At 33.5% G+C, this 52,029-nt stretch overlaps 6 protein-coding genes, 1 non-coding gene and 1 pseudogene across 7 annotated transcripts; 6 read left to right on the plus strand and 2 right to left on the minus strand.

The window, feature by feature from the left end:
• Window positions 1-3,439: 3,439 nt before the first annotated feature.
• Window positions 3,440-6,694, plus strand: LOC144559443 (protein HEADING DATE 3A-like). The gene is made up of 4 exons (XM_078308466.1): window positions 3,440-3,715; window positions 4,638-4,699; window positions 5,146-5,186; window positions 5,867-6,694. Exons 1-4 carry the CDS (start codon window positions 3,524-3,526, stop codon window positions 6,091-6,093), a joined length of 522 nt encoding a protein of 173 aa, XP_078164592.1. The 5' UTR covers window positions 3,440-3,523; the 3' UTR covers window positions 6,094-6,694.
• Window positions 6,695-12,252: 5,558 nt separating this feature from the next.
• TRNAA-AGC (transfer RNA alanine (anticodon AGC)) lies at window positions 12,253-12,325 on the plus strand. The gene has a single exon. It is a non-coding gene; the product is annotated as a tRNA-Ala (tRNA).
• Window positions 12,326-13,215: 890 nt separating this feature from the next.
• Window positions 13,216-14,537, plus strand: LOC144559486 (uncharacterized). Its single transcript, XM_078308509.1, has 2 exons — window positions 13,216-13,789; window positions 14,130-14,537. The coding sequence occupies exons 1-2, from the start codon at window positions 13,270-13,272 to the stop codon at window positions 14,483-14,485; spliced, it is 876 nt and encodes a 291-aa protein (XP_078164635.1). The 5' UTR covers window positions 13,216-13,269; the 3' UTR covers window positions 14,486-14,537.
• A 7,152-nt stretch (window positions 14,538-21,689) lies between these two features.
• LOC144559589 (stilbene synthase 1-like) lies at window positions 21,690-28,423 on the minus strand (annotated as a pseudogene).
• Window positions 28,424-29,756: 1,333 nt separating this feature from the next.
• On the plus strand, window positions 29,757-32,463 carry LOC144559851 (craniofacial development protein). Its single transcript, XM_078309002.1, has 3 exons — window positions 29,757-30,192; window positions 30,486-30,603; window positions 32,150-32,463. The coding sequence occupies exons 1-3, from the start codon at window positions 29,777-29,779 to the stop codon at window positions 32,351-32,353; spliced, it is 738 nt and encodes a 245-aa protein (XP_078165128.1). The 5' UTR covers window positions 29,757-29,776; the 3' UTR covers window positions 32,354-32,463.
• A 1,782-nt stretch (window positions 32,464-34,245) lies between these two features.
• LOC144559578 (stilbene synthase 3-like) lies at window positions 34,246-35,881 on the plus strand. Its single transcript, XM_078308640.1, has 2 exons — window positions 34,246-34,608; window positions 34,881-35,881. Exons 1-2 carry the CDS (start codon window positions 34,440-34,442, stop codon window positions 35,879-35,881), a joined length of 1,170 nt encoding a protein of 389 aa, XP_078164766.1. The 5' UTR covers window positions 34,246-34,439.
• Window positions 35,882-39,831: 3,950 nt separating this feature from the next.
• Window positions 39,832-41,309, plus strand: LOC144559560 (stilbene synthase 4-like). The gene is made up of 2 exons (XM_078308621.1): window positions 39,832-40,000; window positions 40,087-41,309. The coding sequence occupies exons 1-2, from the start codon at window positions 39,832-39,834 to the stop codon at window positions 41,085-41,087; spliced, it is 1,170 nt and encodes a 389-aa protein (XP_078164747.1). The 3' UTR covers window positions 41,088-41,309.
• A 398-nt stretch (window positions 41,310-41,707) lies between these two features.
• Window positions 41,708-44,784, minus strand: LOC144559533 (HECT-like ubiquitin-conjugating enzyme (E2)-binding protein). Its single transcript, XM_078308586.1, has 5 exons — window positions 44,377-44,784; window positions 43,900-43,978; window positions 43,204-43,824; window positions 42,496-42,753; window positions 41,708-42,335 (listed from the first exon to the last, which is right to left on the minus strand). The coding sequence occupies exons 1-5, from the start codon at window positions 44,780-44,782 to the stop codon at window positions 42,167-42,169; spliced, it is 1,533 nt and encodes a 510-aa protein (XP_078164712.1). The 5' UTR covers window positions 44,783-44,784; the 3' UTR covers window positions 41,708-42,166.
• Window positions 44,785-52,029: the final 7,245 nt, after the last annotated feature.

Genomic DNA, 52,029 nt, shown 5'->3' on the forward strand with positions numbered 1-52,029 from the left:
AAAATTTAATAAACTTGAGAACAACCTAGTTCTACTCTTAATATTTTGGATCAGCATATTATTGATGGACTTGAGAAACCAAGAGACAAGGTATAAAAACAAAATGCATCAATTTTTCTAGGCCACAAAGGAAAAAAGTTGCCTTTACAAAAGTGGCCGAGCATGTTTCATCCCAAGTTGTTTCGAGTATATTATTGGATAAGGCCCATAATTTCAATGCACAACACGGGTGTCAACTGGTATGGTAACAGTTGGGGGAAAGCATTTTCATATTCGTAATCATTATAAATTGTTTTTATTCGTACTTTATTTATATCCGCTGTAAATTATCTTATTTGTATCTTATCTTTATTCGTTATAGTTGTCGGATTACTGGACATGGAAGATGAAACAGAGTGATTGACTCCATAGCCTTATGGCTTCCAGTGGATATGGATGTCCTTTCTTTTGCTAGTTGGTATCCAGATGATGCAGTTGAAGATAGGAGTGTAAACGGTCGGATACAGATTGAATAGTGATTAAATTGTATCTTTATCCGTTATAATTTTTCAGATACGGATACAAATACGGATAGTCCTGAATACATATATTAAACGGATACGAATACGGATATCATATAATTCGGATAACTAAAAGACAAAATTATTTTGTTTTATGTAGGAGAAATATGCCACTGATATTAGAGGAATGTACTAATCAATATCATTTTTTTATGTCTGAATGTAAAAAAAATATAAATCAGCTAGTTGCCAAATTCAACTCAATTCCTAAACTTAGATAAATTTAGTTTTCAATAAATTAATTACTTCTCCATCAACGTGCAAGAGACAAATAATAACATGTTTTGTTTACATTAACAAAACAGAGACAATAGTATAGAATTAGATGAAGATAAATACTATTGAAGGTGCAGATTGTGACGATTTAGCTGACATCACTCCTCAAGTAGTCAGTGAAAGAAAAGTACCGCAATCACACAACTACACAAGAAAATTACAAAAAAGTTACAAATATAAGAGGGTCAAGACAAAAACAAAGGGGTTATTCCACGCATCACATGTGTAGTAAACTAACGTAGTTTTAATGTCGTTTACTTTAATTTTTATATTTTGACTGGGCCTAGGGGTGGCAAAAAAGCTCATGGCTTGTGGTTCGATCGTAACTTACACCTGACTTGCTCGCTCATTATTGAACCGAGTTGTTAACGAGCCAGCTCGCTATTAGCTAAGCTTAGAATTAACAAGTTTAAGCTGGGGCCTGACTTACTCTCTAGCTCGCAAGCTAACTCGGCTAGCACTACAAAAGATAGGCACTTTTTGCGAGGATAAAAATTGACTTTTCGCAACGGAGTACCGTCATAAACCTGTTTTTTCTATTCGCGACGGTACTTTTTTGCGATGGAGTCCCGTCATAAATGCGTTTTTTCTCTCTCGAAAAGTGCCTATAGGCATCAATTTGTGAATTTGTATGAATTTGTGTGCATTTTATACTGTCTAACTCGGTCTAGCTCGGTTCATCTCGATCCAAAAAGTTTATATAATTTATTTTCTTCTTAAAACAAGATCCAGCCAAACCCAGCGAGCCAGCTCGCGAGCTAGCTCGGGCTAGTTTGTCATGAGTTCAAGTTTAGGTTTTAGCTCAGATGTCCTAGATCCAGCTTGCTCGGCTGTAGCTCGGTCCAGAATTAACAAGCTGAGCTAGAACCTAGCTCGGACCGAACCAACTCGTTGCCACCCTTAATTGGGCCCATTTTCATTCAAGAGTTCGAAAAGTCATGCAACATGCATACTAATAAAACTGCATACTAATAAACTCTGCCCATACTAATAAAACTGCCAACTCGTTGCCACCCTTTATTAGTATGCATGTTTCACGTTGGGCCTTTTTAATCAAAAAGTAATAGTTGTTAGATATATAATGAAGCGGTAGTGAATAAATAACGATACTAATATAATAATTATTTCTATTATATATTAAATAAAACATTAAAATATATACATTCATTTCACACATGTATAGTACTTTATTGAAAAAAAAAAATCTGATCATACTAAACATAAGTAAACTAATTAAATTACTCTTCTCAGTGCTTATTAATATATAATAACTCGATCAAGTAATGGGTACGAAATTGATTTTACCCGTATTCTTATCCGTTTAGATAACGAAAAATATATCCGTACCCAACAAATTTATATAAAAAAAAAAATCTTACCCGGCCCGTATCCGTCTTATTATCAAATTAAGGACGGATCGGATAAACCAATCAAACGGTGCCATTGACACCTCTAGTTCCCATCGGTTGATTATAATTATTTTATCACTTTATATTTAGAAACTTAAATTTGTGCAGTGGTCACTAGTAACATTGTGATTTGAGCCATTTGACGCATAGTGATAAATGAATTATTTGGTTCGGGTCGGCAAGGTTAAAAATTTATGATTCAGAAATAATTTGGGTATAATTGAAAAATGATTTGGAATTATCCGGATTAGAAATCTCAGTCATGCAAGAGAGCAAAAAAAAATGTTCTAGGAAAAAAATGTAAATAATTTGGAAAATTTGGAAAAAAATCGTAAAATTTGCGAATTATTCGGGTTTAATTCGGTCAAAGTTCGGTCAACCGAATAGTTTGATGTTCAGTTCGGCATCACCCAAAAAACAAATTATTTGAATATAATTTGCGAATCTTGTGACTATGATTTGACGTGTTAAGACGGTGTATTGCATATGGATATAGCAAGAGGACACTTAGGACATATTCATAATTTTTGTCTAGTTAGAACAATAAAATATATAGCTAATCGATCGGGTTCAAGTTTATTTAATTTTGTATATTTTCAATTCTCAGATCAGAAAAATTAGGGTCAATTCAATCAATATTTTTGCATACTTATAATTGCAACCCAATCATATATTATTAACATTTAATATAGCAATTTTCTGATTAAAAAATTATGATTAGTTCTGAACACTAGCAGCAACTGATTTACATAGTCGGAGGAGAGCTGAATGAAAGAGAGGAGAGCGCGTCACCGTTTGCATCTTTTTTCAAAAGCTCAAAAACACATACTCTCTATTTTTTTTTTTTTTTCAAAACATGCCGTTGTGCGTCGTAACCAATTTAAATTTTCACATTTTGTGTTGTGTCGTGATCAAAATTATGAGAATGATCACGATATACGTTTGGTCATTTTGATCACTTAAATATAGTCACTTTTGAAGTATTTTTTTTTTAATTATGTTATGTAAGGAAGAAAAAAAAAATATAAAAATGAATAAGTTATAAACAGTATCATGAGTCAATTGAGTTAAACCACAGTCACCTATAAAATGACATGGTACAAGTAATTAATGGTAAACCACAGTCACCTATAAAATATAACTTAAGAGGCTTCATCTCTATATATATACACACTTCCCTTTCCAAATATTGCTTCATCCATCACCACCAGACACCAGTTACCAGTAGCAAGCTGAGTAAAACAACAAAGCGCATATATATATATATAGACAGAATTAATGTCAAGGGATACCTTGGTGTTCGGACAGATAATAGGAGATGTGCTACCCTCGTTTAACCCATCAGTATCCCTCAGGGTAATGTACAACAACCGGCAAGTGTTCACCGGCATCGATCTTAAGCCATCTGCTGCTGTCAACAAACCAGCAGTTGAGATTGGTGGCAATGATCTTCGTGTCTTCTATACACTTGTAATTTGACCTCCAACATTTATTTATTTATTTATTTATATATTTATCATGCATGAATTATTTCAACTAGCAGTTATAGCATACTACAGTACTGTTGCCATGCATAGAGTTTCCAAATGATATACACTAATGATATTAATTATCAGTTTTTTAAACCATATGATATTCTTTCTTATTTGTAAGATAATTATTATATATACTTGGCATGTTTATGTGATTCTAATTTATGAAGAAATATATTCGGTTATCATCTTTTCTACTTCATATCATATAACCAGACTTTGCTATATATGAAATGATAACATCCAGAGATATATATATATATATATATATATATAGAGTAATGCTACGCTACTTCGTGAATTAAAAGGGTTGTTTTAATTCGCGCTCATATCTCTAGTTTTGAAGGCCAAATATTCGATCCAAACCGTTAGATGTTTAATCTATATTAAAATGTGCTTGGAGACCAAATTTTATATTTTTTGGAATATTTTTACTATTTATTAAGATGGTTTGAAAATCGCTGTTTTTTAATGGTGCAGAATTTCAATAAAAACAGCAATTTTCAAACCATCTTAATAAATAGTAAAAAAATTCCAAAAAATGTGAAATTTGGTCTCCAATCACATTTTAATATAGATTAAACATCTAACGTTTGGATCGAATATTTGGCCTTCAAAACTAGAGATATGAGCGCGAATTAAAACAACCCTTTTAATTCGCGAAGTAGCGTAGCATTACTCATATATATATATATATATATATATATATATATATATATATATATATATATATATATATATATAGTGTTGTTCTTTGCTATTTAAATCTTAATTTATTTATTACTGATATCAAGCAACCTCACTTATTTTCTAATATATTAATATCTATTTTTTTTTGCTTCTCTAATTTTATAACCTAGGTCATGGTCGATCCAGATGCTCCAAACCCTAGCAACCCCACTTTAAAGGAATACTTGCACTGGTAAAATACTACTTCCTTGATAATTTGTTCTTTTCATCTGGTTTATGGAGTTATCAAATAGTGCTCAAGAATTTCTCTGTTTTAAAAATGAAGAGTAGCTTCGTAAGTTATCTATATATGAATGAATGAATGGTGCGTATTCCTGGCTAGCTTTATGTCAACCAGACTTTCAGATTATAAAAATCAACATACAAAATTTTCATAGTCAGAATGTGAGCCAATTTTACAGTATCAATGATATTTTATTCTAAATTATATAAAAAAAACCATACATACATACATATAAAAAAAATTTAAGAAAAAAATGTAGGTCAATTGACCCCATTCAATCAATACGCGCGTATCCGCCTCTGACGTGTACTGTTAAGAATAAATATGTCACACCTGTATTTAATTTGAATTATATGAATATTGAGGAATATTAACAAAGTTTTTCTTTTATGTAGGTTGGTGACAGATATTCCGGCCACAACTGATGTAAGCTTTGGTGAGTATATATACAACTTATTGTTAGGCAAAATAAACAATAATATAAAATAAAATGATCATGAGCGAAGTGCAAATTGCCAAGTTATATATGATGGGTTATATTAAAAAATAAAATTAAAAATATTACAAACTTTCTCCAGATATGTTGCGCTTTCTGGTCTCCTTTTTGTGAGAATAAAAACATGATAAAGATATACTGATGATAATGCTATTTTAACTTTATACAAATGCATAGACAATATTAAAGTAAAAAAAAAAATTACTTGTACGTAATTACATGAAACTAGCTAGCTAATTAAAACAATTCTTTTAATATCATTAACAAAATAACAGATCAATTAATGTCAGAACTTCCATACAGAAGTCGATCGGCATTTTAATCAAGTTTGAAATGTTGGGTTATTAATTAAATATAGACCAATTTCATAATTATGAACTCTGTTAGGATACAAAATCAAGTTCTTCATAAAGATATAAAATATTGTACCTGTTTCATTAAAAAGAAAACACTATATGTTAATTTCTCTTAGACATAAACTCTAACAAATAATTGTTACTCCTGAGTAATAATTATGTATTGAAATCTGAATGAATTAAGATCCCTCATAGATATTAACTAGTTAGATGACTTGACCTTTAACTGTTACTTAAAATAATTATGTATTGCATATCTAACAGGACGAGAGCTTGTGTTCTACGAGAGCCCTCAGCCACAGTTTGGCATCCATCGGATGGTTTTTGCGTTGTTCCAACAAATTGGAAGGCAGACGGTGAGTGCGCCGCCGGTGCGTTCCAGATTCAACACTAAGGATTTCGCATTGCACCACAACTTGGGTGCCCCAGTGGCAGCTGCTTTCTTTAATTGTCAGAGGGAAGGAGGCACTGGTGGAAGAAGGCTGAGTTAAATTAATATATAGCTAGCAATCAAGCTTAATTAAGTGTGATCACATGGCTATATGCTATTATATTATGTTTATGCTTTAAGCTAACTAGTTTAAGGAGAGCATTCCACTATAATATATATATATAGAGAGAGTTGGGCTATGGTAAGTTGTGAAGTAAGAGACTTGTTTTACTTCACACTCATATTTACTATATTGGAACTTCAAAGAGATGATCTGAACTGCTCAACATAATCTCCATATTGAAATGTGCTAGGAGACTGAATTTTACATTTTTTTGAAAATTATTTACTAATTTTTTATAATATTTCAAAATCACTGTTTTTTATGGTCCATAATCCATTCAAAAACAACGGTTTTCTACCTATTTAAAAAAATTAGTAATTTTTTTTCAAAAAAAAATATAAAATTTGATCTCCAAGCACATTTCAATATGAATATCATGTTTAGCAGTTTGAATCGACTATTTGGTCTTTGCAATTGGAGATATGAGTGTGAAGTAAAATAAGATAATTACTTCACAACTCATCATAGACCATATGTGTGTGTGTGTATAATGAATAATCAATGCCATTAATATGTGACTTATTTTGGATGTATTTTTTTTTATTGATTTTTATCTTCCCTATTTTATTTTATTTTATTTTATTTTTCACTGTCTTTAGAAGAATATTTTTATTTGTTCACGAAAAAATCATGCCTCCACGTCATACCTGTCCACCCGCTATATATTTACCTAAGAATTTGTCTGGTTAATATAATATTTCATTAATTATTAACAATTAACTAATTAAATATTAAGTAATTAAAGTTAGTTATTTAACTAATTGCTGAATATCGTCGTCAAACGAATTCGTCAATAATATAGCAATTCATAACTTTAAAATCGTTCTAAGTAAGAAAATTGTGTTGTTAAAATGTTTACATTTGAAAATATCTATGGTGGAGAGGTTAGGTGTATACTACAAGAATTTGTGAGTATCTGTGAGGATAAAAGTGCTAGTGAATATTTTTATCGGTAATAGTGATACATTCAAAATAATAATTTTTGTCGCTTATCTCAACAATAGTTATTTTTTTGTCCTCGAGAATATCTTCATATTCTTGTGTGACTGCCCACACACGATAAATATGCATGCATCAATGCTTAAATTGATGCTGTATATAACAAAATTAGGTAAAACTAACAACTTCTATAAAAAAAAAAGGTTATGGCTCTCCTAGTTTTTTTTTTTAAAAAAAAAAAAGCATCATCAAATTCTAAATTTTGTGTATATATCATATACAATAAGGTAAACCGGCCATATATATACCTACTTTTCATAATTTTGTGATGTTTTTTTGAAAAAAAAATCGATCGCCTAGCTTACGGTGGACCATTAAACGTGGAAAACAACATATATTGAAGAAATTTTTAATGAATATATCTACCAATGGTTGTTCGGCTCCAGATATATATGGAGCATCTTATTGCATGGAAGTGACGGAACCAAATTATTGGAATCAATAGTATACTAGTTATGTTTTGTATACAGCAGTACAGAAAACTTGCGGTTAGCTAGGTTGATTAATCAGTTGATTAGTTGTTGGCGGTGATCAAAACTATTATAAATTTTCTCGACTAATTGAACGATTATTTTCGAATTATGACTGATTATTCTCGATTATTTTTAATTAATCGTTTGACAGTATCTTGTCAGTTCGATGACCGCATACCTTTACTTACAACACTGGTAATTCACTGCTGACATCTGTCATGAAAACAGAGGAATTTAAAATGAAATAATAAAAAAGTTATTTCTTGCCATGTGAAACACATGAGAAAAATCACTTGGTGGTGAAATGTTAGCTAGTCCTCCTATCATTGGATAAAGTTTGTGTATGTCACCAATATTCTTCTTTCGGAAACCAACAAGTCATATATCATTGGATAAAGTTTGTGTATATGTCACCAATATTCTTCTTTCGAAAACCAACAAGTCATATGAAATTTAGATTGGATTTCATATATTCTCCATTGGTTTACAACAAGTCACAAAGTTACTTTTTTTTTTTTTTTATAAAAGTGACAATCCATCTGTTTCATTAGAAATAAAATAATTCATATAAAATTGATAAAACTAAAAGTGATAAAAAAATTTCAAGATGTGAAGCACCAAAAGAATATCTAAAATTAATATAATAAAACATACAAGGCAAAACATATATATTGCCAAGATAACTAAGTAATAAGAATACTAAGACAAAATAACCACAATACAAAGTACAAACAAATCACAGAGCAATACATACTAATCATCCCTAACAATAAAACGAGAAGTAGAGACACTAACAAAATAAGAACTCAAATCAATAATAGATGGATCAGCCATAAAAGTAGCATCAATAGCATCATACTTGTCTCCTTCATATCTATTTCTCATTATATATTCATATATATTTTCCATTCATTAGGAGGTAGCATGATAAAGACAGTGTTGTAAATAGTGGTATGCGGTCGTCGGACGAACGGGGTACTGCCAAGCGATTAATTGGTATGTGGCTGATTAATCGGAATTATACGGATGATTTAACATTTTTATTAAATTTATGTATATATATCAAGGTTCTAAATAGCATCTATCGCGTCATAGCGGGAAGCATACAAAAAAAGCTATAGCGAATAGCGAAAGCTATGCTACATAGCATTTTTTTATTTTTATAAAAATTATATCATATATTTGTACTAAATATCAACATTATCTAAGTCTCATAGAACAATAAATAATATCAAATTGATTAAAAAATTATAATATTCATATTGAACCAATACAAAGTCCAAATTGCGACTCAAAATATCCATAGTAATACTAATATCATAAACTATCGATCTTTTTCTATTCAAAATATATTCAGCATCATGACATAATCTATCTTTTTCTATTTAAATTTCAAAATAACTTAGACATCACGGCATAATTAATTATCTTAATCTATTCAAAATATTCAAACTACTATATAGTAAGTATCATTTTGTTACTTCAAGAAATATCTTAATATATTCAATCTAAGCCTTTATTTAAAGTCCATATAAATTGAAAAGAAAAAAAAAACAGCTCATGTTGCATAGCTCGCCGTAACTTCCTTATTTTGATTTCGTTTGTTGCATCTCTCATTAAATATTTAATATTTTAATATAAAACTTAGTACGTCAATTGCAAAAAAAAAAATCACGGTTAAAATCCAATCTCAGCCTTTATTTAAAGCTCATATAAATTGAAAAAACAAAACAGCTCATGTTGCACAGCGGGCGCTATTTGCGCTACACGCTATGCGCTATAGTGGACCACTATAGCGCCCGTAGCTCAAATAGCGCGTTATTATGCCATAGCTTAGCGTTTATGGTCCAAAAACGCTATAGAGCGCTATTTAGAACACTGATATATATCATAATTTATTAAAAATAATTTATTTAACTCATTAAATTATCAAATAAACTTAATTTAACTTAGTTCCATTATTATAACATGACATTATGTTTATATTTTCTTAATTAACGCATAAAAATTTTCATGTGTAGGTAACACATTTATTTAATGAAAAATAAATTCAAGAATTAAGCATTTCAAATACTAATAACATATTATTTGAAAGAAATAAAACATTTCAACATAAAATCACTAAATTTAGTTTATGATAGCAACTTAGTTTCATAAATGAACATATTGTTCTAATTGAAAAAATTACATCTGTAAGTAAGGAAAATATATGGTATATAAATAACAGAAGAATTAATCAATTTCAAAGTAAGCAAGAAGGAAAAACATATAAAAAAAATATTGGATGTATGTCCAAGCACAAATAAAACTACAAAACATAATTTATAAAACTTATTATCACACACTATCATAGAGAAAAAAAAAAGTCAATGTGAAAAATAAATATTTACTAGAATAAATAGAAATAAACGGGAATAAACAGATGATTAAATGGATGATTAAACGGTAAAATGGCCGATTAATCGTTTTCATTCTCAAACATGCATCCGTTAAGTGTATTTATAACGGTTTGACCGCCGTTAACGATTAAACGGCCGTTAAGACCGTTTTTTACAACATTGGATAAAGCTACTTGTCTCCTTCATATCTATTTCTCATCATTAGATAGACAAATAGTTCACACCTCAAATTCAGAAGGAAAAAATATAGAAAAAAATTATACTTAACAAAACGAAATGAAAAACATAAAACTATTAATTTAATTCAATTATAGATAATAAAATATAAGTAATGTTAATTCCTCATATTTTAATAATGAGATTTCTGAAACAAAGCTTAATTTTCGCCCTTCTTTGTATCAATAAATAGAAAGAATTGACATTAGTTCATGAGTCATGATAAGAATTGTATTTTGTATAAATATGGAATAAAAAAATAAAGAAAGATTCTTCATTACTGATGCCAACCATATTACATGCTTTTAATCAACCAAAGAAGAGATTTCTCATACTGTAGTAATCAAAGCAGGCATAATGCTGACCGCATACATCACCCCCGAATGGGCACCGGACACGTCGGTCACGCAAAAGTTGAGATATCTCAGAGGTTAGAACTCCAGAAGGATTCAGAGTCGTCTCACCTTTCAATTGGATTGCACAAAAACATGTGGGACCCACCAAGGCAGTCACGTGTTCGCCTGTGATATTTTTTTGGGTAAACTACGGGAATTTTTTTAATTTGATCTTGTCTATGTTCCTTACTCGTTACACATGGGTTTGCACGGTTGCTGCCACATAAAATTCTATTTTAAATTTGTCACTTTAAATATTTAATGACTAAAATGCCCTCTGCTCTCTCTCTCGCCATCTAGCATCCTCTTTCTCTCCTCTCTCTGTATTCAAACTCTGCTATTTAATCTTTTGAGCAAATACTATCAAGCTGGTAAAGCAATACCAGCAACAAATAGCTTAGAATTGGAGACAGGCTGGGAACAGAGAAAGCGCAACTACTGGAGAAGCGGTGCATGAGACTCTATGAATCCAAGCGTATTCACATACGGAAGCATCTTTCTACTTCTATCTTTTAGCCTTTATATAACTATCTGTTTTACACAAAAATGTAAAATAGGCATGAAATATATAGGGATTCAAAAGAAGGAAAGCAAGGAAACTAACCAATATCTTCAGCTAGGCATTTCTACAAACACATGAAGTGCATGAATGTTCTGCCGTAATCAGCATGTACATAAGCGCAGTTCTGAGTTCTATACTCGAACCTGATTTTAAACAAATCGGTGGTTACTGTGCGAGAGAAGGTGGTGGCGTTATGTACTGGCCGGTGGGACCAACTGGTATCTCTCTCTAGTCGCTGACAAAACGAAACCTATGGAGGGAGAAAAGGAACAACAATTCTGAGTAGAGAGCGAGAGAGCAGAGGGTATTTTAGTAATTAAATATTTGGAGTAGTAAAATTAAAAATTAACTAAGTTTAGAGTGGCATTAGAATGATTTCTAATTCTGAGGTGACAAAAAACTAATTTTTTCTTTAAAATAATGGAGAAAATTCAGAGAGGAGAGAGGAATTCTAATTGTCTATCGGCTTGAAATATGAATTCTAATTGTTAGTGTACATTTAATTGATGAGCATTTGTGTTCTAAATTTTTAATTTTCAAATTTATTTAAGATCACGGGCTTTTTTTTTGTGAAAGGATGGGTCAAGCTCTTCCATTTCTCATAAATCCAAACAAGTACTTAGATTTTGAAATTTATGATTTCTCATATGAAAAACATTGCGTTAATTAATTAAGCTAGATATAGTTCAAGTAAAATTAATTGTTGAAAAATAATTTTTTGATGCATTTATCTTTTAACAGAAACTCCTTGATCGCATGGCAAACAAACATCAGAACAAAAAAAGGTTCCAAACCTCATAGCATCTCAACTAGATCAAAATCTACAGTTTGAACTGTTTTTGAAATTAAACTGAAAAATCATTTTTGACAAACTTGACTTGTACTAGTTTTACTAACATATTATTTTCACAAAGACAAAAATATTATAATCAATCAGATGACTTGAGAAAACATGCAATCTGAGCAGTAGCTCCGTAGCACAGACAGAGTTAGACACTACTCTATGTTATTGGATTATTCTCTATATTAAGATAAAATAATTGAAACCAAAAGGGGATGTAGCTCAGATGGTAGAGCGCTCGCTTAGCATGCGAGAGGTACGGGGATCGATACCCCGCATCTCCATTTCTTGTTTTTTTATATAGTCTGCAACTTATCAGATTCCCTATTGAGAAAAAATAAAAAGACACGGGGTATTTATATTTGTTCTACTACTGCTTTACGGAACTTGGAACCATGTGGCGAGCCCCGGTGCAAACTTTTTTCTCGTCTAAATTAATTTTGATTCGTGTTCAAATGATTTAGATTCGGATCTGAATAGTGCAAATACCATTGAGTTCTCCATTTCATTATCCATAACATAAAATAAAATAATAAAATTAAGAGGGGGTCCTTCTCTCCAGAAAAGTACAGTGACAAATGAATTATTTATGTTCGGTTTGACGAGTTCAAAAATTCGTGATTCAGAAATAATTCAGGTATAATTTGGAGATGATTCAGAATTATCCAGATCAGATATCTCAGTCCTGCAAGATAACAAAAACAAACAAAAAATATTGTTATGAAAAAAATTCGCAAATAATTCGTAAAATTTGGGAAAAGTTTGTAAAATTCGTGAATTATTCGGGTTGAATTCGGTTAACCAAATAATTCAGCGTTCGGTTCGGCATCACAAAAAAAAAACGAATTATTTAGTTTAATTCGCGAATCTTGTGACTATGAAGAAAAGGAGCTTAAGTGAATAGTTCGATACAGTGTATCCATACACACTATCTATACAAATTGACCACAGATAATCTTCTTTTGTTTTTCCGACCGTTGTAAGTGGAATAATTTCGAATTCCAATTTCCTAATTTTCATGACCGTTTGGAAACTATTTACCATTTAATATATCCAACCTGGCACCTTCCAAACACGGGTCCCACAGTCCCAAACATTTTCATAACTCTCGGCGCACCATGAGCCGGAGGCTTAGATCCTCCCATCAATAACCAACACAGCACATCTCAAACAGTCAAAACTTCTCTTCTTCCCTCTTTCACCGTTTCAATTTCTCTCTTTCTTCAAAATGGTTTCTAAAACCCCAACTAAATGCGCAACCAAACCCTCACCATCCCCCAAATCAAAGCCAAAATCCGTCAGGCCGCACCACCTCCACCGGAAGAAAACCTCCTCGCCTCTTAACTCCTTAGCCACTGCCGGCTGCTCGTCCATCAATGCCTCAATCAGATCGTGCCGTCGCCGCCTCGTCAAGCTCTTCTCACACCTTATTGTTAAAAAACAGCGTGGAGGGTTTCACCGCCTCAAAAACCCTTCAAGTTCCCCTTCTCCACCAGTTCCTGTAGCAAAATGGATCGCGCCTCCTAACCTGAGCTTGCCACCGACTTGTAAGAAGACTTTGTTTTTGGATTTGGATGAGACATTAGTGCACTCGAAAACGGATCCGCCTCCTGAGAAGTATGATTTCATGGTGTACCCAATAATTGGGGGAAGGGTTATACCGTTTTACGTGCTCAAGCGACCGGGAATCGATGAATTGCTTCGTGCTGCAGCTGGTGCCTCTTTTGAAGTTGTTGTATTTACTGCTGGTAATTGCTTTTGTTTATTTGATGAATTAATTTATTACTATATTTGCTTATCTGAGCAATGGTAGTTAACGTGTTTCGGTTTCGGCCTGGTTTAAAATTTAAATTACCAGTATTGTTTGAAGTTCTCTACCTTCAATTGTTTGATTTAGTTTCTAACTACCTTTATAAAATAGCATGTTTTTTGTTTTGTGTATGGCCTGGAATTCAAATTCAGACCACAATAGCTGACAGCATTTTGACATTTGAGTAAAAATATGGGGTACCTTTGGTCCTAAATTATGACAAGTTTTGTGTTTTCAAGTTCAAGATAAAACTGTAATATCTAATTAAATCAATTCAGGTTTGGAGTCCTATGCATCACAAGTGCTAGACAACCTAGACCCAACCGGAGAAATAATCAAGCATCGTTTGTATAGGGACTCATGTCGAGAGACAGAACCAGGTCGGTTTGTGAAGGATTTGGCTTTGACAGGAAGGGGTCTGGATCAGGTGGTTATCCTAGATGACAATCCGAATGCATATGCATTGCAACCAGACAATGCTATACCAGTAAAACCATTTGTGGACAATTTGGGGGATGCGGAGCTAAGGAAGGTGTCGAGATTTTTCGAGTTGGCTGGATTGTTTGAGGACCTGAGAGATGCAGTCAGATGCTATATCTCTGATTTTGGTGATGATCTTGGTACCTCAGTTTGATGTTTGGTTATATTTTGGTCATGATGAACTGGCAAAGTTTCATTCAAACTTGGTCATGATGAACTGGCAAAATTGACAGACTAAGATGGAATTACTTTTTCCATTGGAGTTATTTGAAATTTGTTTATTTGTTTAAATGATAGTTCAATATGTGAGAAATAGTACCTGGTTTTGCTATTTTAGGAACAATATTTGGTGCAATTTGAAAATAATTTTTCCATTTTTTTTTTCCTATTATTGCTTTGTTCTATGCTTGTTCAAGAAATATATGGAGAGGAGCATTTTTCATTAATATGCCAGTGCCAGGTGAGATATTCTTGAAAATGAACATGAATTTTTAATGCATTTGTTGGAACATATTGCTTACGCAATGCAATTAATGAATTGTACATCTCAATATGTTTCAACATGTTCATGCAAAAATCTGGCACAACACAACACGTGCCAAGTGCATATGCCAAACACATGATATGTGCATATGCCAAACACATGATATGTGCCTAGTATATATTTTTTATTGCTCTATTTACCTTTTTAGTTTGCTTAAAATTTGTATAAACTATAAAATGTGAAAACGTTGAAAAGGAGAAAATTAAAAATTGTAATTAATTAATTGCACCACACCAATCATATGACTTTTTAAATTTTGTAATCATAATATAGTTTCTATATTTTCTAAACTTTTCCTATTTTTCCACTTTTTTTTTCAAGAGAATATCCATTTTGGACCGTCAAATTCAATATCCAAGGCCCAATCTAGCACATCAAACAAAATCGTAAAAAATATTTCCAGTCAAAATCGTAAAAAATATTCACATAAAAGGAAAAGCACTCAGAAAATAATCATAAAAAATATTTACAGTGAATATTTCACAGTTAATTAAATTTACTGCAAGTTCTTATTATTACCATAGTCTAAGAAATATATAATAGAAAATAAAAATACGACGAGTGCTAATAGTTCTCATCGACTATTCTGAAAATGCTAATAATGTAACATTTGGTTTCCAAACACATTTTAATATGAAGATTACGTTGAACAGTTCAAATTAACTACTTTTATTTAAAAGTGATTCAAAAATAATTAGCAAAAAAATCAAACCAGAAACATTCTTAAAGCAAATATATTTTAAAAAAATTACAGAAGAACTCTTCAATCAAACATTATTTATTTCTAATCAAATTACTCAAATTAAATAAAGATATTTTTTTAAAGAGGAATTTGAGCATCAATACAAATCAGATAATGTGAGACAATCATATTAAAACCCATTTGATGATCGATGCAATCCAACTCCAAATTGTATGAACCACATGACATGTCCCTATGATTAACAAATTCCATTTGGAGTCAAAACTTCATTTTTTTTTTTTTTACTATATTATCCTTTTCGTCAAAACTTACCACAATAAAATCCTAATTTTAATTTTTTTTAAAATCTTTATCCATATCCGTACCCAGTAAATTTACGAAAAATAAATCTTACATGTATCCGTCTTATCGGATATAGTACGGATCGAGTAAACGGATAAAATGGTGCCATTGACACCCCTAATTGAATACCATTTTGAGATGATATTAAAGTTTACCAAACATGTACAACAATACTATTTACAAATCTGAACCACACAGGGAAATATTCATAAGATTCAAATTAATCAATAACTAAACCTCCCTGCTATCTACTTCTACAAACTATAGATCATGAAAAAAAAGAGCATATTTTTTAACAGTACCCCTATGCCATCCTGAATTATTGTCTGTTTATGATGTTTTTCAGTGATTCTGAGATAGTAGAATTGAGAGAAAATTATGTATATTATTTGCTGAGTTGTTACACTGGGTATTTATATGGTCAAAAGTGAAAAAGAGTTGTTGGAAGGAAAAGTAACGGTAACTTTTCTAAAAAAGGAAAAAGGTTGAATAACTTTATAATTAGTTGCTCCCTTTATTGCCTTTATTTAGCCTATGATGAATTATACCCTAAAAAGGGTCCTCTGAGGCTAATTGAGTTCCTAATCCTATTTATTATTTTCAACACTAATTTTATTTATTTTCAACACCCCCCCTCAAGTTAGGCGTGTAAATATCAATTAACCCTAACTTGTCTATATTTTGTTAAAATGGTCTAGGATCTAAACCCTTCGTAAATACATCCGCTAATTGGTCTCCACTTCTTACAAATGGAGTTTCAATTTCTTTTGATTGAATCTTCTCTCTAATGAAATGGCAATCAACTTCAATGTGTTTAGTTCTCTCATGAAACACCGGGTTGGATGCTATATGCCGAGCTGATTGATTGTCGCAAAACATTTGCATTGGCAATTGAACTTGAATTCCAACATCCGAAAGTAGTTGTTTGATCCATGTTAATTCACTTGCGGTAGATGCCATGGCACGATATTCCGCTTCGGCACTTGATCTCACCACCACATTTTGTTTCTTGCTTTTCCATGTGACTAAATTTCCGAATACAAAGGTGCAAAAGCCGGTTGTCGATTTTCTATCGAAGCTTCCGGCCCAATCTGCATCGGAATAGCCACACACTTCATTAGAATTATTGCATTTCATAAAAATTCCCTTGCCGGGAGTTCCTTTTAAATATTTTAATATTCTATCAATGGCCTCTAAGTGTGGTGTCCTTGGATTATGCATGAATTTGCTAATTTGACTTACGTAATATAAAATATCCGGACGAATTACCGTAAGATAAATTAATTTTCCTACAAGTCGTTGGAATTGGTTTATGTCTTCTAATGATTCACCATCCTCGGTATTTAGTTTGTATTTTCCATCTATTGGTATGGAGGCCGGTTTACTACCCAATTTACCGGTTTCTTCTAACAAATCTAAGGTGTATTTCCTTTGCGAGATAAATAGACCTTGAATTGAATATGCTATTTCTATTCCCAAAAAATATTTTAAATAACCTAAATCTTTGATATCAAACTTTTCTTTTAATTGCAATTTTATTCTTTTAATTTCTTCTTGATTATTTCCGGTGATTATAAGATCGTCAACATATACTAATACAATAGTAGTGTTAGTACCTATAATTTTAACAAATAAGGAATGATCGGCATTACTCATATTAAAATTACAAGAAATTAAATAAGAGCTTAGTTTTTCATACCATGCCCTTGGAGATTGCTTTAATCCATAAATTGACTTGTTTAACTTGCAAACCAAGCTTTTATCATCTCCTTTTTCATGGCCGGGTGGTAAATTCATGTATACCTCTTCTTCAAGAGTTCCTTGAAGGAAGGCATTCTTGACATCCATTTGGTATATTTTCCAATTTTGATTTACCGCAATTGAGAATAAAATTTGTACGGTATTCATTTTGGCAACGGGTGCAAACGTCTCATAGTAATCTATACCGTACGTTTGTGTGTATCCTTTGGCCACCAAGCGGGCCTTGTACCGTTCTATGGTACCATTACTATTATATTTAATTTTATATACCCATTTACACCATACGGGTTTTTTATTTTGTGGTAATTGTACGATTACCCATGTTTCATTTTTTTCAAGAGCTTTTAGCTCTTCTTTCATAGCTTTGATCCAAACCGGGTTATTAATGGCTTCAAGATAATCATTTGGTTCTTGTTTTTTTTCAATTGAGGTCAAGAAGGCTTTATGGTTGGAGGAGACATTACCATACGAAATAAAATTTTGTATTGGATATTGTACCTTGTATGTTATAAAATCTCTTAGCCTTGTTGGAGGATTCTTTGTTCGGACGAACCTTCTCAAAGATGTTTCTTCTATATTTTGACCTTCTTCACTTGATGAAATTTCTTCTAATTCCTCCTCATTTTCATTTTCACTTTCATTTTCATTTTCATTTTCATTTTCATTTGTGGTTCCAATTTCAATTGGTCTTACCTCTTCTATCAATGGATTGGATTGGGGTAAAATATTCTCTTCCAAAGACTCTATAATAGGCTCCTCATGTATTTTTTCTTTGTAATATGGCTCATTTTCTATGAAAGTTACATCTCTTGAAATGTATAATTTTTTGTTCTTAGGGTCATAGCATTTGTATCCCTTTTTTGTGATGAATAACCCAAAAAAATAATCTTAATTGAGGTGTGATCCAACTTGTCTTGTTTATTATTTTTATGTACATAGCATGTACAACCAAAAAATTTTAAATGCTCAATATTAAGTTTTCTTTGGTAAAGAATTTCTAATGGGCTTTTTGTATTCTAAGTTAACACTTGGCAATCTATTTATTAAATATGTAGCGGTAAGAACGGCATCCGACCAATAAGTTTTTGGAACATTATTTTGAAATAAGAGTACTCTAGTCATTTCAAGTAAATGTCTATTTTTCCTCTCGGAAACACCATTTTGTTGAGGTGTGTAAACACATGTTGTTTGATGTGAAATTATTTTTTCTTTAAAGAATTTTGAAAAATTTTGATTTACAAATTCCGTTCCATTATCGGATCTAAAAATCTTAAGTTTTGCTTCATATTGATTTTCTATGAATTTATAAAAAATCTAAGAATTGTGAGAACACTTCACTTTTATCTTTCAATAAATATAACCAAGTTATTTTAGAGAAATCATCAATAAATATGACAAAATATTTATATCCATTATAAGAGTTAATTGGAGCAGGTCCCCATACATCCGAGTGGACTAAATCAAATGGTTTCCCGCTTTTACAACTTGATAATTTAAAAGGCAATCTAGTATGCTTTCCTAGCTTACAAGTTTCACAATTGCTATTATCTATTTTTGAAAAATTAAAAACATTCTTTAAAATCTTGTCGGAAGGATGCCCAATTCTTCTATGCCAAAGTACACTTAATTCTTCCTTTTTGGTAGTATTGAGATTGAATTTTTCTTCATTCAAATAATAAAGCCCATTTTCTAGAAATCCTTCACCAATCATAATCTTGGTTATCCGATCCTGAAAAATCACATTTTTTGTCAAAAAAATGAGTTCACAATTTAACTCATTTGTGATTTTACTAATGGATAATAAATTGGATGAGCAATTTTTTAAATACAAAACATTTGAAATTATTTTTGAAAAAATAATTATTGAGTCTTCTCCAATAATTTCCATTTTATCACCATTTGCCACAGTTACAAATTTTTTGGTTTCGTATTTCCTAAAAGAGGATAATAAATTTCTATTTCCGGTCATGTGATCTGTGGCACCCGATTCCAATATCCATTTAGAATTATTTGAAAAATAAGTTAAATTTGTAACACAAACCATACCAGAGGTCTTGTGTTTTTCCTGTTTTTGATCTAGCAACACGGAGAGCTGCTGGAGCAAATGCCTCATGGGATCCCGTGAGTCTGAAGCTGAGGCAATTTCAGCGGACGGTCCAGATCCAGCGGCTCTTCCTTCTCCATCCGCTAAAAGCCCTCTCTTCTCTCTTTCGCCCAAGCCCCGTTCCCAGCCGCCTCTTTCCCCTTTTCGATCTCCGGCTCCACCTTTCTTGTGCCACTTGGGTCGGAGGTGAGGGTAGAGGTACCAGCACTGGTCCCTGCGATGTCCCTCTCTTCGGCAATGATCGCACCTTACCGGCGCTTGGTCTCCTCTTACCTCCGACCTGTGGTTAGGGTTTGGTCTTGCCATTACTGAGAATGCCTTGGTTTCAGTTTTTTCGGGGGATTGCACCACCATGACAGCCCTTCTTGTTTCTTCCCTATCTACCATGGCTGCCACCTCATCTGGGGTTGGTAATTCGGGTAGTAACAGAATTTGAGACCTCACTGCCTCATATGTGGAATCAAGGCTTGCTAGGAACTGAAAAATGTCATCTTGCTCTTCTCGCTTTTGGATTTCAGCGAGGTCAGTTGTGGGAGGTCGATATACCCTAAGTTCATCTTTCTTCTTTTGAAGGTAACCGTATAATTCCATTGTTGGTTGCCCTTGTTGCTGTTTTGCTTGTTGGTAATCACGTTGAATTTGGTAGATATGTGAGTAATTTTTTCTATGGCCATATAGTTGTTCGGCTCTTTGCCATATTTCTAATGCCGTATCTTTAAACGAGAGCAACTCAGATACCTTTGGTTCAATTGTTGCCAATAACCAAGTGATGACGGTATGATCGCTCACTTTCCATCTTGCTAGTGTTCTCTTTTCGGGTTCAGTTGGTGGATTTGATTGTTTAGGAGCCTTGTTTTCAGGATCTATATGCTCACTCTTTTCTCGGCCACTTAAGGAGAAAATTACTTGCCTTGCCCACACATGGTAATTTCTGCATCTAGCATTACCCCTGTGAGTTTCTCGTGACTTTGTGACATTGTGATTTTCTGTTTACAGCTACTGGTGCTGTTACTGGTATTGATTTACAGCTGCTTGTGCTGTTGCGAGAATTTTGATTTCGAAAATTCTGATTTACAGCTCCTTGTGCTGTTGCTGATTTTTCTCTCTTGAGTCGGGATTTTAATCCTGCTCTGATACCATGATGTTTTTCAGTGATTCTGAGATAGTAGAATTGAGAGAAAATAATGTATATTATTTGCTGAGTTGTTACACTGGGTATTTATATGGTCAAAAGTGAAAAAGAGCTGTTGGAAGGAAAAGTAACGGTAACTTTTCTAAAAAAGGAAAAAGGTTGAGTAATCTTATAATTAGTTGCTCCCTTTATTGCCTTTATTTAGCCTATGATGAATTATACCCTAAAAAGGGTCCTCTGAGGCTAATTGAGTTCCTAATCTTATTTATTATTTTCAACACTAATTTTATTTATTTTCAACAGTTTAATTATATCAAACTTTAGGCATTGCAGCATGTTGGAAATCCATAACATAATACATGCTGGTCCACATGTTTGATGTTCAGTAGAGGCATGATCCATGTAGTTATTGAAACATTCCAAATTTTTTGCTACTTAATTCCCTTTCCATTTATATAATGATAGTTAAGTCTTAAGCAGAGTACCCCCATTAAAGTTAAAACATTCAACTTCATTTGAGAAAATAGGAGGAACGAAAGAAAATGCAAACCATTTTTTGTAAGGACACCATGATTCCAATTGGAGGGAATAGTTGAACTTTTGAACAAACAATATTAAAAAAAAAAATACTTAAACATTTTCTTTTCATAATTGCCAACAATTTTCCTAATTGTTCCCCAACCTTGAAAAGCTATGTTTGCATTTGCATTTTATTATTATTTTTATTATAATTGTTGCCATGTAAAGTCTCTTATGCAGATGAGGGAGGCAGATCAAATGGGAATTGAACGTAGGACAATAGCCTCAATGGAAAGTCCGGGCCCGAACCCAAGGAGCATACCAAATTGGAACCCATCGCCTGTCGTAGCCTTTCCTTCACTAATTGATTTCTTTCTCATCTCATTCATTATAAATAATACCGTTGGACTCGACAAGTTCCCAACATCGGTTAGTACCTTCCTTGTCATGTCGAACTTGTCTTTCTCCAATGCAAGTTTCTCCTCGACCATTTTTAAAATTTTAGGACCTCCTGGGTGCACAATCCAAAATAGAGAATTTAAATCGGTAATACCTAATGGCTTTAATACTTCCTCAACACAACCTCCGATATTTTCGGAGATGTGCTTTGGTATTGAAGGTGCCAATGTGACGAGGTTTCCGACTTCCCTAGGTACCATTGCAAGTGCTTCCATAGAATTTAAAATCATGGTTTCTCTAGTAGAGATGAGCTCATAGAGCGGGCGCTCAACTTCTTAATCGGGATCTGCACCAACAATCACGGCAGCAGACCCATCGCCAAATAAAACTTGAGAAACGAGGTCATCGGGGTGAGATTCAGAAGGCCCACGGAACCCATGAATAATGTATTCGGAAGTCACCACAAGAACACGTGCACCGCGATTGTTCTCAGCAAGGTCCTTTGCTATACGCAGCGAAGTTGCACCGCCATGACATCCTTGGTAGTAAAGCATGACGCGCCTAACATTTGTAGGGAGGCCGAGTAGGTGCACAAGCCGAACATCAGCGCCTGGACACTCAGCACCGCTATTCGTGCAAAAGATGAGGTGGGTAATCTTGGACACAGGTTGGCCCCATTCCTTGATGGCCATTGTTGCTGCCTCTTTTGCAAGCTTTGCTACTTCCTCTGATACAATCTCCCATCGGGCATCTAGAGATGGTGCCGAGTGGTCGGCAATATTTGGATACTTCTTTAAAATTTCTTCGTCATTCGCCATCAAGCCCATATATCGCTGCTTAATGGTTGTGCTTTTACCTACAATTAATCAATATATGATGTAACTTGGTAAGGTATTTCGTTGTGGTGGTCTCAATCCTATAATATTCTGATTTCTGAGGAAAATATTTGTGGTACTTCAATAATATTTTTTTTTTATATTTGAATTGGCACAATAATATGAAACGCACTCCATTTCAATAGTAAAAGAATGGACAAAGGACAGTACTAATTCACTGACCAAATTTTTGTTTGTGGTTATGGTCTGAGTGAATTGGATAAAATGATCAAATTGAATAGAAAAGACAATTTGGGGAAATGATCTTACATATTCTGGTCATCTTCTCCTTAAGCTCTGTGGCCCCGTTCGGCAAGATGGATTAAGAGGTGAAGGATTAAGAGCTTAAGGAACGCTAAGGAACTCACGTTCGGCAAGTAAAAGATTAAGATGAAAGAAGGATTATACATTAAAAAAAATTATTATATTATGTGATAAGAGTCAAAAACCAATATACCCCCATCCTGTATTGTTATATATTGTTATATAGATAACATCAATTTATTTAATATTTTTTGCAATATAAATTAAATTAAACCTAAAACAAAATTGATGAAAATTAAACAAATTTCATGACATTACCGAATAAAACCTAACAACAGCTCAGTAAGCTAAGAAATACATTCTTGTTTCTTATGTAGCCGCTCAAAATCATTTTTTCCTCAGAAATAACAAAAAATAAAAAGAAAAGAAACTGATATTATTTAAAGCTTATTTACAGCCCAGAAAAGATAACAATAATGCATCTTTCACAAATTTATCAAAGCCTCATCTTCACAGCTCGAAAAAAATAAAATTAACCAAAGTTCAATATAATACTTGTCGATACAGAATAAAAGTTAACAAATTTTACTGCTCATTACAATTATAATTAGTATTGATTTGCTTCTGTTAATGCGAAAATTAATTTACAAATCATATTCCTATTTACTCACTATTTCACCAATTCATAATTGAATCCATTCAGGATAAAAATTTCCACCGAATAAAAATGCAACTCCTTCATAATGTTAGTTTGTAATAATCTAGAAGTCAATAATACGATAAATTAATCATAAAGCTTTGTTCATGAATTGAATGTTTATTTATATATCATTTTGTTGCCTTGAGTATTATTGAAATTATGGATCATTTTGAGTTCATGACTGAAATTGTGAAACTCCATAATAAGGAACATGGTATTTGACAGACCCTGAATGAAACATTAAATAGAATTGTGTTCGTGTCATTTATGTTTTCATTCAGTGTCAAAGTTATACAGTATGAGGTATTTATCGTTCCCACTAAGAAATATATATGAGTAAGTGTTATCTAACGCTGTCCGTAAAAAGCAGCCATAACGGTAGCATTTCCATATATATAATTTAGCTGAGGAAGTGATAGTCTGCCAAGAATACTACTTGTCCCTCGTATCTCTATACGAGCTATAGCATCACTGGGCCCCTTGATAGAGTTAGATTATCTGCATGTGGTATAATTACAAGAGTAATTATATTTGATAATCTACTCAAGATCAAGAAAAGATACAGTTACCAAGGATGACACACATCTACCTTGAAACTGATCTGATAGCTATGAGACAGAAGAACTGACACAAGTAAATTGTTTACTGGATCGTGATATTGTACAGTACAGCATCATCTGTGTAATTGGATGGTCATGATGTGTTGCCAGACGCCACCCATGATTATAGAAGTTAAAACAGTTTTAACTCTGTTTACCAACATAACACAGATCCTATTGGGTCACACCATATAGGAGCTACTCGGAGAATCTTACTGATTAATTATAAATTGATTATAATTAATATTAAGATGGTTATAATTAATTATACATGATATAATTAAATTATAAATGTCATTTAGAATGACAAGCAGAAACAACAGTTAATTTATAAACGTACACATTACGTTGTATAAAAGTTACCGAACAACAACTGAAAAGAAATATAATTGTATATGACAATTATATATATTTGATTTGGATTTTAATTTGTTAATTATGGGTTTGAATTATGGATTTAAAAGTCCAAAATAATCAAAGCCTTAATTAAAATTAAAAGCCCAAAAGTCAAAGCCTAACACTATTCATGCCTTAATGGACCAAAGGTAAAATGGTCTTTTTACCTTGGTGCCGACTTCCCATGTGTTGACATGTGTCATGTGAGGTGGCAAGGGTATTTTGGTCATTTCACATGATAAAAGGATGAGGTGTCAAGGCTTTTGGTAAATAGATTTGTTTTGAGGGGTATTTCGGTCTTTTGCGAACCTCCTCAAAACTCTATAAATAGAGGGGTAGGGGTAGAGAGAAAGACTTACTAATTCACGTGTTAATCTGATTACTTCGTTAATCGGTTTTTCTCTCTTCGTTGATTTCGGTTATTTCGAGATTAGGAAATAATATATTTTGTGTAATCCTGCGGTTTAGCTTTTAAGCAAAACCGAGTTACATCGGGACACAAATATATTTATTTCATCATTTTCTCGGTGAATAGTGTTTCTGCAGAATTCCGCGGTTTACGGTATTTCTGGCAGAAGAAGTAAATCGCTCTCCGGTTAGTCCTGGTGGATAACCAATAGAGGTATCACACGTGTGATACTGCGAGTCGATTCCATCCCTGGTGAGGCTCTACTCGCTCGGTCTGCATTCCAACTGAGATTTGGAATCAAGGTATAAATTGTTATATTAATCTATTTAATTTGTAAATAGATTTAATGCTTTAGGAAATCAATTATGGAGTAGATCTGTAAATAGGATTAAACGAATCTTCTTGATTCATTTAATCCGTAGCTTAAGTTAGATGTAAAAATTTTTGTTTTACTCTTTCCGCAGCTTAAGCTAATTAAATGGGTTAGAACCGTTCCACAAAACCCTACACATAAACCATACCAATGATCAAACAAATTATTTGTACTAGTGGTACCAAATACCATAACCTTAACAAAGTCTCATTTGAATAAAACAAATATTAGAAAACAAATATTATCATATCAATAATATGAGATTCTGAATAAAACAGTTTGAAAGAAAATATAAAACTGCAACACTGTTAACTATGCAAGTATGAAAAATATAAATAATTAGAACATTCAATGTATAAATAAAGTGAACACTTGAAAAAGGAAAAAAAAAAGTTAAACGAAATTCATAGAACAAAGTGTCCAGCACAATTCAGTGAGACAAAATGTAATCCATATTAGATATTAAACCAAAAAAATATGATATCACTAGAGACACATATTGACATATTCAATAATATCTAATTTCTACGCTCTCTTGGATTCCTTACACGGCTTGGCATATTATCCCACAATTTATTTCTAATGCTCGTTCGAAGTAAGTCTCCAAGCTGTGTTTCGTTGAGACCAGTGGTAATTCCGGATTGTTCAACATCTTCATCACCATCTTCCTCGCTTATTGCCCGCTCCTCATCCAAGAAAATATCAGTTTATGTTTCAATCTCATTTTGACGTTTGATGAAATTATGTAAAATACAACATGCAAACACAATTAGTGCTTGCTTTCTGTATTTGTAAGGGTGCATTATTCTAAGAATCTTGAATCTCATTTTTAATACTCCAAAAGTTCTCTCAACAACATTTCGAAGTTGGGCATGGCGATGGTTGAATAAATCTTCTGTTGTTTGGTACCGGTTTGATGTAGATAATTGTTGAAATTGTGCCAAATGATATATGTGGCCACGATATGGGCAAAGCAAACTACCTGTATTTGCATAACCTGAGTCAGCAAGGTAATATCTACCTAAGGAACGATGAAACCACCATCATTTAATGCTGAACGCAAGACCCTGATGTTTGCAGCTGAACCCTCCAATCCGACTGACACGTAAACAAAATACATGTCAAAGTCAACTGCAGCCATGACATTTTGAGAAACAAAACCCTTTCTATTGATGTGTCTTCTTCGCTTCTTTTTCTTTACGAAAGCGGGTATGTGAGTACCATCAATAGCGCCCAAGGCACCCTAAATTAATAATAACAAATATTTATACAATGTTTTGAATATCTCTAGATTGTAATAAATATTTATAAATTATTCAAAATGGCAGTACCTTAAATGGAGAGAATTTTGTGTGTTCCCCGACACAAGAATGTTTTGGTGCATTGGCTTCGGGCAACTTGATGTAATCGCTCTTCATCTCAATGATGCTCCATAAAACATCATTGAATGTTCGATAGACAGTATCCAAAGAACGTTGAAAATGATAGCTAACACCTCTCATATTTGAGGCATGCCCAACTATATGCAAGAACATACCGACTTGTTCTTCTATTGTTACCTCATCAATATTAACAATACATTTTGCTAATATTGTATCACAAAGGATAAGAAACTTGGTTTTGGTCATTCGTAAATAATCATAAGGTACTTCCGGCGTTGCATTAAGTATGATGTTTATATATTCAACACCCGACATTCTCTTATCTTGATCTTGTGTGGAAGATGACGATGAAACTCCAAATATGGTACTTGGAAGTATATTATTTATAAAAATCCATGATTCATCATTATCATCCAAAATCTTCATAAGCTCCTCAAAATTGAAATTATCAGAAACAAAACAAATAAAATTATAAGTTGTATAATAAATATATTAGAACAAATGAAATTATCCATATTATCCAAGAGTTGGTATTTTGTGACTTGTTCTTATGCCCTTTTCTGGTTCTTTTTGAAATCCCTCATTTTACCCTTTCTCTGTGCTAATTGGTATGTGCTTTGCTTGGTTCCAGTACCATGTAGTGGCTGTGAATGCAAGGTATAAGATTCAAATTGTTGTTTCCTTGTCAAGAACAAAATTCAATTGCATATACAATCAAGCTTATTTCGTTACATTCTAAATATATTGCAAATTAGAGAAAAAACTATACCATACTCTTACTGGTACGGTATTGATTTTGACCGGTACAATTAAGTCGGAGACAGAAAATTACTTTCAAATATCCAACACATGCATTCACTTATATGGACAATTACTTCCAAATATCCAACATAGACTTTTTTTTTTTGAGAAAGAAACTGGGGTCACGCCCCTGTTTGATTACTGGTAAAAAGTTACAATAGGTTTGTAACGTAATTGGAAATAAAAAACAATTCGCTCAACGCAGTTGAGTTATAAAAACAGTAAGTGCAGGAAAACCCAAATACAGAAAATAATCTCCCTTCCTATGAAAGAAATGGAGATTAATAAAATAAAAAGAGAAAGAATAAAACAGCAAAGATCATTTTGCTCTCTAGTTCTTGTAAGCCTATAATCTCACGCTGTTTGTGAACTCCATTTGTTGTTTTATCTCTAGTGCCAGCTGATCCATTGTTCTACTCGTGTCAGTAAATACCTCAGAATAAATGATTCTCAAGAAAGATGCCAACAAAAGAAAAAATACCTCTGAATAAATGAGATGTCAATAGAGAGATCGTCTCGAGGATTAAGGTTTTGTGCTAAGGAAGGTATCTTAATCCTGTCAAAGGAACAGCTGTTCGGACGGATTAACGTGGATTAAGGGTCTAAGGAGCGTTAAGGAAGCTAAATCCTACCCAGCCGAACAGGCACTGTAAGATGCTCGCTATTGGTAAGCCGGAAGTACATGTCGGGATATGTATCATGAGGAACACAGACTGGTGGGAGTGCCGTGCCGATTGCTAGAACAGTGGCAAGGCCTTGTGACCTCTGTGATTGCACAAACTGCTCCATTCAGTTGGATATATACTACTGAGAAAATATATCTATAAAGGAAAAGTGTTTGGGAAACTGTTTGGATATCTGCATAATCTTACTGAGAATGCAGCCTTAAATAGGGATAGATTGAAAGTAGTAGAACGTTCTACATGGTAACAATTTGATATCGTCTTGTACAAAGCGTTTTGATTAAATTATCAATGAAGAAAGATGTACTGTTTCATCTCATGACTCATGCTGTTTGGTTGGTTGAAAGTGCTTGATTTTAAATGAACTATTATTATATTCTCAATTATAAATTATATTGGTCAACTTAATTAAAATTGTTTATAAGGCAACTCGAGTTTTTTTAATATTTGCTTAGCATTCAATATGTTGTGGAGAACATCATTAGCCAGTGAAACACTACTTAAATTGAAGAAATAATAAACCTAGTGACTTCAACAAACTCAAAGCTTCCTAAATTTTTTTCTCCTTTATTTTAGTAGGCGATTACTTTAAGCTTTGATTAGTTGAAAATTCCAGGTAATCTTCCCTTCATTGTTATGTGTACCAATAAATTTTCTTTAATTGAACAGCATATCTTGCACAAGATTTCTTGCGGAGCCTTCTGTGTTGTCTTGTGTGTTAAAAATAGCCGATTTAAACTAAGAAAACCTAGAACATCATTTCTTTGTCTTATGCGAATCTCGATATAATCGGACTGACAAAAACAGCACGCTGGACAACTGGCACTGAAAATGTAATATTTGATATCGAAACCATTTACTATGTATAGTGTATATTGGGTTGTATTCTGAATCAATATTTTCGTGTTTAAAGATATAATAATTAATTCAAACAGTTCAATATGATTATCATGTGAAATTGCTATAGATCAAAATTTCATTTTTAAAAATATTTTACAATTTTTTAAGATAAATAGAAAATTACTTCATTTAAAGATTGATCATTCAAAAATTAAAAGTAGTGATTTTCTATCTATTTTAATAAAATAAAAAGTTAATTCTAAAAATTTAAAATTTAGTATGTAAGTATATTTTTATAATGAAGATCATGTTGGATGGTTTACATCGACAATTTGCACTTTGAACTTTAAAAATAAAAATATGATTTAACATCCAGATATAACAAAAAATGACATTTAATATGATTTAAATCACATAGCATTCCGCCAACTGAATTAGTGGGCCAAGATCAGATGAGACTGGAAATTATTTGGTGATAGCATTATAGAGAGTCTGTCACAATAGGCCCATATCTGTTGCCACTTATAATTTGGAAACTTCAATAGGCCCAAATAGGCCCATAAAGGTAATATATTTCTACTGCTGCTAATGATATCCATGTAAACCTCCGCAAAAAGATATGCTCACCTCTTCTCTTCTTCTCTATTCCAAGACACGCCGTATCCGGTCTAAAACCCTCTCTCCTCTCTTCTATTTCTCCACTCAAACCCTCTCTCATTTCTTCCCACCACGCCAATCTAATGGCGCTACCAGCGGCAAGCAAGAGAGGAACCATATGCCCGCAAATTCCACCTGTGCTCCAATAGGACGGACGAGGTATGATTCTAAATTGGTGGGAAAGAAGACAAACGATGCGATCTTTCCGAGGGAGATGTCGCCTGAGATGGCATCTTTTCTAAGGAGGTTAAAGGAGGAGGGTTGCTTGAAGGATGGTGATTTCAACTATGAAAAGCCAGTGCTTTGCAATTCGTACTCTCTGAATTTGCTGAAATCTGCAACTGAACAGTTTGGTCTGAAACATCAGTCAATTGCAAAGTATTTTGTTCTTGCCAACTTTTTCCTATTTGGGTTTATTATTATAATATCATCCAAGAAATCCTAATTATTTTCAACAGATTTCCCAAATTTGGAGCTTTTGCAAACCCACAGGTTGTCCAATTCTTCCAATATTTTTTGCACGGCAGTACCAAATTGTTGTTTAGCAGTAAACTGAAGTAAATGCAATTTTGATTTTCTCCATGTAGCATATTACTGTGCTAATCTTGTCTAATGCCTATGACCTGTTTGCTAAAATACCTTGTATTTTTCTATCCTTGGTTGAAGTTCAGGTGGCTATCTGGTGGCGAATTGAAAAAGGTCGCACTCTTTGGTTGTCCCTCTGTCGAAAGGAGAACTGTCATGGCAGCAAAGTGCTTGCGTTCTTTTTTTAGGATCGAAGAAAATACCGTACGTCTTTTTTTTTTTTTCTATTGCCAATCCAAATTCTGATGTTGTTCTAGGATGCCAATATAAAGCTGGAGATTAAACTAGTTTATCAGAGTCTTGTTCATGATGTGAAATAACGATATCAAATGCACTAAATAGAAAACACTACATATGGACAATGGTATTACTGTGGCGAAGTAATGTTTTACAGAAATTTACAACTACATTTAAGAATGATCTATCAAAAGTATCAATGTACTTCATCAGGAGATTCAGGAGTGAGTCTGTGGCATTATGCATACTGCAGATTGGTCTGTACTGTGTATCAATATTTTCATTTTCAAAGACCAAATATTTGATTTGGACTGTTGAACATGATTTTCATATGAAATGTACTTGCAGACTAAATTTTACATTTTTTGGAATTTTTTTTACTATTTGATTAGTTTGGTAGAAAATCACTACTTTTGCAGGTCTAGAATCTTTAAATCAAGTGATTTTCTACCTATCTTAAAAAAGTTAGTAAAAAAATGCTAAAAAAATGTAAAATTTGACCTACAGGTACATCTTCATATGGAGATCATGTTGAATGCTTTTGATCAATGGTTTGGACTTTGAAAACGGAGATACTGATCCATAGTACTGACCAATATGCGCTATGCATAGTACCTTATCCTCACTTGTACAAGTATATTATACAGAAATGCATATAAGGAAAGTCCAAAATTGGTCCCCTGACTACAGCTTTTATTAGCTCTAGACTGGTCACACTCAGTATTGGGTTCAAAGTTTCTTCCATGATTTCATTCCATTCAGTGATATCATACCCCCTAAAATAAACACTCAGTTATTTTTAATTCATCTTCTAACCCCTTCTTGCATTCCCTCCCTCTCAGAAAGGGAGCCCCAGGACAAATTTGACCTAAAAGGAAATTGGGGATTGGAGTCAAACCAAGGAAAACCAAAAAAAAAAAAAAAAAATACAGACCAAGAAATTGAGCAGAGAAGCCAATGTCTGTGCTTTATTGAACAAAAGAAAATCTTCCAGGATCGATTGAACCAAATTCAGCAATTGGAGGGCCAATATTTGTGTCTTATGTATATATGCAATAATGATATCAAATGATGAAAATGTTAATAGAAAATATGTCTTGACTAAGCCCCTGATCCTTTTGTCTTGACTAAGCTTTTGCCCTTGACTCTTTTAACTAAGCCCCTGATCCTTTTGTCTTTTTGGTTGTTTAGTCTCCTCAACTATTGCATTTGCATAATCAAGCCCCTCATTTGGAAATTTAACATCGCTGATTGTGTTAATGCAATGTTCTTTATGTGGCACCAGTGTGTCAATCGAGAATTGATGTCAGTCAGTAATGACATGGTGCGTCATCATCACCTCTCTAATTGAACAATAACAATTGATTAGAGTTTAGGGTTTAGGGTTAATTACGTACAACTTCATTACTTAATTGGAGATGAAACAGATCTGCTGTGTTGGTTCAATGCATTTCTAATTGATCGTGATGTATTTCTTTATTTATTTATATACTTTGTTGCACAACATTTTTAGGTATGCGAGTCATGCAAGGTAAAGACTTCATGTAGATTTGCTAACCAAAGAGTTGAAAGGCAAGAGAAAGTGATCCTGACATATGTTACGAGACTTCTCGTTTTGTACGCCCTTGACGCCATTCCTCGAGAGTTGTCTATTTCTGAGAATTTGAAGTTGTCAATAAACAAGCTGCTTAATGAGGTCATTAATCTAAGTACATGAGACTAAATGTAACAAAAGAAAGATAAAGAGTAAAGAACTGATTGTAGTACTTGATTTTAAGCTTTTGTATGGAACTAGTCGCATAGTTACTGGTAATATTGATGCTGAAATTCAACCCCTTGTAGTTTTTCTGCTGTTTTAACTGATTGATGTTCAAATTCTAGGAGAAACTATAATCTAAATTTCACATGGCAAAGAATTCAGCCTTCGTTTTCCAAATTTAAGCCTTCGACAAGACCTGACGACCTGATAAAATTCCCACCAGTTTTCCAAATTTAAGGCTTAAGTTTTGAAAAATTGATATTTTATTAACAGAAAGAAATAGACAAAAGCCACAAAGCTAAATGGATGATACACCCTAAATACCTGTACCAATTTTGATTAAATAAGAAAAAAGAACAAAGGGATATTGAATCTGCAGCCACAAATAGCTTTAAAATTGCCCTAAGCACTTACTGTTAGAACCCAAGACTTGCCGAATTCGCATCCTCTGAGATATCTCATATTTTGCGTGACTTATTGAAAAATCTCAGCTGTTCAACTACATTCTGCACGAATCTCAAAGCTCAAATTGTACTGCCCCGGCCCCTGCGCTATCCCGGATAGGCACTGGACATGTCAGTCACGCAAAATATGAGATATCTTAGAGGATACACACCCAGACTTGCCACCGAGGCACAAGACAACTAGGCTCATTCACATATTTCAGTGTGCAAGCTTTAGTTAATACATAGTTTTTGATACATGTATAATCAGCATATTACTCCATATATGCTCTATGTATGACCTTCGTATTCACAGGGGCGGACCCAGTAAAGCTCAAGGGGAGCAATTGTCTCTCTGAATTTTGAAATTAAGTGGAAAAATAGAGACCCATTCTTTGCCCCCATATATGCTTTATGACCTTGTATAATCGTATTTAAAACATTAATTGGCTCTCACGTAACGAACACATACCAATGAAACGATATTTTATATTGACAACAATTGTGGCAACCAACATAAAGTCTATCAATATAAAAAAAAAAAAGATTAATGTGGCAACCAACATATAGTCTATCAATATATATATATAAAAAAAATTATAGATGAGTGAGACTATTGTATTATGCATAGAGCACATTGGTCAGTATTTTGGATCAATAAATCTGTATAATAACTAAGTAGTCAATCTGAATCGTTCAACATAATCACCATAGTAAAATATACTTAAAGATCAAGTTTTTTATTTTCTAGAATATTTTTACTATTTTTTAGATAGGTAGAAAATTACTTGATCTGAAGATTCTAAAGATTCTAGACCATTTCAAAAGTAATAATTTTCTATTTATCTAAAAAATATTAAAAAATTCTAAAAAATCTAAAAGTTAGTATGCAAGTTAAGTTTCCGTAAAAAGATCATGTTGAGCAGTTCAAATTGATTGTTTAAACTTTGGCATCATAAATAGTCACATAGTTTTCTACTGGAAAAACTCAAGCATAATATTTATCCCGATTGAATTAATGAAAATTTATTGGTATACATAACAATGAAGCTGAGAAGATTACCAAAAATTTCCAACTAATCAAAGTTTAAAGAAATTTCCATACTAAAAAAAGGAGAAAAAAAAAATCTAGTAAGCCTTGATTTGGTTGAAGTCACTAGTTTAATATTTCTTCTAATGATGTTTATGACACATGAGGAGTGCTTCAAAACATATAAAGCTAAGCAAATATTAAAAAAAAAAAAAAAAAAACTCGTGGAGTTGCTTCATTAGTAACTTCTGAATTGACCTATATAATTTATAATTGAGAATAAAAAAGATCATTTAATAAAAAGTCTATTGTTTAGCTGCAGGACACCACTTAGTGGATTATTTAATTTGAGGTCTATTAATTGTTTAGCTGAAAAGCATCTTCTTTCTTCCTTGATAATTTAATCAAAAAGCTTTGTACAAGACGAAATGAAATTGTTAACAAGTAGAATGTTCTACTACTTTGGATCTTTCACTATTTAAGGCTGGATTCTCAGCAGTATTATGCAGATTTCCAAACAGTACCTTTTTACATATAAATCAATATAATTTTCTCAGTAGTATCCAACTAAATGGAGCAGTTTGTGCAATCACAGAGGTCAAAAGGCCTTGCTACTGTTCTTGCAATCGGCACGGCACTCCCACCAGTCTGCGTTCCTCATGATACATACCCCGACATGTACTTCCGGCTTACCAATAGCGAGCATCTTACAGACCTTAAGGAGAAGATGACCAGAATATGTAAGATCATTTTGCCTTATTATCTTTTCTATTCAATTTGATCATTCTTTCCAGTTCACTCAGACCATAACCACCAACAAAAATTTATCGATTATTTATTATTGAAATGGAGTGTGTTTCATATTATTGTGCCAATTCAAATATAAAAAAAAAATTATTAAAGCACCACAAATGCTTTCCTCAGAAATCAGAATATTATAGGATTGGGAGTTTGATGAGATCACCACAACGAAACACCTTACCAAGTTAAATCATGTCTTGATTATTTGTAGGTAAAAGCTCTACTATTAAGCAGCGATATATGGGCTTGATGGCGAATGATGGAGAAATTTTAAAGAAGTATCCGAATATTGCCGACCACTCAGCACCATCTCTAGATGCCCGATGGGAGATTGTCTCAGAGGAAGTAGCAAAGCTTGCAAAAGAGGCAGCAACAGCAGCCATCGAGGAATGGGGCCAGCCTGTGTCCAAGATTACCCACCTCATCTTTTGCACAAATAGCGGTGCTGAGTGTCCAGGCGCTGATGTTCGGCTAGTTCATCTACTCGGCCTCCCTACAACTGTTAGGCGCGTCATGCTTTACTACCAAGGATGTCATGGCGGTGCAACTTCGCTGCGTATAGCAAAGGACCTTGCTGAGAACAATCGCGGTGCACGTGTTCTTGTGGTGACCTCTGAATACATTATTCATGGGTTCCGTGGGCCTTCTGAATCTCACCCTGATGACCTCGTTTCTCAAGTTTTATTTGGCGATGGGTCTGCTGCCGTGATTGTTGGTGCAGATCCCGATTTAGAAGTTGAGCGCCCACTCTATGAGCTCATCTCTACTAGAGAAACGATGATTTTAAATACTATGGATGCTCTTGCAATGGTACCTAGGGAAGTCGGAAACCTCGTCACATTGGCACCTTCAATACCAAAGCACATCTCCGAAAATATCGGAGGTTGTGTTGAGGAAGTATTAAAACCATTAGGTATTACCGATTTAAATTCTCTATTTTGGATTGTGCACCCAGGAGGTCCTAAAATTTTAAAGATGGTTGAGGAGAAACTCACATTGGACAAAGCCAAGTTTAACATGACGAGGAAGGTACTAACTGATGTTGGCAATTTGTCGAGTCCGACAGTATTATTTATAATGAATGAGATGAGAAAGAAATCAATCAGTGACGGAAAGGTTACGACAGGCGATGGGCTCCAATTTGGTATGCTCCTTGGGTTCGGGCCCGGACTTTCCATTGAGGCTATTCTTCTTCGTTCAGTTCCCATTTGATCTGCCTCCCTCATCTGCATGAGAGAATTTACATCACAACGACAATAATAAAAAATAATAATCGAATGAAAATGTAGCTTTTCAAGGTTGGAGAAGAATTAGGAATATTGTTGGCAAAGAGAATTTTTTTTTTTTTTTTTAAATGCCATGACAGAAGAAAGATAAACAAATGTCTCAAGAATGAGGAAATCGTTAAGAAAAAGGAAGAATAATGTTGTCACTAGATTGTTGGAGAAAGTTTTCCGAATCATTAAGATATTTTTTTTTAAAGATTGTTTAAACGCTCAACTATTGAATCCAATTGGATTTATTGCGTTCTTATTGATATATTTTGCATTTTCTATCGTTCCTTCTAAGTTCTCCAATAAATTTGAACATTTTAGATTTTAATAGTTGTACTTAGCTTAAGAATTAATTATTAATTATCATTATATAAAGGAAAAAGGAAGCAGCAAAAAAATGCAAAATTTGTAATGTTTCAACTACATGAAGACCATGCTGCTACTGAAAAACACTGATAACGTATCAAACTTACAAAGGAATCAAATCGTTTCAAATGATGTCTTCTTTGCAAAATTGCAATAACTGGTTCTTTAATGGGGGTTACTGTACTTGTTTTAATTCTTGCTTCCTTCTAAAATTTGCAGTATAGAAACTAATAGATCTTGGAAGACCATAAATCATTGGTAAGTTACTCTTTAGTTGACTAAAAAATTACCATTCCAACATACTTATGTCTGAATCTTAAAATTTTGACATGAATTTGAGGTACCAGGAATATAGACAGTACATCAAGGCTTTCCATGTTGGAAGAGAGACATTACAGCAGCCCCATGACATCGCCAATCTGGCCAGAAGAATGGGTACCAGTGTAATTGGAGAGGTACCAGTACACATGCTGTCAGAGTTGGAGGTAGCAAATACACTTGATGCAGCTATCTCCATGAGAAGCGATCAGGACCCGTAGAAATGAAATACCAGTACTGTTTGCTCAGTGATTTTTAGGCCGGTTTTAATTTAAAAATTCTAGTTCTCTTTTATTTAATTTATCTAAGTGGATTCTCTGTGTACTATTTCTGGTTCCTATGTTTTGGTTTATTTCAATTCCTACTGTAACTGCAAACTATTTATTCTATGATTTATGAATTTGCCTACAGGCTTCAGCTCAGAAAAATGGGATAGCATATGGTTCCCTTAGCTACTGATAGTTTCCTAGTCTTATTCATATTATTTTAGTTATTTAACTAATTTCCTAAATATCATCTATTTGTTGGAAATTTAGATTGGATTCAGGAAACCAAGATCGTGACAGGTTTGTTGAGCCTGGAGAGTTCAAGGCCAAGGATCGTCGCTAAGGGTTTCTTCATTTATAGATGCTGGTCGTGTGGATTTGTTTAATCATTACAACAACAACAACCAAGCCTTTAGTCCCAAACAAGTTGGGGTAGGCTAGAAATCAAACTCAATCACAGTCATAAAATAAAGATAAGTAGTAATAAAATAGTAATAAAAATAATGAAAATAAAAGTGAAAGTGAAAGTTTCTGCACATCCTGTCTCAAGTCAGGATAAAGGAAGAGGGTCGTGATAGGCGTGGCGAGCCAACGATAGACCAATGGTCGAAAAACAGTTATTCTCTCATTAAATGAAACCCATAGATTTGTTTAATCATTAATTTACATAAATCAATTTGTGCATTTTACATATTTTGAATTTTGCATTTGACCTGATACTTTGAATTGTACATGATGGTAACTGATGTTCCATTGTTGAATTTATTATGAAAGAATCCAATAATTACTTGTTTGCATTGCTTGATAGGTTACCGTAATGTCATATCAGATTCTTTATGTTACTTGATTGCTTGCATGAAAAACATGAGTAACTGACTAACTGCTATATTGAAAGATTCCTTAAACTTGTTTGTTGGTGCTGGCTGTCTTGTTTGTTGGTACCAAGCTCAAATGGGTTGTACCGATTTCTAACAATTTCCTTAGTTATTTGGGATTATTCAGGGGTTGTTCATGCACATTGGTGCCTATCGTTACCAGTTTACTCTAGGTACTGGTATACCGAGTAAAGTTTCCAGCGGCTTGGTTTCAAAGTAAAGAAATAATAGGAAGGAATCTCTTAAGTTCCTATGAGTTGATAATGAGCCTGTCAGAGGTTCCTTAATGCAAATAAACATCTATGGGTCGGTAGTAATAGTTTGTCAAATAAAAATGCAAAAATGTAAATAGGGCCAATCCTATTTAATTGTTTGCTTGATTGAGTAATTGAAATCTTTAATTGTTATTTAAGAAAAATTGATGCATATTTTGGCTCGAGCCTTTGATGGTTGAAGAACTTTGAAACCTAAAAAATATATACTCAACTAATACAAATACCTCAAAACAGCAATTGATTCAAATTATATTTGTGGACTCACTTTACAGTTTACATTTACAATTAAAGTTGTACCGGATCCATTAACAATTAAATAGATGAGTGAAGTTATAGTAGTATACATAGCACACATTAGTACGTTTTTTTTTTTTTTTTAAATATTTACAACGAGTCAAATTATTCTCATTCTTATATCTACTCTTTTATTGTCATAAATTATTTTAAACTACTCTAATTAATTTTTTAATCCTACTTATATATATTATTAATGACCCTATTATCTTAATCTCATATTTCTTCACGACCAGATCCGTTTTTGTTGGACCATCATCGCGCTCTGACTGCCGAATCTGCTCACCACTGCGCTTTGATCAAAATGGATGTATAGGATATAGACTCTACGCTCTGAGCTCCAATGATACCACTGTCGGTTCCAATCGGCACCGCTCCCTCCCCTCTCCCTCATCTCCTCTCCGCTTGAGGAGGTAGAGCCGAGAGAGAGGAGGTATTGTTGTATCGGGGTAGAGGCCTAGAAGGGATAAAAGGGGGAGGGAGGGAGCAACTACGCTAGGGTTTTGGAATCGCTTCAGGGGCACTCTTTAGCTTGCTTGTAATATCTAGATGTTAAATCACATTTTTATTTTTAAAGTTCAAGCCGTCGATGTAAACCATTCAACATGATTTTCATATGAAAATATACTTGCATACTAAGTTTCACATGATAGTTATATTGAACTATTTGAATTAATTATTAAGATTTTAAACACAAAAATATTGATTCAGAGTACAAACCAATATACATTATATTATACGTAGTAAATGGTTTCGATATCAAATATTACATTTTCAGTGCCAGTTGTCCAGCATACTGTTTTTGTCAGTCCGATTATATCGAGATTCGCATAAGACAAAGAAATGACGTTCTAGGTTTTCTTGTAACACAGAAGGCTCCGCAAGAAATCTTCTGCAAGATACGCTGTTCAATTAAAGAAAATTTATTGGTATAAATAACAATGAAGGGAAGATTACAGGGAATTTTCAACTAATCAAAGCTTAAAAGTAATCGCCTACTAAAATAAAGGAGAAAAAAAATCTAGTAAGCTTTGAGTTTGTTGAAGTCACTAGCTTTATTATTTCTTCAATTCAAGTAGTGTTTCACTGGCTAATGATGTTCTCCCCAACATATTGAACGCTAAGCAAATATTAAAAAAATCTCGAGTTGCCTTAAAAGCAATTTTAAGTTGACCTATATAATTTATAATTTTCAACCAACCAAACAGCACGAGTCATGACATGAATAACGATTAATTGCTTGTATTGTTGTACATTTCTACCAATAAACAGCATGAGTCATGAGATGAAACAGTACATCTTTCTTCATTGATAATTTAATCAAAACGCTTTGTACAAGACGAAATCAAATTGTTACCATGTAGAACGTTCTACTACTTTCGATCTATCCCTATTTAAGGCTGCATTCTCAGTAAGATTATGCAGATATCCAAACAGTTTCCCAAAAAGTTCTCCTTTATAGATATATTATTTTCTCAAGTAGTATCCAACTGAATGGAGCAGTTTGTGCAATCACAGAGGTCAAAAGGCCTTGCCACTGTTCTAGCAATCGGCACAGCACTCCCACCAGTCTGTGTTCCTCATGATACATATCCCGACATGTACTTCCGGCTTACCAATAGCGAGCATCTTACAGACCTCATGGAGAAGATGACCAGGATATGTAAAATTCATTTCTCCTAATTGTCTTTTCTATATAATTTGATCATTTTATCCAATTCACTCAGACCATATCTTGACTAATTGTAGGTAAAAGCACAACTATTAAGCAGCGATATATGGGCTTGATGGCGAATGATGGAGAAATTTTAAAGAAGTATCCAAACATTGCCAACCACTCGGCACCATCTCTAGATGCCCGATGGGAGATTGTCTCAGAGGAAGTAGCAAAGCTTGCAAAAGAGGCAGCAACAGCAGCCATTGAGGAATGGGGCCAGCCTGTGTCCAAGATTACCCACCTCATCTTTTGCACAAATAGCGGTGCTGAGTGTCCAGGCGCTGATGTTCGGCTAGTGCATCTACTCGGCCTCCCTACAACTGTTAGGCGCGTCATGCTTTACTACCAAGGATGTCATGGCGGTGCAACTTCGCTGCGTATAGCAAAGGACCTTGCTAAGAACAATTGTGGTGCACGTGTTCTTGTGGTGACCTCTGAATACATTATTCATGGGTTCCGTGGGCCTTCTGAATCTCACCCCGATGACCTCGTTTCTCAAGTTTTATTTGGCGATGGGTCTGCTGCTGTGATTGTTGGTGCAGACCCCGATTTAGAAGTTGAGCGTCCGCTCTATGAGCTCATCTCTACTAGGGAAACAATGATCTTGAATACTATGGATGCACTTGCAATGGTACCTAGGGAAGTTGGAAACCTCGTCACATTGGCACCTTCAATACCAAAGCACATCTCCGAAAACATCGGAGGTTGTGTTGAGGAGGTATTGAAGCCATTAGGTATTACCGATTTAAATTCTCTATTTTGGATTGTCCACCCAGGAGGCCCTAAAATTTTAAAGATGGTTGAGGAGAAACTCGCATTGGAGAAAGACAAGTTTAACATGACAAGGAAGGTACTAACCGATGTTGGCAATTTGTCGAGTCCAACAGTATTATTTATAATGAATGAGATGAGAAAGAAATCAATTAGTGAAGGAAAGACTACTACAGGCGATGGGCTCCAATTTGGTATGCTCCTTGGGTTCGGGCCCGGACTTTCTATTGAGGCTATTGTCCTACGTTCAGTTCCCATTTGATCTGCCTCCCTAATCTGCATAAGAGACTTTACATTGCAACAACAATAATTAAAATAATAACCAAATGCAAATGTAGTTTTCCAAGGTTGGATAAGAATTAGGAAAATTGTTGGCAATTAAGAAAAAAAAAGTGTTTGAAGAATGAGAAATTTGTTAGAAACATGAAGAAAAATGTTGTCGTAGAAAGTTGAAAAAAAAAAAAAAAAAAGTTGAATATCTTAGTGCCAGCATTTGGGTTTTTATTATTTGTATCTAGTTTGTTTAAAAACTCAACTATTGGATTTATCCAACTAAGTTAGGTTTTTGTTGAAAGTTTTTTGCGTCTTCTTTCGTTTCTAATTGTTCAAATAAAGTTGAATGTTATTGCTGCTAATAGTGTCAGTTATCATAGTGCTTAAGTATTAACTATCATTATATAAAGGAATTAACAAAAAAAAAATGCAACATTTGCAGAGTTTCAACTTTATGAAGACCATGCTGCTACTGAAAAATTGATAACAAATCAAACTTACAAAAGAAAGAGTTGTTTCAAATGTTGACTGAACATCAAACCAGTATGTACCATGTAAGGATTTCAAAAAGCTTGCAATGAGGCCAAGCAAATCAGGATGACAACCGAGTGAACGTACCTTCTTTTTGCTTGATCTTTATGATAGGAAATCTACAATAGATACAGGTGAGAATATACACTGATATATAAAAGATCAATTGAAAAATGATGCTCCACCACTAAAAGTTTTGTACAATAGGACAGGGGAAACAAGAAAATAAAATGCAGATAGCAGGCCAAAACAGAAACTCTTTTTCCTCCCAAAAAATTAAGATAGATAGCCTTCATTTTAGTATCTTTTACACAAAAAGAACAAGTTCTAGTAACTTCCATTATACAAAATAAACCCAAAATGCTGTCCTGACTGATACGACAATGACTTGCACAACTCTAAGTCTGCAGCCCTACTTTTTGCTGTTAGTATAACTTCAGCACAAAGATTATATAATAATGTATCAATCTCGGAGCCCTTCTTAAACCAAGGCAACCACACTAAAATTCAGAAAAAACGCCTATACTGTAGCAGATATCAGAAGCCATGCAAATTCAACAAGGACAAATGCATCCCTTGCATAAAGGAACATGAAAAAGGCATGCTCTGCTTGCCAAAACTAAGATCATTTTTCAATTCTTCCATTTCCCGAGTCATCATGTACACTTCTTCGGCATGGTATTTGGTCGACCAATTCTCCACCAACCTAAGAAAAAGAGTGAAATTTTTAAGAGTACAGAAAATAAACACAAGACAAAACTCTCAACAAAAAAAATAATTGGTACTGGGAAGGTGAAAACTGAATTACTAGAACCAAGCAACACAAGAAAAGCCAGGATACCACACAAATGAAGAAGATTGCAAACCTAATATCAGCCTCAGAGGCATCACTACAATCAGAGAATAAGACCTTCACAACTGGCCTCAGCTCCACCAGACAATTAGGCTCCACTGCTTGGTTCTCAATGCACGTACCAGAAAAATACCAAGCCTTGGAGTTGAGAAGTACTAACTGGAGCAATGGTTTCCGGGATTTCAAATCCTTGACAACAGTTCGAAAAGATACCTCATCTTCTGCACTCTCAAGGAGAAGATTTGAGAACAGGTTTTGAACTGTGTAATACCTGTGTAAGAATGATGTTCTAGCATCAGTACAAGGGAGATACAGGGGCTCAGGACACAAGTGGTATACCATGAATCCCTGGCTAACAAAACTTTTATCATTAAAAAACAAAAACAAAAATCTTAGGAATGGCACAAGTGAGGTGAGCCCTGATAATCATCTGTAACAAAACTATTATTTTTTCTTGGTTTTATTAATAAAAAATTTAGGCACTGATAGGGGTTCAAGTGAGCTTAACCAAGACAAAGAAATAAAGAAGACTAATAGTATTAAGTCTGTCTTAACATTCCTACCAGTATGGCTCTGTCTACTTATTCCCACTAATGCCAGTGAGTTAAAAAAAATTTAGGAAAATCAACCACCATAATTGTTTCCATCTAAAAAAAATAACAAATCATGACCCTGAAAGGCAAGTAATTAAAAAGTTTATTAGAAAGCATGAATAACCAACCTAAATGCATCACCAGGTCCACCGACAGGTGTGGAAGTTGAGATATAGCACTTAAATAATCGCACCCCACCATCTATTGTACCAGCATTGCCAATATCCTTCTGACAAGGATATGAGCCAAGAGGTGACAAGCACATTTCGCAACAAAATTCACTCCATTCTACATCCTTTGACATATTAGCCTCGCTATGCACAAAACCCCCTCCAAAATAAATACTCCGTTCATCATACCTGTCAGGACCATGACTGACATCACAATTAGATGTTGTATGGTTCAGGTCCTGCTTCTCAGATGTAGGAGCAACTCCCTCAGGACCCTGTGCATCATCATGACTACAATTGCAATAATCTAAAATTGGCACTTCTGGATTTGCATGATTGGTGTTCAACACATCCAAAGATGGTTCTTTGCTGGCAAGATTTTGAGGATAACCGTGCAGAGAATCTTTACTGATAGTGATTGAGGCAGAGTTTAGAAGACCAATTTCTGATGAGACGTTAAAGGAGTTGAGATATTGAGTCGCAAGATCTTCCGCAGCCGCTCCAAAGGAACAACAGCAATTGCCGAACCAGTTCTCAGCGACATCTCTCCAGTTCAGAGATGGCATTTGCACAATGTGCCTAAAATAAACAATAGAAGTGACAATAGCCTAAAGACTACTTTATACAAAGATAAAAAATATAAAAGCATCTAACCTTAGTGGCTGCTTGGTTAATTTGGTTGAACATGATTTGCAATACAGATCTACGTCACCAGAAGAAAGACTCTTCAAATCTAAGATAAAAGGGATCAGTAAAATGAAGCACATACAAAGCATATTTATATTTCAATTTGTGGCATATCATTTCATTTCATCAATGAATGAGGCTCTGGGAGGACCTAAATACAACACAATAGAAATGAGAGCAATTGACAATGACCAATGAGCACACAACCGGTCGTTTTGTAAATATGACTGCTTCTGTTCTCTAACCATCATGCAGTATACTAACCAGTACACAAGCTGAAAGCGTTTAACCCAAGAATGAAGAATAGTTTCTAACCCAACTTTTGGTTGAGTTAGTAGAATAGTGAGCTAACCCAAACACAAAATAGCATTTCAGAATAGTGCTAAGCAGGGTTAGTGGCTATTCTTCACCCATCCAAACCCACCTAGAGTTCAGTGGACTAACCATCATTCAAGGAGATAGGAACAGCATTTTCATCTCCATTGAAACCTATAGAGGCCCGGTACTGAAGAACCACAGGATGGTCTACAGGAAGAACCAGAGAAAGCTTGATCTCGACATGATCGCTCCTCACTATGCATTGAATTTCCTTATCAGGTTCGATCAAAACCTTAGGTACTGGTATTTCGAGACGAACAGTGTCATCGTTCTGATACGAGAGTGAGACGAAGAGGAGGGATCGGTCAGTCTGGAAAGAAGCAGAGAGATTGGAGACAGAGGTCGGGGTCGGGGTCGGGGTCGACGACTGAAAGAGGTAGAGGCGGAGCGTTGGGATATGCGGAAAGGTCTCCCATGTGAAACGCCATGGATGGGTGCCAGGGTTTAGGGGAGAAGGCGATGACATTGTCATGTTAACATACCCTCTCTTTCATTTGGGTTTTCATTTGTATGTAGAAATGGATCATGGGCCTATTTTTGGGCCTCATTTAGACTTGTTACGGCCTTATTCTGTCAATTGGGCTTTATGTTATGTGCTACCTAAACCCAATAGCAGGACAGTTCTAGGCCTGTAGCAGAGACCTGTGAGGCTGTGATACAAAATCAAAGGGCATTTTGTTCGGGCGAGTAATTTAGATCCGATTCGAATCTTTGAATTTTTGTTCGGACGAGTTGAACAAACAGGTAAATATTTTAACAGAGTAGTGTTATCTTCATGCAGCGCACGAACCATATGCAGTGTTGTTTTAATTCTATACTCCGTGCGCTGCATGAAGTAAAAACTAATCTGTTAAAATATTTACCCAACAAACAGTACCCTTTCTGCTAATAAGGAAAGCTGAAGATGTCAATCCAACACTCACTAGCTATCAGCAGAGCGAGTACTTGTAATGTAGTCTTACCGGTTATAAAAGCATGTAAACAACATGTCGCTTAGTGATAATTGCATCATAGATGATGAGAAAGAAGCGAATTTTGCATGATATTTAATTAAGAAATATAAATAACATGGTCTCCAGGTAAAACAATATTGTATAGATTTCTTCAAAACCAAAATACTAATAAGGCTCGTTTTCTGACTCTCAAACGAAAAAAAATATTTAAAAATTTGGAGGAAATCAAATGCAGGAATTTTATATCATAATTATGTTATATATAACTCAAATACATAATTTTGAATGAATTATGATTATCGGTTAAGTGGTTAATTAGATTTTTCTTTTATTCTCAAGTTTCAGATACATGGAAACAAATTTTGATTGACTAGTAATTCAGGTGATATATATGAGCGTTGAATTCTGCACTATGGTCAGATATTTTAAAAATTAGATATAAGGGTATTCATTGATTACTCTTATTATGAATTCACTAAGATAATTCGTGGTGTTGTTTTATGAACTTTATTGCTTGATTGAAATATAATATTGTTTAGAGCTGGACACATTCAAGATGTAAAGGTTTTATAAGCTAAGATTTTCACCTCACATGGGTTTCATGCTTTCAATCTGTACTAACAATCGACATCCTGCATCCAACGATAACATTATTTATACTTTCGTTACTAAATATTTATATATATTTACTAATTGTTTGTCTTCATTACTAAATATTTATATCTATATCTATGTTACTAATAATTCCGTAAAAAATAAATTAGGTATAATAGTCTAATGATCACATTATGAACTATGAAGAGTTTAAGACTCCTTATTTTGTTCATTATTGTGCTCGTGGGCAATACACTAATAAAACAATTAATAAATCCTTTTTACACGGCTAGAATTTAATTAAGTCAGAATAAACAAGTTCCCCATGCAATTTTTAAATCCCTCAACTCATTCATTAATTTTTCGTTTCTACCTTTTTGTTGCAAAAAATTCCCAATTTTTATCTTATAAACAGTGACAAAAATAAGTATGTTAATCCAAGTCGAGATAAAAGGTTTACCCAAACAATTATTCGAAGAGGTGATTTCACTGCTGTTGATTTAGTCAAAGGCTAAGAAAACATAAATTATGGCTCCTAATTCCGAAACAGAAGCTTCAGATTTTTCTAAATAAGAAACTCTCTCACATTCCTAAATCTAAATTAGAAACTACTATATCATATTAGAAACTCTAATAAGGTGACAGTTTCATAGATATGGGAGAATTTTTAATTTAAGGACTATACAAAGAGTTTATTATTAATAAACTGTTTATAAACTCTACACTGGTCAAATAATTAGCTCAAATTATTTCTCCTTTTTATTATTGAAGTGGCTTAATAGAAACTCTAAACTTAATTTCAAAAATGTGAGAATTTAGAGGCTTTAAAGACCTTAATTTCTAAAAAGTAATTAACAATTATTATGTAGAAACTCATTTGAGTTACTGAAATGTAGATGCTCATATTATAAGTTTATTTAAACTAATTGTAAACTTGCAACCGAATTATTACAGAGGCAACGACACATTTATTCAGAGTATAAACAATAGAAATAAATAAGTAATAATGTGCACTTAAGAATACTATTCTATATTTATATCCATGTTTAATTAAAATTTAGTGTTTTCTAAATTTTAAATAATTCAGGCTTGTTTTGTATTTATTTTTTTAATTCAGTTTAATTAATATTATAGTTTATCTGAATAAAACACCATGGTTTAAAATTTTAAAAATATCTGAAATTAATTAATTACATCTCTGGACCCCCACTGTCAATATTTATAATGTCAAAGTACATTTTATTCATAAATTTGTCGGCTTGAAACCTGGGTGGCTCCGAAATAGAGGCCGTTAATTAAGGTCAAGATCGTATATATTAAAATGTTGAAGCGTCAAAATCGAATAAATTCAACAAATTTGAATGGAAATTTCAACTTTTTTTCCTTCCCATCCAAGCTAACGTGGATTTGCGGAAATTTCTACAAAAATTCAAAAGGACTTTTATAGTCCTCGGCTGACTACGTACGTAGTTACGTACCACCTTGCATAATAGTCTAATTTTTTTTCACAAATATCTACGCTAATTAATAGTCTAGTATATATTTTTTTCTTTTTAATGTATTGGAGAGGTGTTTATGAGATATGCGGGCAGACCCACATGGTCTCAGGTAGGGTGAGAAAAATAGCACGGTGAAGCCGGCTTAGTAACGGAACAGTACGTTTACGGTATAGTACGTCTATCAGTTACGTGTTGTGATTGTGTGTCCCGTGTGGTGACTATTCGCGTACCGTGATCATCTTTTGAAACTTCGGCATGACATGGCACGTCACGTAAAATATCTAGCCACAATACAGCACTGCATGTGGCCACGTGAGTCACGTGTAATTAGAACCATAAGATATTGATTAAATGATGAATCTTGAATAAACTAATATAAATTATGATTAAATGGTCATGCGAGTCACGTGAGTCATGTTTGGTCACGGTACGTTTGGGTACGGTGTGACTATTCGTGTGCCATGACTACTCCTTGATATTTTGATCACAGCACGTCACGTAAAAAATTAACTTCGTCACCACACGACACAACATAAAACCAAAGTCACAACGTGTTAATTAGTCACGGTACGTTTATTCAACACGGTACGTTTGATAATCGGTTATGCAGGTGTGCTAAATAAATATGATGATACTACATAAAATTCGTTTAATCATATATTAAGTACTGATAAAATAAATGCTGACTTTAAGTACTGATACAATTTTTGCTGACTGTAAGTACTGATAAAATCAGTTAATTTATACATGTTGACGGCTTTACAAAATAGATTCAAGCAATAATTGTATCAGTACTTAAAGTCAGCATTTATTTTATCAGTACTTAATACCATTTTTATTAATACTATTTCAAAAAAAAAAAAAAAAAACCAAAACACCTCTGAAATTGGAGAATTTGAAAAATATCAGAGCCTCTAGTTCAATCTACAGTGCCCTTCTTGGAGAGGCGCAGATTGAATTGGAGGCTTCTCAAAAATCTAAATATCATTATATTACATTGCAATTTTGGATTTTTGGGAGGCCACCAATTCAATCTGTGGTTCTCTAAGAATGAAGCTGCAGATTGAATTGGCGGCCATGATATATATATATTTTTTTTTTGAGAATATAGTATAAATAAAAATTTCAAAAAATATTGTAAATTTACAAATTCAAATCCATTTGTTCTTCTTCCCTTATAGCATCCGGCGATTCAAAACTTTGGAAACCAACCACTGTATGACACCATCACAGGCAGCGGTCCTTGCTGAGTTACTGAGCCCAAAGTCCCTATATGTTGACGGATGTCACTTCGCTGCTCTTCAAATAGGAGAGCAGGACTTTGTTATTCAAAATCTAATCGTTGGTTTTTTTTTTTGTGCACAAATTTTAACACAGATGAACAGTCAAATTTAAAATAATAAGGTCATACTCTCCTATTTGAAGAGCAGCGAAGTTGGCTCCTATGTTGACTACCTGTATACAGTGTAACAGAACAGTACACGGTCACCATTAATTCTACCAAAGTATTCACCTAATTTTGATCAACATTCAACAGTGGAAATTAATTTTGGCTTATTATTATTTATTTCCATGGTCGTCTATTGGAAAACGAATAGAATACGTACGGCTGCTCTCCAATTCGTACATATGGTGCAAGGAAAATCATAGATGTGTACATTAATAGAATCTAAAGACTTGACCTTTACTTTTCTTTGTCAAAAAAAAAGAAAAATCATAGTCTCTCTCAAAGTAGACATTGTTTTTTTTTCATAGATAAGTATTTTCAATGAAGAAATTTGCCAGAAGAGCGTCCCAATTTTAAGGCAACAAATTAATTGAATTGCACTGGAGACATTACAGATAAAATGGTTGGGTACTATATATCAGCGACAGAATGTTGGTACCTCAGAATGTTATGGTTGCACGGGACAGTCGCTTAAACAAACCTACCTACAACTGCAAGCTGTTTCCCAACTCCTTTTCTCCGATTCGATTTGTCTAAGATCCTCTCCAGCAAATTTTGTACTGGACGGATCAGGTACTTTTCATGATTTGGAGGAGACAGATGTGTTGAACGTAGGATCTGCAATGGATTGTTTAGATTGTTTAGGACTGAAAAATTGTCCTTACCAGTTGGAGAGGATCAACTGCTTGTTATGTCCGTTTTCCACATAAGAGAGAAGACAAAACTATTTTGAGAAAGAGAAAGAAAAATAAAAAAAAGGCATCTGTTCGCCAAACCTTGCCTTGTAAGAAAAAACCACCTTTGACTCCCTGTATCGGAAATTCTGCATCATCTCCATTAGAAAGAAAAAAAAGGGAGAGGAATTAAATTTATATTATTTAAACATATACAGAAAATCTCAACGAAAGTTGTATTAGTACGAAAAATGCCACAACCTCAAGCCTGCGGGAGAAGTCTGCACATGTAGCTTTATAATGAAAATTCTGGATATCTTTGCATTTCTTACTCAATAGCTATGTTACTCTCATATTGTAGAGGATCCAGAATTTTCGTCAAATTATCGAATCGGATTTAAATAACTAATCAGATTTAAACTCATTAACTAATTAATTAGGTACTCGATAAAAAATAATAGTTTAACTTGTGTTTTTCAATACTCTGATTTGTAATTTCTGATTCTCTAATCTATAATTCTAATTACCAATCATAATTCAAAAAATTTAGTTTAATTTAAGTCTAAATTTAACCTGAATTACAAATCAAACATTTAGAGGAGGACAAAAAAAATTTGAGGAGGGGCAAAGTCGATCGGAATGTTCCGATCTCCACTAAAACTCAAAATCCAAGAGGAGCAGCTGCCCCCTTACTCTCCCGATCATGTGGGTCCACCCCTGCTCTCATACTTGTCATATATGCCTTTGATACGTATCTAATACATCAAGTGGCGTATCAAAACTTTTTATGCCTTTGACCGCATATTTTTATACTAAATTAATTGAAAATTTTATAAATTATGTATATAATTACATTATTCATTAAGTAAATGGAGTTCAACAATTTGAATTCATTATTACACTTAATTTTTTTTAGTTATTTGATGACCTTAAAAATATTATAATTCTACTCCAGTGACAGTGCACAGAAAAATGTTTTGGACAATACATTTAGAACCTAATAATTATAGGTCAAACTAATATCAGGAGTAATTGTCACAGGTTGGAATTTTTAGGAGAATATTATCATAACAAAGACAATCCAAAACAACCTATTAATTAAAAATTTCCAACTTTTCAATAATTAATATAATAAAATCAAATTAAATTTTTTGCAAATATAACCATTATTCCAAAATAAGCACAAATCTATAATTTATGCCATCATTTCAATATTAATTGTGCAAATATTTGGACCATAATGACAGCTCGACTTTATATATTTCAGCACAAAATTTGTAATTTTTAAAATTTGATTTTTAACATGCTAATTTAGAAAAAGGGAGTAGTGTTTTTAAATTTTCTCAAAAGGATTACATCTAATCCTGTAACTAAAATAGTATCTTTTGTGTAATTTTTTTTAAAAGTTAGTGGTTTTAAATATCTCTATTAACGATTTTAGTAATAATAAAAATGTTATTTACAACACGTCAAATGACGATCGTTCCTATTCTAGATCTACTTTTTATTCTCCTTAAATTTTACTAAACTATCCTATAATTTGTTCTTACATATCCACAATCTTTATATTTTCTCTCTATTTTCTTTAATCACTCTATTATCTTATTCTCCATCTCTCTACATGAGCTTTGTGGAGCTCTTACGGATCTGCTCCTCCACTATTGTTCGACCACCGCACGATATTATGTGACCTTTTATTTATAAGTAAACCATAACACCTTGAATTTGAGAGGAGCTGAAATGATTTTTGTATAGTATATATAATCATAATATAATTTTTCAAACTCCTAAAAAATGTACAATGAGAGTAATCCGTCGCAAAAAGTGTCTCATTCTTATTGTGTAATTAGATCTCAATATCCTATGAAGATATATCGTGCTACATTGAAGGTAAAATGAATAACTTTTGACTCTTATTTCATGCTAACTTTTTTTTTTTTAAAATGGCTTGTTTAATTAGTGCAGAGGTTGACATCTCTCAGTATTTTACTTATTTCAAAAAAATGTTTTGTCTGATTTACATCATTTTCTTTGCGACTTTTAAGCTCTCTTGTAACTTATAACTTGATTGCTTATTTTACTTTATGTTGTAAGAACTCTTAAATCATGTTTGATTGTTACTTGTCTACGGCCGGCTTGATTAAAAAAAAAAAAAAATGATTGTTACTTAAATTTAAGAAAATAGATAAATTATTTACTTCACCTAGAAATTAATACAAGAATGGAACAGTATCCGCGAGGGTATACCGACATAAAGGTATTTTTTTTATTAGCGACGGTAGTATCCGCGACAGTACACCGACAGCATCCCTCGCAGATACTATCCCATTCTTATATTAAATTAATTTCGCAGATAATATCATATGGGAGGTCGCAAGTTCAAACTTGAATAGAGAATCTCTTTTGGATATAAAAACGATTGATTGACTTAATTGACCTCCAACTAGTGAATTGCAAATGGATCGGGTCGGGTCGGTCCACGGTTCACATGGTCTAGGGGTCCAATGGGTCTAAGGGTTAGCACGGTCAGGAGTGGCGGATCTAATTTGGAG

Source organism: Carex rostrata, chromosome 9 (genome assembly GCF_964058835.1).
Source record: "Carex rostrata chromosome 9, lpCarRost1.2, whole genome shotgun sequence".
In the NCBI taxonomy this organism is placed as follows: domain Eukaryota; kingdom Viridiplantae; phylum Streptophyta; class Magnoliopsida; order Poales; family Cyperaceae; genus Carex; species Carex rostrata.

Excerpts from the sequence above, each read along its gene's own strand:
- LOC144559443 (XM_078308466.1), top strand. The coding sequence starts at position 3,524 with ATGTCAAGGGATACCTTGGTGTTCGGACAGATAATAGGAGATGTGCTA. Across the intron at positions 3,716-4,637 it reads TTCGTGTCTTCTATACACTT|GTCATGGTCGATCCAGATGC; the intron begins GTAATTTGACCT and ends TTTATAACCTAG. Across the intron at positions 5,187-5,866 it reads CACAACTGATGTAAGCTTTG|GACGAGAGCTTGTGTTCTAC; the intron begins GTGAGTATATAT and ends CATATCTAACAG.
- LOC144559486 (XM_078308509.1), top strand. The coding sequence starts at position 13,270 with ATGGTTTCTAAAACCCCAACTAAATGCGCAACCAAACCCTCACCATCC. Across the intron at positions 13,790-14,129 it reads AGTTGTTGTATTTACTGCTG|GTTTGGAGTCCTATGCATCA; the intron begins GTAATTGCTTTT and ends AAATCAATTCAG.
- LOC144559851 (XM_078309002.1), top strand. The coding sequence starts at position 29,777 with ATGCTCACCTCTTCTCTTCTTCTCTATTCCAAGACACGCCGTATCCGG. Across the intron at positions 30,193-30,485 it reads AAACATCAGTCAATTGCAAA|GTGGCTATCTGGTGGCGAAT; the intron begins GTATTTTGTTCT and ends GTTGAAGTTCAG. Across the intron at positions 30,604-32,149 it reads TTAGGATCGAAGAAAATACC|GTATGCGAGTCATGCAAGGT; the intron begins GTACGTCTTTTT and ends CAACATTTTTAG.
- LOC144559578 (XM_078308640.1), top strand. The coding sequence starts at position 34,440 with ATGGAGCAGTTTGTGCAATCACAGAGGTCAAAAGGCCTTGCTACTGTT. Across the intron at positions 34,609-34,880 it reads GGAGAAGATGACCAGAATAT|GTAAAAGCTCTACTATTAAG; the intron begins GTAAGATCATTT and ends GATTATTTGTAG.
- LOC144559560 (XM_078308621.1), top strand. The coding sequence starts at position 39,832 with ATGGAGCAGTTTGTGCAATCACAGAGGTCAAAAGGCCTTGCCACTGTT. Across the intron at positions 40,001-40,086 it reads GGAGAAGATGACCAGGATAT|GTAAAAGCACAACTATTAAG; the intron begins GTAAAATTCATT and ends GACTAATTGTAG.
- LOC144559533 (XM_078308586.1), bottom strand. The coding sequence starts at position 44,782 with ATGACAATGTCATCGCCTTCTCCCCTAAACCCTGGCACCCATCCATGG. Across the intron at positions 43,825-43,899 it reads TTAACCAAGCAGCCACTAAG|GCACATTGTGCAAATGCCAT; the intron begins GTTAGATGCTTT and ends TGTTTATTTTAG. Across the intron at positions 42,754-43,203 it reads GGACCTGGTGATGCATTTAG|GTATTACACAGTTCAAAACC; the intron begins GTTGGTTATTCA and ends ATTCTTACACAG.